The sequence below is a fragment of the Sylvia atricapilla genome, chromosome W (assembly GCF_009819655.1).
Source record: "Sylvia atricapilla isolate bSylAtr1 chromosome W, bSylAtr1.pri, whole genome shotgun sequence".
Classification (NCBI taxonomy): Eukaryota; Metazoa; Chordata; class Aves; order Passeriformes; family Sylviidae; genus Sylvia; species Sylvia atricapilla.
This window is the reverse complement of record NC_089173.1, coordinates 9,594,841-9,666,929: the sequence shown is the minus strand read 5'-3', so window position 1 is coordinate 9,666,929 and position 72,089 is coordinate 9,594,841. Positions and strand designations below refer to the sequence as shown.

The window sequence follows — 72,089 nt, the reverse complement described above, 5'->3', positions numbered from 1 at the left end:
CCCTTTTTTTAGTTAGTTTAGCTAGCTGAGGCAAAGAAGCTTCCTGGACTGTTTTTCTCTCTTTTTCTTGGGACTGTTCAAGTCTGTTCTGGACTGAAAACTCAGAGAAGTCTCTGGGATCCGGCATCCGTGGCCCGCCGGGGCCTGGACCTTGGTATTTTCCAGCACCAGAAAGACTGAAACTAACTTCTGGCGAGAACCTCCTCAGTTTGCCATCCCTCTTTGGAGCAGCGAGAGGTTTTGTTGTTTAATTTTTCATCCCTCATGCCCATGGGCATTTTGTTTGTTAAATAAATAGTTTTTTCTACTTTTCTCTGAGGAAATTTTTCCCTGGACCTGCTGGGGCCATTTGGGTTTGCTCCCCAGAGAAACCCCATTCAGAGGTTTCCTCCCAAATTTGACCTAAACCAGGACAATAATTTATATTAGCGCCCAACATAAATTGGGCCAACAGATTCAGAACCCGGCTGAGGTGGGGAAATACTTAAAAGAGAAGTGCCAGGATGATTCCAAAGACAAAAGGCTTGTTGCAATAAGCTGGGTCCTGGCGCATGCTTACCGCACAGTGCTAGATAAAGTAAGGCCGCAGAGAGAGGCAGGGGGGCAGGGAGATAAATAAGTAGCTACTGCAGTCACTCAGATAGCAGCTGAACCAGACAGTGAGTCTAAATCGACAGCTAAACCAGACAGTGAGTCTAAGACACTGGCAGTCACTGGGGCAAAGAGAGCACAAAAAACTGATCGACCAGTGGATGATGATGCAGGTGAAGGACCCTCGAGGCCTCCCGAGGACACCCAATCAGAAGCTGGACCAATTGGCCCAAGATCCAATGCCCAACCAGCTGGCACAAGATCAGGAGCCACTACTGAATCCTTTTTTCTGAAGGACCTTCGAGGCCTAAGAAAGGATTACACCTGACGATCAGATGAGTCTATAATTAGTTGGTTAGTCCATCTTTGGGATGCTGCAGGCGAGGCTACAATTCTGGATGGCACTGAAGCAAGACATTTGGGCTCCCTGTCACATGATCCAGTTATTGACCAAGGAACGATGAGGGAGGCTACTCCTTGCAGTCTCTGGGAATGGGTCATGGGAAGTGTGGCACAAAGATATCTGTGTGCAGATGATCTCTACATGCAGCAGACCCAGTGGAAGACCATAGAACAAGGGATTCAACACTTGAGGGAAATGGCAGTAGCGGAGATCATCTTCTCAGATGACCTAAACACTAAGAACCCAGACTTGGTACCATGTACACCCATGATGTGGCGAAAACTTGTACGACTTGGGCCGCAAGAATACTCTTCTGCTCTAGCAATAATGAAGCGGGATGACATGGGGGAGATAGTGCTGGATATGGCAAAGAAACTTTGAGCATATGCAGATGCTGTGCATGGCCCAACACATGCCAGAATCGCGGCTGTGGAAACCCATCTGCAGAAATTAGAAAGTAAAATAGAAGGCAATCGCCATACACTCAGAGACAAGATTAAAGAAATGAAAGAGGGGTTTCTCCAAATCTCGGCTGTGCTGGTCAGAGGTTCTGGCACCAAACGCAGACGTTCCCCAGATAGAGAGGGAGGGGGTATCACACGAGGTAAGCTGTGGTCCTTCCTGCGAGATTGTGGAGAAGACATGAGGAGATGGGACAAGAAATCTACTGAAGATCTGACACAACGGCTGCGTGAATTGTTGGACGGCAAGACTCAGAGGGGAAGTTCTGTTAAGAAGGAGGTAGCTCCAGTCACTCAAAGACATATGGATAATCAGGCTTAGAGAGGCCCTGCCTCTAGCTAGGTAGAGGCTAGGGGAAACCGTATTTTTTGGATTGTGTGGATTCATTGGCCTGGCACATTAGAACCACAACAATATGAGGCCTTGGTTGATACTGGTGCACAGTGCACATTGCTCCCATCAAGACATGTGGGAAAAAAATCTGTTTCTATTGCTGGTGTGACAGGGGGAATCACAGGATTTTACTTTGGTGGAAGCTGATGTTAGTCTGACTGGAAATGAGTGGAAGAGGCACCCAATTGTGACTGACCCAGAGGCACCACGCATTTTGGGATTCGACTTCCTCCGAAATGGATATTTCAAAGACTCAAAGGGATTCGGATGGGCATTTGGGATAGCGGCTGTAGAGACAGAGGGTGTTAAGCAATTGAAAACCTTGTATGGACTATCCGAGAACCCATCTGCGGTAGGACTTCTGAAGGTCGAAAACCAACAAGTGCCAATTGCCACTTCCACAGTGCATCACCAACAGTATAGAACAACTCGAGATGCAGTGATCCCCATTCACAAGATGATTTGTGAGCTGGAGAGCCAAGGGGTGGTCAGCAAAACCCACTCACCCTTCAACAGCCCCATCTGGCCTGTGCATAAGTCGGACGGAGAATGGAGATTGACTGTGGACTACCGTGCCTTGAATGAAGTGACTCCACTGCTGAGCGCTGCCGTGCTGGACATGCTGGAACTCCAGTATGAGCTGGAGTCCAAGGCAGCAAGGTGGTATGCCACTATTGACATCACTAATGCATTTTTCTCCATTCCTCTGGCTGCAGAATGCAGGCCTCAGTTTGCTTTCACCTGGAGGGGTGTGCAGTACACTTGGAACCGACTGCCCCAGGGGTGGAAGCACAGTCCTACTATTTGTCATGGACTGATTCAAACTGTATTGGAAAAAGGTGAGGTTTCAGAACATCTGCAGTACATTGATGACATCATTGTGTGGGGGAACACGGCAGCTGAAGTGTTTGAAAAAGGAGAGAAGATTATCCAGATTCTCCTGGAAGCTGGTTTTGCTATCAAGACGAGCAAAGTTAAGGGACCTGCTAGAGAAATCCAGTTCCTGGGAATTAAGTGGGAAGATGGACGGCATCAGATTCCCACTGATGTCATCAAAAAGATCACAGCGATGTCTCCACCAACCAATAAGAAGGAGACACAAGCTTTCCTAGGCGCCATAGGCTTTTGGAGAATGCACATTCCAGAGTACAGCCAGATCGTGAGCCATCTCTACCTGGTAACTCGCAAGAAAAACACTTTCCAGTGGGGCCCTGAGCAGCAACACGCCTTTGCCCAGATCAAACAGGAGATTGCTCACGCGGTAGCCCTTGGCCCAGTCAGGACGGGACCAGATGTGAAGAATGTGCTCTACTCTGCAGCTGGGAGCCATGGTCTGTCCTGGAGCCTTTGGCAGAAGGTGCCTGGGGAGACTCGAGGCTGACCACTGGGATTCTGGAGTCGAAGTTACAGAGGCTCCGAAGCCAGCTACACTCCAACAGAGAAGGAAATTTTAACAGCCTATGAAGGAGTCCGGGCTGCTTCACAGGTTATAGGCACTGAAACACAACTCCTCCTGGAACCCCAACTACCGGTGCTGGGGTGGATGTTCAAAGCAGAGGTTCCCTTGACCCACCATGCTACTGATGCCACATGGAGTAAGTGGATCGCTCTTATCACACAGCGCGCCCGTATTGGGAAACTCAATCGCCCTGGGATTTTGGAGATAATTACAAATTGGTCTGAAGGTGAAAACTTTAGTCTCATGGACAAAGAGGAGCAGGAACAAGTGACACGTGCTGAAGAAGCTCCACCATACGACCAACTGCCAGCAGAAGAAACACGCTACGCTCTTTTCACTGACGGTTCCTGTCGCATCGTAGGGATGAACCGCAGGTGGAAAGCAGCCGTGTGGAGCCCCACACGACAGGTTGCACAAGCCACTGAAAGAGAAGATGGGTCAAGCCAACTTGCTGAACTCAAAGCTGTTCAATTGGCCCTGGACATTGCTGAAAGAGAGAAGTGGCCAAAGCTCTACCTCTACACTGATTCATGGATGGTAGCCAATGCTTTGTGGGGATGGTTGAGGAAGTGGAAAAAGGCTAATTTGCAACATAGAGGAAAACCAATTTGGGCTGCTGAAGAGTGGAAAGACATTGCTACCAGGGTAGAAAAGCTACCTGTGAAAGTCTGCCATGTAGTTGCCCATGTCCCCAAGAGGAGAGCTAACGAGGAGCATCGAAACAATGAGCAGGTAGATCAGGCTGCAAAGATAGAGGTGTCAAAGATAGACTTAGATTGGCAACACAAGGGAGAGTTGTTCTTAGTTCGATGGGCCCTTGATGCCTTAGGTCATCAGGGCAGAGATGCCACCTATAAATGGGCACGAGACCGAGGGGTGGATTTAACCATGGACAGTATTTCTCAGGTTATCCATGACTGTGACACATATGCTGCAATCAAACAGGCCAAGAGAATGAAGCCCCTGTGGTATGGTGGACGATGGTCCAAATATAAGTATGGGGGGGCCTGGCAGATTGATTATATTACACTGCCCCAGACACGCCAGGGCAAGCACTATATGCTGACCATGGTAGAAGCCACCACAGGATGGCTGGAGACCTATCCTGTGCCTCACGCTACTGCTTGGAACACCATCCTGGGCCTGGAAAAGCAAATCCTGTGGAGGCATGGTACCCCTGAGAGGATTGAGTCAGACAACGGGACTAATTTCAGGAATAGCCTTATCAACAGCTGGGCTAAGCAACATGGCATTGAGTGGGTATACCATATCCCCTATCATGCACCAGCTGCCGGGAAAGTGGAGAGATACAATGGACTGTTAAAAACCACTTTGAAGGCATTGGATGGGGGATCTTTCAAGAATTGGGAGCAGCATCTATCAAAGACCACCTGGTTAGTTAACACCCGAGGTTCCATCAACAGAGCAGGCCCTGCCCAGTCTGAGCTCTTGCATACAGTAGAGGGAGATAAAGTCCCTGTAGTACATGTAAGAGGTTTGTTAGGGAAGACAGTTTGGATCAGTTCTGCCTCAAATACAGACAAACCCATTCGTGGGATTGTCTTTGCTCAGGGACCAGGTTGCACATGTTGGATAATGCAGAAAAATGGAACAACACGATGTGTACCTCAGAGAGATCTGATTATTGGGTAAGAACTATGTGTAAATATCATTTTTTTGTAGAATGTCACTGGCATTACCTATATATAGCTGTATATTGTTTTTATATAGATATATGCATGTATAATGTATGTGTATGTAGAGTTAGAATTCAATTAGTTTTGGTAGATTTACGATATGGTGATAAGGGGTGGAATGTCCTGGGATTACTATGATGCCTCCGTATCACCAATTGTCTATTCTGTGTGTTCTAAACCTTTAAGAGTGGTTCTGAGGGTGAGGGGGGAGAAGACGCCCGCAGTTTGTTTTTGAAAAGTGTTCATTCCTCCACATTCCTTTTTTTTCTTCCTCGGGATAGTGTGTTCGTCAGATACTTGGGAGAGGTTTTTTTTCCCCCTTTTTTTAGTTAGTTTAGCTAGCTGAGGCAAAGAAGCTTCCTGGACTGTTTTTCTCTCTTTTTCTTGGGACTGTTCAAGTCTGTTCTGGACTGAAAACTCAGAGAAGTCTCTGGGATCCGGCATCCGTGGCCCGCCGGGGCCTGGATCTCGGTATTTTCCAGCACCAGAAAGACTGAAACTAACTTCTGGCGAGAACCTCCTCAGTTTGCCATCCCTCTTTGGAGCAGCGAGAGGTTTTGTTGTTTAATTTTCCCATCCCCCATGCCCATGGGCATTTTGTTTGTTAAATAAATAGTTTTTTCCACTTTTCTCTGAGGAAATTTTTTTCCCTGGACCTGCTGGGGGTGGGGCCATTTGGGTTTGCTCCCCAGGGGAACCCCATTCAGAGGTTTCCTCCCAAATTTGACCTAAACCAGGACAACCGGTTTATTGACAAATGAAAAAAAAAAAAACACTCCCAAACACCAAGGAAAGAAAGGCAAGCAACTGTGGGGGAGGGTGCACAGCTTCTTCTGAGGGCCCCGGAGATTCTCCGACTTCTCAGGTTAGGTCAGTTCTGGAGCCGGTCCAAAATCTTTGGGGTGGGGGGAAAGGAAAAGAAAAGGAAGGAAAGAAAAAAAAACAAACAGAAGCGGCGAAAACCAGCAGGCAGGAGCAGGCGGCAGAGAGAGAGAGAAGCAGCAGCAGCAGCAGCAGCAGCAGGACAAGTGAGTAGCCGAGACAGAGAGTGAGAGAGAGCGAGCAAGCAGCAAAAGCAGCAGGCCCCGCCAAAGAGGGAGGGGCAGCTGCCAGACACAACAATGTAGTCCAAGATATGGGATAGGGGACAGCGTCAACCCAGAACATACTGATACAGAACTCAGAGTCCTTTTGGTGTAATTCAGGTAAACAGCCATTGAAATTTTAATTATAGCAGGGCACAAGAAAAGGATAGTCCTCACCTCCCTCCTCTCAGGAGGCAAGTATTGAGGAAATCCGAAAATAGCCATATTTGATAACTGGAATGCAGACAAAACAATTAAGTGAGTGCCTTATATTTGACTGATCTTTTAAAAAGGAAATACACTAAAAGGAATCTTTTTCTCTCCACAAAATAGATCAAAACAAACAAGCAAAAAAACATGGGATTGAATCAGATGCTATGCTTATTAGCATTTCTTGCCCATGGTAGCACAGCATGGCCTGTTGATCAACCCAAAACGAATGTTTGGGTAACCCTGGCTAATGCAACTAAACAAGAAACCTTATGCCTAGCTACTGCATCCCCAGAAAATCCATTTTCAACCTGTTTAGTTGGCTTGCCATTAGATGGCTGGCCAATACCAGAAGCTACTAAAAGCATTGTAGAGAGCTCAAATCCTGTTAATACATGGGATCAGTGGACTCCTTACCTTCCTGTAACACCCTTGGAGCCACAATAATTAGAACTCCTGGGTTCTGTAAAAATGGATTTTTGTGTCAATTTTGATTACACAGGAAAAAAATCAGTCTAAAGTTTGGAATGTTTCTGCCTATCATCCCGTGTATAGGAATCAGACCTCTTGGTGTAATTATACTTCTGGCAGCTCTTCCAAGTCCAGTAACGTCCCCCTGTGGCTGCCGCCAGGAATGTTCCTGGTATGTGGAGATTGGGCCTGGAATGCAATCCCTTCAAACATAAATGGAGGTCCCTGTAGTTTGGGACGACTGACTGTACTGACACCTAATGCATCTGTGATTTTACAGCACAACTATCCCTGCAAAATAAGCTTGCATGCATTTGATGAATACTGTGATGATGAATTGTCTTTGGCTTCTGTGACCCAGATGAACTGGGCCTCTTTGCTTTTTCCAGGACAGGCCGCAAAAAAGGCCTTAAGTCAATTAAATAAGGTAGCCTGCTGGCTGGCAAAACAGACGAATGCCACCAGCTCTGTTTTATCAAATTTATTAACAGATGTTGACAGTGTAAGTCATGCCAGTTTACAAAACCAGGCTGCTATTGATTTTCTCCTCCTTGCTCAAGGCCATGGATGTGAGGATTTCTATGGAATGTGTTGTATGAATCTTTCTGATCACTCAGAATCTATCCATAAAAACATTCAGCTGCTGAAGGATAGTGTGTTTGAACTAAAGGTAGAATCTGGATCTTGGCTAGATAACTTGTTTAGTGGCTGGGGTTTGACACCTTGGCTAAAAGATTTTCTTAGAATAGGAATGTATGTTATGATTTTAATAATAATTATGTTAGTTATGATACCTTGCTTGCTTCAGTGTGTGCAGAGATTGATTTATAAGGCTGTTGAAGGAGTGTTTTGGTTAATATAGAAGGGGGAGATGTGGGAATACACAAGACTGAGAGTAAGACAGACTTAATTAGCATAATTAGTCTGGTGACTAGGATGCCGTGGCAAGGACAAACAGAACTTTGAGCTTATGAGAAGATGGGATTAAACCTGCTTAAGGGAAAAGATTCAATCAACCCCCTACGATAAAGATGTTGTATAATGCATGAGTTGCTTGTATGATCTTCTAACCTAATTATTGTAGTAGAAATTAACCTCACTGAAATGGTATATAAGACTTGGAAAACCTGAGTAAAATCGAATTCTGATCATGAATCAGTCTTTCCGTCTCTCCATCAATCACTGATATAGTACCATCCACTAGCCCTTGGAACACCTCTGTATTTGTCATTCATAAACCAGGAAAAGACAGGTGGAGACTCCTGCAAGACCTCAGAAAGATCAACGAGGTCATTGAGGACATAGACTCTCTCCAGCCTGGCCTGCCCTAACCCTCAATGCTCCCGAGAGATTGGAAATTGACAGTTATTGATATTAAGGATTGTTTTTTTAACATCCCACTCCATCCTAGAGATGCCCCAAGATTTGCATTTTTGGTGCCATCAATTAATAGACAAGTCCTTCTAAAAAGGTATCAATGGCGGGTCCTTCCTCAAGGGACGAAAAATTCACCATCTATTTGCCAAATGTTTGTTGCCCACATTCTCTCACCCATTCGAGAAAAATTCCCTGATGCCACGATTTTTCACTATATGGATGATATTTTAATATGCACCGAGACTGTTATCGGGAAATTGTTCTCAAAAGACTATTCAAGCTATTGAAGGAGTGGGATTTGAAATTACTACAGAGAAGATTCAGCACACCTGCCCTTGGACCTACCTTGGACTCTGAATCAGTGAGCAGACAATCGTACCCTAGCAGATCACCATCACGGACAATCCAAGAACCCTGAAAGACCTCCACCAGCTCTGTGGGAGCATCACCTGGGTTCGCCCACTGCTAGGGGTCACGACTGAAGACCTTGCACTCTTTTTCAACTTTCTGAGAGGCTCTGATGACCTCAACTCCCCACGAACTATCACACCAGAGGCCCAGGTAGGGATCCAGAAGATATCAGAGGTACTGTCCATGAAACAAGCCCACTGTGCTGATCCTACCCTGCCTTTCTAATTTGTCATCTTGGGTAAGTCACCCAAGTTTCATGGGCTCATCTTTCAGTGGGACCCCACTCTGAGAGATCAGCTTTTAATCGAAGAGTGGGTGTTCCAATCACATCAACCAAATAAGACTATCACAACACCTCAGGAGCTGATAGCTCAGCTCATTATAAAGGCCAGAGCATGCCTCCGGACTCTAGCGGGGTGTGAATTCACATGCATATATCTTCAAGTGACATTAAGTAGTCTGGAACCTTTGCTCCAGACCAATGAACACCTCCAGCTTGCTCCTGACAGCTACACAAGCCAAATCTCCATCCACCTACAAAAACAAACTAATGCTTGTTTTAATTTGGTCCCAAAATCATTGAAAAGTAGAACTCCACTAAAAGCATTGACTGTGTTTACTGATGGCTCAGGGGGATCCCACAAGTCAGTTATGACTTGGAAGAATCCTGACACTCAAGAGTGGGAATCTGATGTTCAGATTGTTCAGGGATCCCCACAGATTGCAGAATTGGCAGCCATTGTCAGAACCTTCCAGAAGTTAAAATACCCCTTGAATTTGGTTACTGATTTGGCCTATGTTGCTGAGATAGCTGAAAGAGTAGAACATTCTTTATTAAAGGAAGTATCAAATCCAGATTAATACAGCTTTCTCTCGAAGTTAATATATCTCCTCTCTCACTGAGAGCAATCACATCACATTATGCATGTGAGGTCAGACACTGACCTCCCAGGACCAATTACAGAAGGCAAACAGAGAGCAGATGTTTTAGCCATGGCAGTGCAAACTACCTTGCCAGATATCTTTAATCAAGCTAAAATGAGCCATCAGTTTTTCCACCAAAATGTACCAGTCCTTGTCCATATACTTAAAATCACACAAGAACAGGCAAGAGCAATTGTGGGCTCCTGCCCCAATTGCCAAGATTTTGCTTTGCCCTCCATGGGGATTGAGATTAATCCCTGAGACCTCAAGAATTTACAATTCTGGCAAACAGATATTACACACTACGCTCCCTTTGGGAGACAAAAATATACCCATATGTCTATAGATACGTTTTCTGAGGCTATATTCGCATCAACCTATACAGGAAAAAAAGCCAAGGATGTAATCCGACATTTTCTCTTAGCGTTTTCCACCCTGGGCATTCCCCAAGCCATCAAGACAGATAATGGTTCTGCTTACACCTCCAAAATATTCAAGCAGTTCCTAAATCAGTGGGGCATGAAACACCACTGGAATACCCCACTCCCCAATGGGGCAATCTATTGTAGAGAGGGTTCACCATACTCTCAAGAGAGTCCTTGATCAGCAGCGTGGGGGGGTTGAAACACTATCCAATACAGAAAAATTATGTAAGGCTCTTTATGTCATCAATTTTCTTAATAATTCTTTTATGGAGCCAAACCCTCCCATTGTCAGGCACTTCTCCAACACCAGTAGAGCTCAGCTCTCAGAGAAACCCCCTGTGATAATCAAAGACCCCAAATGAAAGCAAATAATAGGCCCCTTTTCATTAATAACTTAGGGGAGAGGGTATGCTTGCGTATCTACAGGATCTGGCCCAAGGTGGATTCCAGGCAGGAATATCAAGCCGTACATCAAACCACCAAATGCAGCATCTGGAGACACTTCTCCTGAACCTCAAAGACAGCAAAGAAACCAAACTCGGGTGGCGTGGAGGAGAAGAAAGAAAAGAGTTTTAAATGCAGATGTTCATCACAAAAGATGACCCTCCACTTCTTCATAAGATTATGAGACTGTTGAATTTCACTAGTTCATTGTTTTACACTGTTACCCCTCTTTAAATGGTTATACTGCTACCTCTCTTTGGTTTATTGCACTGTTATCCCCTCTTATTTTCCCACACCTTTTCTACTCAGTATAAACTGAGAGGATAGGAAGATATGAGAGTCTGTTAAAGTTATATAAGTCTAAAAATTCATTTTTTAAAACTCACAGATTAACTCATCATCCCCAAGTATCCTGCCATGTCTTCAGTGGCAGGGAACCCCCAACTACTCCAAATAGGATTTTGGATGCTCTTCACCCTTCCATCAGCTGGTGCGTGGATCGTCCCTCAGTCCAATCAGAACATGTGGGTCACACTAGCCAAGACTTTACAGCAAGACAACCTATGCTTGTCCATGGGCAGCGTGGACAACCCGCTGTCAACATGCCTGGCAGGGATCCCTTTAGCAGCAAATAAATACCCATATATAGATAAGAACCTCAATCCGGTAGACGCTTGGTGAAGCACTCCCCTGCTGCCCCCCGGGGCTAGCTCTGTTTCTTGGGAGGCTTTGGGGGAAATGATTCGAGGGGACCAGGGCAAAAGATTCCAAAAGAGGCTCTTACCCCCAGGGTTGATCCAAGACGTTTATTCCATACGGGGAGGCGAAGGCAGGAGGGCCAAGAGGCAAGGGCCCAGAGGGTAGGAGGCAGGGGCCCCAGGAGGCAAGAGGGGACCCAGGAGGTAAGAGAAGGCCCCAGGAGGTAAGAGAACGAGAAGAGGAAGAGCAGGACCTTATCAAGGCTCCTGCCAGGGGGGATGGCTGGAACTCAGCCAATTAGGTCCAGAAAGGAAGGAAGGGTCAAACTACAGGGTTACAAGCTCCAGGGGCCCTGGTAAAAAAAACATTCCCCAGAGAAATACAACAATTCCCCCTTTTTTGTTTAACAAAGTTACAAGAAAAGCATTAGGTTCATTTTGACTTGGAATGCTGATTTCCCCACCACTCACAATTGGTGGGAAAGTCAGACTGCTTTAGGTTTGTCAACTCTATGTGGTTGACTTCTGAGGTAGAAGGTATGAGACTATTGATAGCTTTGAAAATCAAACAACGTAGGATCCCGAACGCTATGGTTACAAGGAAAAGATAACAAGAAACAACAAAATGGTTTTAACTATAGAAATCCACCACCCTGTGAATCCCCAACCCTTGAACAGTTCCTTGACCCAATCTTCAGATTCTTGTTTCACTTGTCCGATCAAGTTGTTCATGCTACGAAGGGCAGCATGGATGTTTGGAGCTTTCGAGGTCATGTTCATGCAACAGAGTCCTTCAAATTCCTGGCATTCATGTCCATGCAGTAACAAGAGGAAGTCTATGGCAGCACGATTTTGAAGTGTGGCCTGTCTGGTAATTTCCTCGTCTTCTAGGAGAGAGCTGATGGCAGTGGACGTCAAGTTTGCCTGTTTGACCACCCAGCACTCTAGATGGCCCAATTCACCTAGAGCTTTGGCTGCTGCGACCCATGGAAGGAACAGGGACACAGCAATTCTTTTTGACTTTGCCCAATGAAAAATTTCTGAATTGCAATTTGGGTCCAAATTGTCAGCACTTCTCTTTTGAATTTTGTTTGCCGATTTGTTTTTGTGAGTCCATTCACCAATTAAAGTTTGGTTGGGTGTCAATATGGACAACCGCCCTATGGTACATGGCCCTCCTAAAAGCTGAGATGGAATTCCTGTCCATGCCCGATCCCCACAAATCAGGAACAATCCCTTAGGGAGGCTTTTGGGACTTGAGTGAGATGGGTTGTCAGCTGCAATATGGCTTACATTCTGACACCACCTTTTTGCAGTAAACTCCCCGCGATATTGTCTTATGTTGTGGTACTCCTTAATGCTAGAAGGTTTTGGGAAGACAGAAAAATGTATGCAGTATGTCGCAGGGGAAGAACCCAATAACTCTAACTCTTGGGGTTCCTGAGGTATTTTGGGCAAATTTTGCAACCACTCCTTTAAGGGGTTCACTATCATCACAGCTTGCTGTTGATGATCTTTGTGTGGTCGGGGTGTATGTGACTCTGGAATTTCATTGGATCTATGTTTGTCCAAACCTGCTGGAAATTCTCCGGCCTGCAATGGAATTCCTACCAGACAGGTAGACATAGGATTCTTTGCTGCTGCAGTGGACAAGCATATATTTTCCTGCTGAAGTATCTGTGCCAGGGTCACCCAGACGTTTTGACGCGGCTGAGGGACGATCCATGCAGCTGCCAGACTGTTCATCACTAACAAGATGACAGCTTGGATGGGGTTCATCACAGGGTTGAGTGGGAGGTAGGTTTTCTCTAAAAGGGAAAAACAGACATTTTAAAACACGGTAGAAGTTTCTGTTTCTGCCGTAAGGAATCCACATCTAGGAAGATTCTTTTTCCTCCATCCAGCGGCGTCTTCTCTTTGAGGCAACGGCTACTTGCCTGTCATCCCCTTCTGCTAGAGCTGGATTTTTGGGGACAAAAGGTTTCACCCACTTCTGAGGAATCCACCGAGGGCCTGAGGGAGTAGCCACACATGCATAGCTACGACCCCAGGTCACGAGCTCATAGGGACCTTTGGTTTCCCAAGTTTCAGGATCCCTAATCAAGACTGGTGGACGCTGAGACAATTTGAATTGATTGCCACTGTTAAAATGACGTACCACGGGTGGACTCATATTTTCAAATGAACAGTTCAGAAAATTGATAGTAAACATGGCTTTGCAGAGCTTCTGCTGCGGAGACATCCACGCAGTTGAACTGCTCTGTCTAGCCAAGACTTGCTTTAGCGTCTGGTGTGCACGCTCAACCACACCTTGACCTGTGGGGGAGTGAGGGATGCCAGTCTTACGTTTCACTCCCCACTGCTGGACAAACTCCAGGAACTCTTTGGACACATACGCTGGGCCGTTATCAGTTTTGATTTCTTTTGGGATTCCCAATACTGAAAAAGCTTGCACTAGGTGCTGCTTGGCATGCACAGACTTTTCTCCTGCATGGGCAGAGGCATAAACTGTGCCTGAATATGTGTCAATGCTTACATGAACATACTTGAGGCGACCAAAACTAGGAATGTGTGTGATGTCTGTCTGCCACACTTCACAACTGCCAAGGCCCCGGGGGTTAACCCCCATGCCCATAGATGGCATGGCTTGGAGCTGGCAGTTGGGACAGGTGGCCACAATGGCTCGAGCCTGACTCCGTGTTAGCTGGAACTGACGGATCAGACCTGGCACATTTTGATGGTATTGTTGGTGACTCAGCTTTGCCTGTTGGAAGACATCAGGGAGACGTGCTTTTTCAACTGGTGCAGCAAGGGAGTCTGCCTGATGATTCCCTTCTGCAATTTCACCTGGCAAATCAGTGTGTGACCTCACATGCATCACATAGAATGGATGCTCTCGATGAGAGACTAAATGAATTAGCCTTGAAAGCAATCTGAAGAGATGTTCATTCTCGATTTCTTTGAGCACAGCCTGCTCCGCTCTGGACACTACCCCCGCTACGTATGCAGAGTCCGTTACCAAGTTAATTGGTTCTGAGAACTTCTCAAAAGCTCTTACCACTGCAGCCAGTTCAGCCACTTGGGGGGATCCCTCCACAAACTCAACATCAGCTTCCCAATGCTGAGTCTGTGGATTTCTCCAAGTCATCACCGACTTGTGGGAAGCCCCAGAAGCATCTGTGAACACTGTGAGAGCCTTGAGTGGTCTCCGACTCCTTATCTCACAAGGAATGAGGTGGAATTCCTCGTTGAACAACTTGTGAGACGGGGCATGGACTGATATTTGTCCTCTGTAGCTGTCCAGAGATAATTGGAGACTGGCATTGCTCTGGAGCAAATGCTCAAACATCTCTTTGGTCAATCTCTCAGGAGAGTTCCTTCCCTCCTTAGAAAGTTTGACTGGAAGGTGAATACATGTAAAGTCACAACCAGCCAGTTCACACAATCTCACCCTGGCCTTCCGAATCAGCTGAGCTATCAATTCTTGTGGCTTAGTGATGGTCTTGGATCTCTGGTGAGAGAGGAAGACCCACTCTATGATCAAGAGTGAATCTCTCTGCCCCTCGATCCATTGGAAAATCAAACCATGCAAATGTGGCAGCTTTCCTAGAACAATGAAATGGAAAGGCACATTTGGCTCACACCGATGAGCCTGCCTCTCTGACAAGGCCTTCTGTACCTTTTCGATCGCCGTCTTTGCCTCTGGGGTCAGTTCCCTGGGAGAAACCAGCTCCCTCTCCCCCTTCAATAAATTGAAGAGAGGGGCTAAATCCTCATTCGTGAGGCCTAGCCAAGGTCTTACCCAATTCAAAGACCCACACAAGGAGTGGAGATCTGCTAGGGTTTTGGGATTGCACTCAATTTCCAATTTCTGTGGAACAATGGTCCTCGCACTGATTTCCAGACCCAGGTACTTCCAAGGTGGCATCCTTTGAACTTTGTCTTCCTGCAATTGAAATCCAGCAGAGGTTAAAACCTTAACCACTAGGTCAAGTGTGTGTTGGAGTATTATGTTATTAGGGCAGCACAGTAATATGTCGTCCATGTAGTGAAGAATGATGGCATCCTTTCTCTTGGCACGTACCGAAGATAGCAATAAGGCTACGTACTGTTGGCATATGAAAGGACTCACTTTAAGGCCTTGGGGTAAAACTCTCCAGTGATAGCGCTTCATTGGGGCTTCTCGATTGATGGTGGGAACCAAGAATGCAAACCGTGGGGCATCTTCTGGGTGCAGTGGAATTTGGAAGAAACAGTCCTTGATATCTAGGACAGCCAATTGCCAATCTCGAGGGAGCATTGATGGGGTGGGCATCCCTGGTTGGAGTGGTCCCATGTCCTCTACAATTTTGTTTATTTCCCGGAGATCATGGAGCAACCTCCACTTGTCCTTCCCCGGTTTCTTTACTACAAAGACTGGGGAATTCCAAGGGCTTGTTGTCTCTTCTAGGTGTCCTTGAGCCAATTGTTCTTCCACGAGCTCCTCAAGCGCCTTGAGCTTCTCTTTACTCAATGGCCACTGTGCTACCCATTTTGGGGTATTATCCAGCCATGTTAACTTTTGGGTAGGGCGCTCCACAGTGACTATTTGCAAAAATCCTGAGGAGTCTTAGGAATGACCAATTGGACTCCCCACTGGGACATGGTGTCTCTCCCCCACAGGGGGGCCTTATATTCTGCAACAAATGGGCGGACGCTGGCCAATTTTCCATCAGGTCCCTCAATTTGCACAATGTTTTTTGAAATTTTTGCCAATGTGATTCCACCTATGCCCTGAAGTTTGCCCGCTACAGGTTGCAATTCCCAATGTGATGGCCACATGGTTTTAGGTATAATCGTGATGTCTGCGCCCGTGTCCAGGACCCCTTCCACATGGAGGCGGTCTGACCCACAGGCTAGGTTGCATGCCATACAGGGTTTATTCTCTCCCACCACCTCAGCCCAGTAGACTTCTGGTGATTTTCCATCTGCTGTGATCTCTGCTGGATCAGGAATGGCCTGCGCAAGAATTTGCCCCTCTACTAGGTAAAATGGTGGGTGCATGCAGCGTGCCAACAGCATAAGGCTTGTTATCTCTCCCTTAATGGTCATGGGAGCTACCTCAATCTCCAAAGGTGTGTGTGCTGTGTCCCCAATAAAAAAATACTCACTGTCCAGTCCCATGTGGTAAACCGTCAGATCCTGTGGGATGTTTGACAGGTCCACTGTAATGACTGTCCAATCAGTAGACCTGAAATGAAAACCTTTGGCAGTCACGAGCCTGAATCGGCCTCGCGGCTGCCAAACCTTGTTAATTGAACAATTGACATTTTTATTTTTCTGCACCCCCACACCGTGTGTCCTGTCCTCCCCCTTTTTTGTTAAGAGAGAGGCATTTGCCAGTGTGGGTCCCGCTATATTTATATCTTTGCGCGTATTTTTATCAACAGCGGGTACGCGCTGTAAGCTCAGTTTTTTTGTTTGTTGAACTTCTTCTGTTTCTGGTTTTGTGGGCAGGCTCTGGCGAAGTGTCCTGGCTTTTTGCAACGGAGGCAGGTGATGTGCTGCAGCTGGTCTGGTGACATTGGTTGCCTCCTTGGTCCTGGTACCGCAGCTGCCGCATGCTGTGGGTGTGCCAGTCCTGGATTCCTTTCAGGTGCACTGAACAATTCTGCTTTCCTGGTACAGGCTTCAATCATATGTGCAAGACTAGGCGATGGGTTGAGGGGAAGGCTGAGAATAATTCTACGACAGGTCTCATTAGCATTCCTCTGAGCCATCTCCTTGATCAATTCTGCCTGCACCACCGGATCTTGCACTTGTCTTTCCACTTGCGTTCTCAGACGGTCCACAAACTGCAAGAAATTCTCTGAAGGAAAGTGTTTAATGTTAACATAACTGCCTTTAACTTCTATTGTTGGTAGCTGGTAAAACATTTTTTCTGCAGCATTACAGATCTTATCTAAGACTGGCTTGGATAACACTCAAGTTTGCATTTCTGGACAGTGCCAATTCCCTTCACCACACAAATGATCATGTGTGATATCATTATCATCATTGTCTTTTGCTTCGCCAGGAGTTTGGTGAATTTCCTGTAATACTGTTATCAAAGCCCTTTTCCATCTGGTTTCCCATAAGTCATATTCTGAGGGACTTAACAAGCATCTGAATAGGTCTTTGATGTCAGTAGGTACCATTTCATTCGAATTAAAAGTTGCTCTCATCATACCTTTAAAATTTCACTGGATCTTCCAAATTCTCTCTGTATTTTGCAAAGTTCCTTTTTATCTTGATAGGATAACGGCTGATAAGTTCTCCTGCCGTTTCTCTTACCAAGATAAGAGGGTATGCTTTCACCAACATCTTTCTGAGTTACTAAAATTTCTGCTGCTCTTCCATTGCCCAGGGAGGCAGGAGGTATTCCCTCCCCCACCCCCTGGGGTCTGGCACGAGGCAGCTCCCCCCCCCCCTCTCCCGGGGTCCCGGAGGAGGCTGCCCATTTCCCCTTGCAGCAAGGAAATCTTCTCCCCCGCTGGGGCTGTAGGCTGGGAGCTGCCCACCCCCACCCCACCCGGGGCCGCAGGCTGCAAGGGGCCCGCCCCCGTCCCCGCCGCTCGGAGGGAGGGGGAGGCACTGGGAGGAAGGATGGGGCGGGACAGCCCAAGGCACAAATGAATTGGGGAAGAGATATGGAGCAGGGGCGGGGAACTGGGGAGAGAGGGGGTCGTTGGGAGAAGGAGCAAGCACATGGTGTCCGCCATTGTCCCCCAACACGTGGTCCTGTTTCTGCTGGGGAAGCTCATTGAGCTTTTCCAGTTCGGGAACGGAGGAATCAGGGAAAAGGGAAAAGGCATTTGGGGAATTTGTCTGTGGCTGTCTGCTTTTTTCCGCTTCTAACAGCTGCTTGCGGGCTTGTAAAAATATTGGAATGAATAGAGGAGCTTTTTTATCACCATTCTCAATTTTTGAAGTTAATGAATGTCCAATTTTATCCCAAAATGAAACAGAATTTAAGTCTTGCAAGGCAGATTCTGGAATTTCAGCTGATAGCCAACCGACGAAATGTATTAGCAACTTTTTAGGGATTTTAACATCAATTAAAATACTTTTAAGCTGTTGTAATAAACTCTTTTGGTGAACAGATAGCTGTACGCCCATGTTTCTGATGTTTTAAAAAACTACCTGTTCAAAATCTACCTTCTGACGCGAAAACACAACACGAAATTTTCCCGACACTCGGTATGAGCCGAGCAAGCGAGACGGGGGAACCACGGGGCCGAGAGAGCGTCACTGCTGCCGCTTCTCTCCGGCTCCGGGGGCACTGGGGGGGGCCCAGCCGCCGTAGCCTGGCTTTTGTGACCCGACCCGTGCCATGAAAACCCCCGAAACGTGGGCTGTGCCGGCCGGGGCGGCGCCGCTCGCTGCGGAGCTCCGGCCAGGGAAAACCCCCTCACGTTTACTTCAAACTGCCTCTGCTGGGTCCTAGCGCACCCTGCAGCCGTGCAGTGTCCACGATCCAATGGTAAACCTCCCCCCAGCTAGGAGCTATTCCCGGGTTAGCCGCAACACGGGGGAATTTTACCTGTCTTGTGGACCGAGGCTTGTGCGTGCAGCTGCATCAGAAGTCCCTAGTCCTGAGCTGACTTGCCTCAGGCGTAGGGCAAGCTACCGGGTCAATCCCAACCACTTAGGGTCACAAAAAAGGCAACTCATAGATAGTAGGGTAGTTGACTGCTCAAAAGCTTTTGAGACCCCTGGAAGGGGCTCCAGCTACTGCGTGGGCTTTTAATATAATAAAAACCGACGTTGGGCGCCAACTGAAGCACTCCCCTGCTGCCCCCCGGGGCTAGCTCTGTTTCTTGGGAGGCTTTGGGGGAAATGATTCGAGGGGACCAGGGCAAAAGATTCCAAAAGAGGCTCTTACCCCCAGGGTTGATCCAAGACGTTTATTCCATACGGGGAGGCGAAGGCAGGAGGGCCAAGAGGCAAGGGCCCAGAGGGTAGGAGGCAGGGGCCCCAGGAGGCAAGAGGGGACCCAGGAGGTAAGAGAAGGCCCCAGGAGGTAAGAGAACGAGAAGAGGAAGAGCAGGACCTTATCAAGGCTCCTGCCAGGGGGGATGGCTGGAACTCAGCCAATTAGGTCCAGAAAGGAAGGAAGGGTCAAACTACAGGGTTACAAGCTCCAGGGGCCCTGGGGAAAAAACCATTCCCCAGAGAAATACAACAGCTTGGGACCAAGACCCTACTGCAAGCACCAGAGGAACCCCAGGAATTAGAACTGTTAGGGTCCTCCAAAGCTCATTAATGCTTTCAATATCAACCTTCTTTCCAACACTTAACTCGCCTTGGCCTTATTAGGTCTACCCATAGGAAAGATGTAACACCATTTAACAAAATTTATACGCCTCCAAATTGGTGCAATTACACCAGTCCTACACTTTCTTCATCCTCACTCCTTCCCAAAGTGCTGCTCTGGGGAGTGTTTCTTATCTGTGGAGACTGAATATGGGCTGGGATCCCCTCACACCTCCAAGAAGGTCCTTGTAGCCTTGGCCAGCTTACTACCCTAACTCCAAACATAACTTTACTTCAAAATTGGAAACAAAAAGAGAAATTGGCACGCCAAAAGAGATCATATATTAAATTTGATGAAAATTGCGATAGCCAAGTTTATAATTGGAATAAAGGAAAGAGAGTCGTGGTCTCAGTATTTTTACCTTGGGTGGCCACAGCTAAGGCTTTTGGTGAGCTTTCTTACCTGGAGTGTTGGCTTAGTAAGCAGGCAAACGCTACCTCCAGTGCACTCAGTGACCTGCTTAGTGACACTGAGACTACCAGGCACGCAACACTACAAAATCGAGCAGCAGTGGACTTTTTACTGCTCGCCCATGAACACTGCTGCCAGGACTTTGAATGGAGGTGATGCTTCAACCTCTCTTTGCACTCAGAATCTATCCATGCACACATCCAGAAGGTGAGAGAGCAAGTAAAGGACTTAAAGGTTGAGAAGAACTCAGATTGAATCAATGAACTTTTTGGACAATGGGGGTTGACAGGATGTGTTTCATCTTTTGTTAAAGGGATTTTTTTGGGTTGTAATTACTGTTTTTATCATTCTAATTATGTTTCCCTGTTTGGTAAAGTGTCTGCAGAAATTTGTTGGGGCAGTCTTCATAGTAGAGAAAAACAAGGGAGTTGTGGAAACCTTTGAACCCTTCAGGGGAACCCCCAGGGCTTTGTCCTGGAAGAATCTGCCATAGAGTTTCTCCACCTAGGCTGAAAGAAAAGTGTTCCCCCATGGTGCTCTACAACACTATGTCAATCTACCTCAGTTTTGCTTTCCCCATTGATTGTGGTATCCCTGGTGATCTGCCCCCATGTCCCCTATAGGTCATTGCCCTTTGCCCTGCCCTTGTACCACCCCTGTGTTCAGACTACTGGCTCCTGACCCCCAGACTTAACCCTGAGCACTCCTTTGATCTGTGTCTTTTGTCCCTGAATGCTTCAGCTTATGTCTGCAAAATAAATCTTGCTGGAACTTACACAGAAGATCCTTCTTGCCTCTCCTCACTGAGCTAGCCGTGGTGTGTGTGGTGTGTGGACTTGAGTGCCTTGCCTGTGTGCCTACCCAAGTGGCTTTTCCAGAAGAGATGCATATTGGGCAGAGGTAACAGCAACCACCATATATTTCTACGTTGCTACATCCTGGATCAGCAGATGTCTTAAAGCATTGGTGAGCAGGTAACATAGCCCTCATGGGCTCTTAGACAAGACCCTTGAAAATAAGATGCCATGGGATGAGTGTGAAAGCCCTTTGGGGATTAGTTAGCTGATGCAGAGCTAGGAAATCCTGCCCTTTCTGCATTGAGCCTGAGCCTTGTCCAATAAATCACCTCCCTCCCTCACATCCCAGCTGCTGGGGCCCCAACATCACCTCTGGAAGTCAGCTGGTGTGGGGCAGGCCCTAATTCTCCATCCTACCTTGCTTACAGTGAAGATGGTGGATTGGGATGCTTGACCTGTTTTTAAAGGAGATGCCCTCAGCAGCATCCATGGGACAATGACCAAGTGTCAACATCTCTTTGGACCACAACCCTACCATTCCTGTGTTGGAGAGGACGGAAGTTTTACAGGAAAGTTTTACAGAAATTAATGCTTAGCAGAAGGCCCTTTAGAAATGAAAGCTGGTTTTGATATAGAAGAATAAAAGAAGCTTTAAGCTAGAAACTGCTGAAGTAACAGTTACTGGATAACCTAAGAAAGCAAAGGTTAAGTTGAACTGAAAGGAGGTTTTTCGGCTATGTTTGACCACAAACAAAGATGTTTTTACCAAGTAAAGACAATTCCCAAGAAAAGCAAGGGATACCATAGGTAAACAGACCTGCTGATGTAGCAAGTAGAGAAAAGATTTAGGAATTTTTCACTGCAAGAAAACAGAAAAACAACTTCAAGCTTAAACTGTAACATACTAACTTTTGTAATTGGATAGTACTAACCATAATATGGTGTAGCAAGGGTCCTGACTACTACGAGATTGGACAGAACAGACGACACGTCTAAACTGATACGGCTTCCATGTCAAATTCCTGTTTATTATCAGCCCATGGCGAGTTCACCACATAGTTTACAGTTACAAACTACACAAAGAATGCAAACAACCCTTATTTATCTAAGTCTTAAGGTGGCTAACGTGTCAAAACTACAATTCTACATTGAGAAACCCATTACTTCCCAGAACACCTTAATATAAACTGTGAATTTTCCACTGCACCACTGTGGTCTGCAGGCCCTGTGGGCTCAGGGGCCCACAGGCTCTGCAGGCCAAAGGGCCCAGTCTGGAATTGCTCACCTTAAATCAATCCAAATATCTAAAAAAAATCTCAACAATTCCCCTTCTTTCTTTTGAGCAATTTCAGACCGAGTCAGAGGTATAACTAATTATTTTTTGCATACCTCCTACAGCCTTTCATGATACTGCAGACCAGGCTCAATCTCCACAAATGAGAAAAAATCCTGGTGGCAGTTCTCTTGGAACACCTGTCAATGGTGTCACAGTGCTCTACTGACTGAGCTATCCAGGCTGGGTCATCTATCAAAAGGAAATGTAATAATAACACATATAAAGTTGAATGATTATCTATTACTAAAATACTGTCTCATTGTCCCATATTCTGCAACAGCTGAAAAACTCCTTTTCAGAGAGGGCTTAGGTAACCTCCTCAAGTAAGGCTCCCCAAGTTTACCTCAAAAGTCTGTTCAGCTGTCATATATATAAAGTCAAATTGTCAAGTCAAAGTGACTTGTATCTAGTTTTGTCTTGTGCAGAAAACATCTGGGCTTGTTATCCAAAACATCTGTCCAGGTAAGGCAGGACCTGGCCAGAGTCCCAGCTGTAAACTGGAGTGATGTCCCTTTGTACCTTTTCAAAACAATGCTCCTAAAACTAGCAAAAACAAAATACTTATTCAATTAAAAAATATGTCTTTTAAATAATTATCTTAAACTTAATTTAACTTATTTATCTTTACTTACTTCTTATCTTAAAACACAAAAACCTTTTAAAATAGTTTACAACCTATGACAATCCTAATATAATTTTTTTTTCTTTTCATTCACAAACTTCTCAATGTTTCATCCCAGCTGTTTCTGTCAAAATCATCTTATATCGCAAAAAACCAATAAAACTCTGTAAATTAAATTAATATATTCTGAAAAAACTTAACTTTAAAACCTTCATACATTAAATCTTTAAATTTCTAAAATACAAATCTATCATCACTTAAACTTTATAAACCTTAATCTTAAATTCAATTCATACTTAACAAAGCCTAAACTTAAAATAAATCTTATTATTACTTAAAATTTATAAATCTTAAATTTAACTTATACTTAACAAGGCTTAAACCTAAAACAAACCACATAAAAATCACTTTTAATATCAATAAAATATTAAACCACAATCTAACTTGGATCTAAGTACATCAAATTATTACAATTTAAAATCCACTTTTATTTTAACAAAAAAAAAAAATGATTGCTGCGTTTTCTTTCGTGTACTTTGCTTGTGATCATGCACCTGCCTTGCAGGCATTCTGTGGTTTTCACATTTCTCCCTCTCCTGCATGAGGAGTGGGGGCTTAGAACTCTTGTTGGGCACATGTGTCTTTCTCTCTCTGGGACCATTGTTTGCTCTGGAGACTGAAGCTGGAATTCTTCCATCTCCCAATGCTTGTGGTGGAGGAGGGAACACTGTCCGCTGCCGCCGTGGCATGCTATGACCGAGCTGGTCGCGCCACCGCCGCCTCTCCTGCTGCCGCCACTGTGGGAGCTGCAGCTGCTGCCTTCCCTACCCCCCGCTCTCCGCTGCTTCCCTGCTGTCCGCGGAGGGAGGGGGCCGCGCCGCCTCGCTGCGGTCTCCGCCTCACATTCCGCCTCCTGTGTTGTCCCCGGTGCCAGCCCCTCTTTCGCTCCCAGCTCCTCCCGACCCCTCATCTTTCACCACGCCCTCAGAGTCTGGCAGCTGAGCTGATTGGTCAGTTTGTTTTCAGAACTGGTGAGAGAACTTCCTCTCCTGAAGCCACGAGGTCTATTCAATTCAGCAGTGCGGCAGGCAGGCGCCATTGTGCCTTTCCCGGGACAGGGATTACCAACACTAAAAAAGTTCTCAGTCTTGGAGGACTTTTGCATCTCTCTGCGTCATTCCTCGTCCCGTTAAAAGCCTGAATGGCAGTCTTGGCAGTCAGGCAGTCTTGGCAGTTCGACGTGGTTTGGGAAGAAAGTTTGATTACCTTGTGGACTGTCCCGACCGAAAACAAAGGCTGCCGAGACTGCCTGAGGGGGAACATCTCCCCTGGCCCCAGCCAGCAGCATGGGCAGCTGCTGGGGCAAGCTTTAAAATTGTCTAGATGTTGGTAGCTGGGGCTTTTCCCCTCCCCTACTGCCAGCTGCTATTGGGCCCATCCATGGCCTGGCCCCGCAAGCCCGGTGGGGGCAATGTTGCCTGCTGGCAAACCAAAAGGAAAGGGCTGGCTTGAACACAATCAGAATTTTATATGGTTATTTCTGTGGTAAATGTAATGTATAAATTCGTGTATCAAAGATTTGGTTTATTAAAAGCTACTCCACGGCATCTCCGAGATTCCAAGACCTGTGGTGCAAGCCGCGAAACCACAAAATTTGCAACAGTAATGACATAGCCGGACTGGAGATGGCCCATTCATCAAGGATGGGCCTCCACTTAACAGCTGCTTGACATCTGATGCCGATCTTGATAGAGGATCCTGGAGGATGACCAAATCAGCACCCCAAAAGACGAGATCCGGGAAGACTATCAATGTCTTCTCACACTTACGGGAACCTCTGACAAGACCACAAGACCTCGCTTGGAAATAAAGAGATACATCAATATTTGGACTTTCAGTGGACTTAGCCTCAGGACAAATAAACGGTATAAAAACCCTTACACCAGGACATAGGGTGTGTGGTTGAGGTTGGACGGTACCGTTGTTACTGTCACTCTGCCCACCCAACATTCAATCGATGTTGTCCGATTTTATTGTGGCTTTTTAATTGTTTTTTTATTGGTTTTTTTTTTTATTGTCTTTTTAATTTGTTAAATAAATTCTGTTATTTTTAATTGGCTTCTTCTCATTTATAACATTTCCAAAGTAGCATTCAGATTCTTCAGTGGTTAAACAATGTGTTAGTGTGAAAAACGAGATTCACTTTTCACGTAGATTTTAAGAAATTGGTTTAATAAAAGATAAGACAATTAGTAGATAACGAAAAAAACCAAAGTATGGCTGGCCGGGTGACTTGGCATTTAGCCAAGTCCACGAATTGCTATTTTACAGGCTTTCTTTAAATACCCTTTCTGTTGTATCAGTCTGTTGAATATTCATATTTTTCCATAAACTAGTTTCCATATTCCAGGGACTGTTTTGCATGGCCCCTCCTTGGGTCTGCCCTTTTAGAGTATGCGTGTTTCTTGGCTGTGTTCTTCATTATCACCTCCAGCTTGGGCCTTGGTCCATGCTTTCTTAAGATGGTAGATGCTGATAGTTCGTGTATCAATAGCAGAGTCTTCTTTACATGTTCACTGGATGTTATCCCAGCCAAACAGACAGTTTAAGCATACTATATCACTACTACCACTATGCCTAATTTCCTTTACCAACAGCAGAAATAAAAACTTATATCCTTACCACAAAGTTATTAAACATATAGCACACATCTTGCGAAAAGCCAACTTTATAATAGTCATTTATAACAAATTCCTCCCTTTTTCTTTTTAAGCATCATTTGGCTTGAGCCATTCTCTTTGTTTTCTAGCCTTCATTATTTGCTTATTTTTCCACCGATAAAAAAGATTTTTATATTTTTTATTTATATTATCTATTTAGATGCAGTTATTTTAGGATCTGTTGATGTTACCAATTTATGACCAAAAGCCAATTGTGGTTTCCAATTGGAGTTTTATTAATTACAGCAAGCAAAGCAAAAGCGGATTCAGCGCTGGGCGACAGGGGGCTCTTCGTCCCGCAAAACTGCCGCGTCGATCCGGGGTCTCTAGTGTCCTCTTATACAGTTCTGTTCCTTGTTGACGTGACTGTCCTTGGAGTACTCTGCGCATGTCCATCTCGTGTTGCTAGGGTCTTGATTAGTCTTCTTCAGATGCGATTAATCATCTCAATTAGCATGTCCCTGGAAATGTTTATCTCAACAGGAAGGGTCAGTAAAGTTATACAACTTATCTGTCTCCTTTCGTCCTTGATTTAGTGAACAGACATCCTTATCTATCTCCTTTCATCCTTGATTTAGTGAACAGACATACCTTATCTATTTCCCTTCACCCCCGATCTAGTGAACAAATGTACTTTATTACATTTATTTCCCTTCACCCCCGATTTAGTGAACAAACGTACTTCATCACAATCCCCCCTTTTTCTTTCAGGCTATTTTGTTTTGTTCATTAAATCGTTTTAGTTCTTGTCTGCTCCATTCTAATTCTTCCTCAATTTCAATGGGTTCATATTTGGCTCTCATTAACATTAGGTGGGCTGCTTCTAGTCTATTCTTTACAATGGTTATAAGTCTATTAAAGATACATGGTCCAAAGGTTAATCCTAATACCAGTAGTATAACGGGACCTACGATTGTCGATAACAAGGTAGTCAGCCATGGGGATTGATTAAACCATAACTCATACCAGCTTTGTTGCGCCTCTCGATCTCGCTTCCTCTGTTCTAGTTGTTTCCTGAGTTCAGCCATGGTGTCCACTACTACTCCAGTATGATCAGCATATGTACAACATTGTTCTTTAAGGGCTACACACAATCCTCCTTGTTGTAACAACAGGAGGTCCAATCCTCTCCTGTTTTGTAGCACTACTTCAGACAATGATCTGACTGATTTTACTAATCCATCAGTGGCTTTCTCTATTCTGCTAAGATCCTCATCCACAGACATTCTCAGGGTTTTAAACTCTTTCTGTTGAGATACTAGAGAGGCCACTCCTGTCCCTACTCCAGCCCCTCCCATGGTCAGTAAAAATGCTACGGTCAGGGCTGTAAGTGGTTCTCTCTTTTCTAAGTGGTGTTCAGCTGTAATGTGTTGGTTAAGTACATATTCCTTCGGATGGTATATAATTCGTGGGATTATTGTCACTTGTACACAATACTCATGGCTCTTATTGAACGCTTTTACTGATAGACACGGAGTTACTCCCAGGGTGTTACAAATCCATTTTGCATTAGCTGTTGGTAATAGCCAATCAGCTGATTCTTGTTCTAAACTTATGGTCTTATTACACAGGTGATGTTTTCCCATAGGTACTGTCCCCACACATCTTCCTTTCCCAGTAACCCAGGCCAATGTAATTCCAGGGGTTTCCTTCTTTGTCTGCTTCCAGAGACACTCTCTGGGATTAGTCCCATTTCTTTTCCTTATCCCAGCATCAGTCCCAATAGCTTCGTAAAAGGGTGGCCTCATATTATAACATAACCAACACTCTTTGGTCAAATTGGGGTGTGTCTTATTCAGGATTCCATAACTAGCTTGCATTATTTTCCAAAGAGTATTATAATTAGAGGCCTCCTCGGAGGCATCGGTTTGCGACATTGTTAACTTTCCCGAGCTACTGTTGTTTGTGGCATCTGTCCAGTTTTGCCCTACTACCAGTACTGGGTTGGGTCCTACACCTGTGGGGGTGTCATATGGGGCTGGTTCTTTTTTTATCAAGATTAGATTCCCTCTATCCCTTCCGGGTTCCCGATGCCTAATTCCCCAGGTTTTCCCCAATAGCCATTCTGGCTTTTCTGGCTGGGTAACATTAACATACAGAAAGGAACAGGTCCCTATATAGGTCATTTCCCCTGATGGGCCTCTCCGTGGTTTAATACATCCTGCTGGTCCAAAATCTACTTTCAAATATTTGTCAGGTCCTCCTCCTGGCGACCAATCAGAGGCAATTGTTTCACAACCCCAGTATCCACAAAAATATTCCCCAGGTAGGTTGCAATACCCTTTCCCTTGAGTTGAGCTTGGACAGATGTAAAATCCTGTCAGATTCAATACCTTTCCACAGTGGTCAATATTAGTCATATTACATAAGCCTACCATAAAACTTGGAGCCCCTACCGTGGTAATGGTTTGTAATGTTTGGGAGTTGTCCCACCTTGTCAAGGACCACTTAAACGGCTGATGCGTCAGTTCACCCCAACACCTTTCAAATAAACTTAACATAATAGTCATCTTGATCATCAGCCTTAAACTGGTGGTTTCTTTTTTGCAATAACGGGTATGATTTTGGATAGGAGGGTCATTCCCACTCTTGGGGCATTTCCTGGACCATAACCTCTTGACTCCACTGATATCGGGGCGACCTCCTCCACAGTCTTTGTCTCCTCTGCCTCGCCCGTCGACTCGGTTGCTTCGAGCCACGGGGTGTACCATCTTCTCGGCAGCAAGAGTATTCTTCAGGAGGGGAGTTTTGCCCTCTTCGGGTTGTCCTTTGAATGTAAGTGTTCCAATTATGGTCTTTGACCTCTGGAACGTTACAATTGATGCTCTTTGCCCTTTTGTGGCACAACCCTGCTATAATGTGCGCCACGAAAGGCGCTGGTTTGTTTGAATGATAACAGTAAAGGTCTGGATTAGCCCCTTCTGCAAAAATATCCCACCATTCATTAGATCCTAATCTTAGATCTCCAGTGGCCACCCTCTGGGCCAACGTCCAATTAGTTATTTCCCGTTGGAGAGACCAACAGGAGTAGCAAACACCTTTTGGTGGGTACCCGTTATTACAATGGGTCCACCACTTGTCTTTACACACTAAGCATTGATAACATACAAATGGATAACAAGTTCCCCTACAATATATATCTGTACACCTTATTCGCACATCTTGTGCATATATATTCCCCTTATTATCCCTTTTAGCCCCAGGTAAATATTCTATTCTAAAGGTTCTATGCTTATGTTCCCTATCCATTAACCACTTCCCTTTTATTCCATAATGATTAAACAATATATATATATGTATCCCTTGTATAATTCCCCAGTGTCTGTATTTCAAAGATGTAGAAGTCAGAAGGGCCAGAATTGGCCTGATTCAATCAGTGTCTTCCTCAAGTGGGGTTATTTTTTTACGAGTCAGTTTAAGTTTCAAGTCCCCGGCTGGGCTCTTGACCTCCCACTCGTCCTTAGGTATAGGCCCTTTTATGCGGCTGGCATGAGTCCACCCTCTCTCTGCAGTTCGTACCGCTGTATTGGTGGTCAATAATACCAAGTACAGGTCATCCCACCGAGGTTGCAGAGTGGTTTCTTTCCACGTTTTTATAAGGACCCAATCTCCGGGCTTTACCTGGTGTAAAGTAATATCAAGAGGGGGATGCTGGATTAATTGTCCTTTTTTCCATAATTCTTGTCTATACCTCATCAATTTACTAATATATGTTTGAATGATTTTGTCTGTAATTCCAGGGTGATCCTGTGATATTCCAGTATCATAGGGCATTCCATATAACATCTCAAAAGGAGATATTCCTATGTCAGCTTGAGGTTGGGCCCTAAGATTTAATAAGGCAAGGGGAATACATTTTATCCAAGAGAGCTTAGTCTCTATCGTTAATTTAGCTAATTGTTTCTTCAATTCCCCATTCATTCTTTCTACTTTACCAGAACTTTGAGGATGCCAAGGGGTATGTTCATCCCATCTTATTCCCAGAGCCTCAGCAAGATTTTTGACTATCTTGGATGTAAAGTCTGGTCCCTGATCAGAATCTATAACCTCAGTTACCCCGTACCTGGGTATTATATGTTCTAACAAAACTTTAGTCACTGTTTGCGCAGTTGCTCTAGTGGTAGGGAAAGCTTCAACATAATGGGTTAGGTGGTCTACTATTACTAGTACATATTTATATCTTCCTACTTTGGGGATTTCAGTAAAGTCTATTTGAATTTTAGAAAACGGTCTGGTAGCTAAAGGTCTCCCCCCTATGGCAATTTTCTTTGTACTGATCTGTTAATTCTCAAGCAGGTGGGGCATCCCTGGGTAATGTGCTTAGCTAAGTCCTGCAATCCAATACACATGTATTTGGTGGCAAAATGGTCTATCAAAGCCTGGCTTCCCCAGTGTGTTTGTTTATGTAACCTGGTTAGCACTCGGGTAGCTATTGATTTAGATAACACCTCTCACCCATCTGCTAAGTGCCACTTTCCTTCTGCGTCCTTTGATACACCCATCCGGGTCAATTTCTGTTCCTCTTGTGTTGTAAACAATGGGGCAGAGGAATCCTGCCTAGGCTCCTCTTGTTCTTTCTGAGTTACAATTAACTCCTTAAATGCTGCCTGTTTGGCTTCTTGATCAGCAGCGTTGTTCCCTCTGGTTTTATAATCCACTCCCCTTTGATGTCCTCTGAGATGTACCACTGCTACCCTCTTTGGCTTGCGTAGAGCTACTAACACCTTCTTTATTAATTACTGATGCACCAAGTCTTTCCCCTGAGAGTTTACTAGCCCTCGTTCTTCCCAGATTATTCCAAAGGTATGTACTACCCCATAACTATATTTGGAGTCTATGTATATTGTTCCTTCCTTCCCTTGTAATCTGTTTAGGGCTTGCAATATAGCATATAGTTCGCAGGCTTGGGCTGACCAAGTGCTGCTTAGGGGTCCTGATTCTAACACCTTAATGGTTTTTCCGTCTATCACAGCATATCCCGACTTCCTTTTGCCTTCCACTACTCTGGAGGACCCATCTACAAAAATCCTCTCTCCTTCCTCTAATTCTTCTTCCTCTAAGTCAGGCCTAATTTTTGTTTGTTCTTCTATAGTCTGGAGACAATCATGTACTAATTTTGTGTCATCTGGTTCCCCATACAAAAATTGTGCAGGATTTTGCAGGCTGGTAGTTTCTAAAGTCAGATTGGGGGCTTCCAGTAGGATACCCTCATACTTTAAGAGCCGAGTATCCGATATCCACTTCTCATCCTTTTGTTGGAGTACATTTCTAACATTGTGGGGGGATAGTACTTTAAGATTGCTGTTAAAAGTGATCTTTTTAGCTTCCCCTACCAGGAGGGCACATCCCACTATTGCCTGTAAGCAAGTGGGCCATCCCCGGCTCACAGGATCTAATAACTTTGACAAGTATCCCACCGGCTTCTTTTTCCCTGCCCAATCTTGGGTTAGGACCCCATAAGCTGTACCATTATCTATGTTGACAAACAGATAAAAGGGTCTTTTTAAGTCTGGTAGGCTTAGGACCGGAGCGTTAACAAGATCCTCCCATAGCCTCTGTAGTTTTCCCTTATCTTCCTCACTCCATTTTAATAACCCGTCTGTGCTAAGTTTCTGGTATAGGAACTTTACCTTGCTACTATAGTTCTCAATCCATTGCCTACAGTATCCTACTAATCCCAGCAATTGTCTGATTTACTTCTTATTCCCCGGAGTTGGTAAGGATAATATTCCTTTTATTCTTTCCGGATCTATCTTTTTCTCCCCCTTACTGATATAATGGCCCAAATATCTTACTACTTCTTCTACAAACTGTAATTTTGTCTTTGATACTTTAAGTCCTTTCAATCCCAAAAAATTTAACAATTTAATGCTTTCTTTTCTGACTTTTTCCTCCTCTTTTCCTGCAATCAATAAATCATCCACATATTGGATTAATGTTGTTTCAGGGTGGGGTTGATATTCTTGCAAGAGTTGCTCCAGGGCCTGCCTGAATAGGTTAGGAGATTCAGTGAACCTCTGGGGAAGTACTGTCCATCTTAGTTGCTGTTTTCTATTGGTATCGGGATCCTCCCATTCAAAGGCAAAGTAATCGCTGCATGATTCATCCAAGGGGCAAGCCCAAAAGGCATCTTTTAGGTCAATCACACTATACCACAAATTATCAGGTCCCAGTTTGCTCAATAAGGTATATGGATTCGCTACCACCGGGAACTGGGAAACCGTACGCTTATTGATTTCCCTCAAATCATGGACTACTCTGTATGTCCCATTCGGTTTCTTTACTGGTAAGATGGGAGTGTTAAATGGGGACATGCAGGGTTCTAGTAATCCTTTGTTTATTAATCTTTCTACTTCAGGCTTTAACCCCCTTCTTCCTTCCAAGGATATAGGGTACTGTTTTATTTTTATTGGGATTTCAGGGTTTTTAATTTTGACCATAAAGGGGGGTATCTTTAGCTGTCCTACACTTTCAAGCATATACCAAACTTCAGGATTTATTTCTTGCTCATCTTCTACTCTAAGGGGGCAGAGTCTAATTTTTAGTTCTTTTCCCTTGACTTCCAAATTTATTCCCAATTCAATTATCAAGTCTCGTCCCAATAGATTAAATTCGGCTTCAGGTACTATCAAAAAATCTCCCACCCCCAGTTTGGATTCTGCTTCTATTAGAACATTCTTAACTACCCCTACTTTAAAGGGTTCCCCTTTTGCACCCACAACCAGGGCTGTTTCCCGCGATGGTCTACACCCGGGAGGCAGACTGTATAGTGGACCTCTCAGCCCCCGAATCCACCAGAAACTTTACCTCCTCAGCTTGGGGACCTAATTTTAATTTTATCAAGGGCTCTGGGTGTTTCGGGGTCCCCAATATGTAGAGCCCCTGACCTCCCTAATCTTCTTTAAACATTTTTTCATCCTATATTCTGACTCTGCAGTCTCTTTTGAAATGTCCCCGTTTGCCGCAATAGAAACAAGTCTTTTCTTCTTTCCTCTCTACCAGTCCTCCTTGCTTCGGGGGTGGTCTCCGGGTTCTCTCTCCCTTACCCTGCCTATCCAGTTCTCTACTTTCCCTGACCGCAGCCACCATCATTCTAACTTGTCTCTTATGACTCTCTTCCTCCCTCCGAACATATACCTTCTGTGCTTCCCTTAATAGTTCATCTAACCCCCTATCTTGCCAATTTTCCATTTTCTCAAGTTTCTTCCGAATATCTTCCCATGATTTTGCCCCAAATTGTGTTTTTAGTAATGCTTGTCCCAACGGTGTTTCAGGGTCTAGGCCCGAATATAGTTGCAGATTTTTTCGTAACCTTTCCAGCCATTCCGTGGGGGTTTCGTCTTTCTTTTGTCTTTCACCGAATGCTTTATTAATATTTTGGCCTCTTGGAACAGCCTCTCTAATACCCTGGATGATAATAGTTCTAAGGTCCTGCATGTGTCCTCTATGATTCTGGTTTTGATGGTTCCAGAGACGATTCTGTAAGGGCCATTTGGTATCAGCTAAGGGCCCCTGGACATGCTGGGCGTCCCAAATGCGCATCCCCGCACGTCTGATCATATTCTTTTCCTCTGCGGTAAATAATATTTTCAAAATGGACTGCAACTCCTCCCACGTATATATGTTAGGCCCTAGGAATTGATCCACTCTTTCCGCTACCCCTAAAGGGTCTTCCAGGATGTTTCCCATCTCCCTTTTAAAATCCTGTACATCACCCGAGTTAAGAGGTACTGATATAAATCCCATCTGTGGTTGGGGACCTCCCATCGGCATTTCCCTTAAGGGGAGTAGGTTATGTTGCCGTGTTTTGCTACGCGTTTGCGGTCCCTGCTCCAGTTCCTCCTTCTCATTTTGCTCAGATTGAGGTGGAGGGGGAGCCAGTGGTGGCGGAGGTACATAAGGTGGGGGTCCCATGGGAACTTCTTCCTCTTTTCGGGCCCTATGTTCCTTAGATCCCTTTTCCTCTGAAAGTTTAAAAATAGTGACCCCTGGTGTCGTCAGCCAAACTGCCGCATAGTCACTCTCCTCCTGGTTAAAAGGAGTTTTGGAGTTTACCCAAAAGTTCAATAACTGCTGTACCCAATCTTCAGATGATCCATACATAGGCCACCACACAGCTTTTGATATTTTCTGCCCTCCCCAAACCTTTACACAATAATGTATCATTTTGGCCTTATCCTTATCCCCAGTTCCAGGATAATGCTCCCAATTTTCCAGCATAAATCCTAGCGGGGAGCTCCTAGGTACTGGAGGGGGCTTTATGGGTGGAAGGGGCTTGCTCTTCCCCTGTCCCATCTCCCGGAGTGCCTTCTTTCACGCGTGTTCACTCACTTCCCCTGGTTCGTGGCTCACTCCCTCGCGGGCAATGGGAACCGCACTACTGAGGGTCCACACTCGCTTGGGAAATCCGGCTGCCAGTCTCCTTCTCATACACACACCACACGTTGTACTCCAGGATTCCCGATCCCGACCGAATGGATTCCCCTGCTCAATGGGCAGTACTCACGCATTCCTGCGTCTTCGTCCCGACTCCTGTGCACAGAATTTATAGGGTCGACCAGTCCTTTCCTTGCCTTTGCTTTGAATTTCGGATCGTCGGTGAGAGTGGGGTGAAGGCCAGGAGCTGAGGCCGCCTATTGTAGGTGGGGCACCTCCTCAAGCCCCTCGTGATTCCACCAACATTCCCATCCGAGTCACGGCACCAAATTGATACCAATTTATGACCAAAAGCCAAGTGTGGTTTCCAATTTAAATTTTATTAATTACAGCAAGCAAAATGAAAGGCAATTCAGCGCTGGGTGACAGGGGGGCTTTCCGTCCCGCAAAGCTGCCGCCCCGATCCGGGTCTCTAGTCGTCCTTTTATACAGTTCTATTTCTTGTTGATGTGACTGTCCTCGGTGTACTCTGCGCATGTCCATCTCCGTGTTGCTAGGGTCTTGATTAGTCTTCTCCAGATGCTGTTAGCTATCGCAATTAGCTTGTCCCTGGGAATGTTTATCTCAACAGGAAGGGGTCAGTAAAGTTATACAACTTATCTGTCTCCTTTCATCCTTGATTTAGTAAACAGACATACCTTATCCATCTCCCTTCACCTTTGATTTAGTGAACAAACATACTTTATCACAAAACCACAAAAAAAGTACAAAATAAAAGCTCTGTAATTTTATTGTAATACAAAACTAAGGTTAAAATAAGAAATTATAATATTGACTTTCTTCCATGTAAACATGTTAAACTTTTATAAAGTTGTCTCAGTTTGGAGACAAATTCTAGGAGAAAAACACTCTAAAATGAGTGTTTTTCTCTAAAGAGGGAGGGCTTCAATAACTTTCCTTTCTTCTGCCAATGAGAGAAATGGATACCAGGGAATGAAAGTGAATAAATTAAACTGTTTAGTAACAAAAAAATAAGGGTGCCCGCAAGGCACAGACAAAAGGGAAAAAAGAGAGAAAAAAATATGAACTTTACACTCCACCTCCACCTCACCACGTGGCTGAGAGGCAAAGATGGTGGCTTCCCTTCTTTGTCTATGGGGAAAGGAGGAGAAAAGAGTTTATAGCAGATGGGAACCTGTTGGATTTCTGGTGCAGGTCTTCTTGCAGCAGCAAAAGCTGGTGGTTTTTAAGTGTCCTTTCTCATGTCAGTTCAGCTCCTCTGAGTTCTTGGGATCAAGGCAGTTCCATTTGCTCCCCATAAGGGCCAAAAAGATTAAAAAAAAAGCCAAGCTGAAACAGTTCAAGGGAAAAAGAAACAAATCATCGCGAGGATTCCCAGTACAGCCTCCAGGCTAAGGTAAGGGAATAAACTTTTTGCTTTGCACTAGCAAAAGAACCCCAATCCAAGGAAAGGGACAATGTGGCATCCCAGTCCAGGCTGTCCGGAGCACCCAGAGAAAAGAGCTTGAACAGATTCTGCACAGGATCCCAAAGCTCCCAGCCCCACCCCCTGGGTCCATCTTAAAGCTACAGCACTCATTTTCTGGGCATAAAGCAACTGATTAGGAAATAAAAAATCATCATAAAATCACCCCAAGACAAAAGCACATGAGACAAATGTGCTAAACTGAATTGATGTGCTGGCTCCATCAAGCAATTTTTTTCCTGTACATCACTGTTATTAAGCACCTAGACCTGAGAATCTCTTAACTTTAATGGTTTAGATACATGAGTGTTTTTGTTTTGTTTGTTTGATTGTTTGTTTTTGTGCTTGTTTTTTAAAGGAGTAACAAGCAACTTTCCAACAGCATGACCATCTGTCTATGCAGCATCTTGATCTGGTGCTACATAACTATAGGTCGTGGGCAGCCTGTTGGCTGTGGAAGATGGCCCCTGAGCCCCACTGCACAAACCCCTCATCTCCACTGCTCACAGCATCTGTCAGGGATCTGAGAGGCAAAGAAACAAGATAGCCTAGCTCCTATGTTCAGAAAAACTCCTAAATTTTTAACAGCTAGAGATCCGGGACATGAAGCCAGGGACAGCAGGGAGGGCAGTGGTTTGGAACAGGCCACTGCTGGCTCTCCCCAGTGTGTCTGACTGTGAGGTGCAGCTCCTGCCTGTGCCGGGGCCAGATCTCCTCACAATGATGCTCTTGATGGAGAAAGGCAAGTGGGGCAGCTCCATGCTGCTGCTGGGCTTGGTGGCATGCAGTGAGGCCACCAGCACCAGGCCCAGCAGGTGCATGTTGCAGAAGGGTGCCTGTTCCAGTTCCGCTGCTGGCAGCAAGAGGCTCAGCAGCGCAGCAATGGGCAGGCAGCGCTGATCCAGGGACACTGCTGGAGGTAGTGAGGGGCTGGCAGGCTGTCAGGGAAGAGTGGTGGAAGGCAAAGAAGGTGGACTGGGGGTGGTACAGCTGAAGCTGGAGGCCATAGCCACAGCCATAGGGTCTGTAGATGCAGGGTGGCTGCTGTGGGGACTGGGGCAGGAACTGCAGGAGGAAGGTAGCAGCAGGGTTCATGGTATGCAGCAGCAGCAGCTTGGGCACCAAGAGCTGCTATTGCTTGAAGCACTTTTGGCAGCGCAAGAAGCTCCTGTTGTCAGACGTTGACGAACTCGGGGTCCAGCATGCAGTAGTTGCCCTTGCCAAGGTTGCTGGGATCCTGAGGAATCTTGACAAAATAGTCACTGAGAGAGATTGTGGTGGATGCTGTTCTGACATGCAGGGAACTTCTCCCAGTAGTAGGGGTAGTGCCTGTTGATGAATTTGCAGATCTTGCTCTGTGTCAGCCAATTCTCAGGGCTCTGCAGGATGGCCATGGTGATGAGAGCCATGTAGGGAGTAGGGTGGCTTCACCAGACTGTTCTTGCCACCTCTGTGTACTCTGTTGCTGCTGCCTTCTGTGGGCCATCCTGAAGGGGGGCTACGATCTGTCACCCACCCCACTGCCACCACACATGCATGACTGTAGTAGCAGGGTGTTGTCATGGAGGTCACTCACACCCTCTTTGTCTTCTTCCTCCTCCTTCTGCTCAGTGTAGGAGTGGCAGCAGGGGTGGTGGGACTGTGGCTCCTTGTCATCCTCCTCATCGGTCTCCTCAGGCAGCACTGACACTTCAGACATCTCCAAGTTCAGGGTCATGGCATGATGGCAGGACAGTGCATTGGCAGAGGCTGGTGTAGCAAGCGAGCAGGTACCTAGCTGCCACCAGGTACCTGCGCTGCTCTGCAGAGAACTGCCAGTTGCTGCTGCCACAACGCAAAAGTGCTCTTGCCACCTGCTCAGAGGCAGTGGATATTTTGGATTTTATTTTGGGATATTTTTGCTTCTTTTAAAATTTTCTCTCTTCTCCCCTCCTTTTTTTTTTTTGTCTTTTGCTTTTTTGGGGGGTTGGGGGAAGTATGCAGAGGGGCTGTGCCACCATGCCTGGAAGTCTGTTCCCCTTTCTTTCTCCTCACTTCAACCCCTAGACATTATTGCATGTGTACAGGAGGGAGAGCGCCTAGTCCTGTGAAGAGGAGGGGGGAGAAGAAGGAGGATGCTGGAGGGGAGGAAGGGTGGAGGCAATGAAGAACTGTTAACTCTTTCTGCTATTCATGATTTTGTAGATTTTATTACACCTTGCTAGGTCAGCTCTTTTTCAAGATGAAACATTCTGCTTGAGAACCACTGGATTAGTATGGAAGTAATTCTGTATTGCTGACAATCCTTGCCATCCTTCTTTCTGACTTCTTGTTCACCTCAGGCTGTAAGAGTTTCCAGGCATCTGTGATAGCACCAAGAGCCATATCTAAATAATCCTCCAGAAGAGCACAAGATACCTACATTTGCTTTTCCAGTTTTTATTTTAACTTATTATTTCTACTCTTTTAAGATAGTGTCTATTCACAGTGCTAGTGGAGGGATCTTCGATTTTCAAAATGAAGCACTGGCCCTTGTAGCGAATACAGCAGGGTCTTCATCACATGAACAAATGTTTGTTTAGGTTACATTTGATTTCATGTCACCGCTAGCTATTGAAAACCTTTCTAACATTCTCCATAGACCCAAATTCTTTGTTGTAGACAAGCTCTGGCAAATTAGGAGGAAGATCCCATAACTAATGTCTCAGATATTTCAGATATTTTCAATTTAATTCTGTAGCAAGGCAAATAAGCGCTGAAGGAGTATGAACCCATTCATAAATGCAGTGAAGATTGGCAGGTATGCTCTTTGTTCACTTATAAATATTTGGGGATAAGCTATACTGTGATAAAAGATAGAGGAGATTGATTTTTCATCTAAAACTAAGGGGGTAGCAGGTACCTGCCAGGGCTTGAGCAGAATTAATTGCTAGCTAGCTGCTGCAGAAGGAGGAAGACCTTCACTCCCATCCAGCCTTCCCACCTCTGGCCATCTGCATTCATAATTTACCTCCCATCTATTACTTTAAAAGGTCATTGGTTGGGGACAGAGACTGTTGGGGGTTAGGTTTGTTCCTTTTTTACGCTGAAGAATTTTTCCCCATAAGTTACCAAGGAAACTAAGTGTTGGGTACTTAAGAGTACTTAACCGAAAGAAAGGGGTTGCCAAAGCTCGTAGGGAGAGATAACGTGAGTTTTAGAGCAGGTAAAGGACAGAGCTTGAGGCAGCTTGGCACTCTTTTTTGGAGTTTGGGTTGCTGCTTGCTGCGGAGGAGTTCACTGTCGCTAGAGGGGTCCAGTCCTGGGAAATCTACCATCATCTGCTCGCCCTGGAAGTCTGAGCTTCTCTGCCGCCCTGCAAGAGCTGGGCCAGCCCTGCCCCACCATCGTGGTTTCTTCAGCACTGCTCCTCTTGCTACAGTGTGACCCTGCACCCCCCTGCCTGCTGGGACATCCTGCCATTCCAGCTACCAGCCTGGGACTTTCCACTGTTCCAACTTGGTGCTCTGAGAATCCTACAAGGGCACCGAGACCAAACTGCCCTGGGTTTTTGTAAAGCAAAGACCTCGAGGTTCTTAGTACTGTTTTTGTTATCAATGTTGTAGTTGTTGTTTTTGTTTGCTTTGTTATACATACTAGTAAAGAACTGATATTTCTATTCCCAAATCTTATGCCTAAAAGCCTCTAACTGCAAATTTATAATTGGAAAAAGGGGCGAGGGGGTGGTTTACATTCTCCATTCCAAGGGAAACTCCACCTTTCCCTGGCAGATACCTGTCTTCCCAAACCAAGACAAGATGATACAAACTCACCCAGCGTCCTCAACAAACATCCATGAGTTTAATATGGTTGCTCTTTTTATAGGGGGTTTGAATCTCCTGGGTTTAGATAGCTGATTGGTTGGGATCTCTCTCTGCCCAGATCTCTGGCCAGTGGTGTGTCTGTATCTAAGCTTGAACAGGGTTGGCTGAGGTCTCTGAGTTCATTGTTCATCCAGGGGCTTGTTTTACCTGTTTTCTAGAATGAGCCAGGTTAGCCGAATTGGATTTATGTCCAGATTTTCCTTGTTCAGTTACAGACCAGCTGTACTGTGACACCCATCGAACGCCAAACTGGACCAGGAGGCCTAGAAAGTCAAAGGCAAAATCCAGAATGAATTTCACACTTACAGCTGCCAAGACATTAGTCAAAGGCAGCATGTTGAAAGGTACATATCTGAAAGTGTGGCAAATTTAGTCCTGGTTCATCCTGGGCTGTAAATGTGCCATCCTTGGGTAGGACTATTCTGGTTTGGGGTCACATCTAAACAACTTTTTTGACATGCAACTCAGCAGTGGTCAAAACATTTCTGTGATCATGGCTTAAACAATCAAGTTTTCTTGAATTCTGGGTATAAGATGTCTACAGGAATAATCTGTTTGCTTGTTCCTGTCATCTGTGCATTAATATAAGACACCATCTTTTTCACATATAGACAGTGAGGAATACCGTGACTTTTTACTTTTATCTGTTCTCTAGCAAGATCTTAATTGTTGCTTTCTACCATGAGAGACTAACATGAAAGCTTTTCTAGGCAAGCCTTTACCAATCTGATTAACATCTACTCTGAAGTATTTGGTAAAGAAGTCAGGGGATTCTTCATACAGCATTTCTCTAACTATTCTCTATTTGGCCTCTGTAGGGTGTTATAGAGACATCCCATAGCTCATGAAAGGCTTGAGACCCAGGTATTTTGGGTTGCTGAGTTTAAGTGCTACAGGCATGGTAAAAAAAGGAAACAATTTACTGAGGAACTCTATCTCTTCCTAGACACCAAAGTCTATTACTCCATAGAATTCACCAGTACATAGTACAACACTAATATATGAGATGAAAATAGCACTGTACTTAATTTCTTCCTTCTGCGCTCCCATTCAATGTTTATATATTTTGTATATCTTTAAAAGTTGAGTTCTTTAGTGAGTCTTATGTGTCGACTTTGAGAGATGTTTTTTTTTCCATTCATATCTCTCACAACACCTTTGTTCCTGGACCCCCTAATGCTGCTATTTTCCTTCAGTAGATTAATAACATATATTCATATTAAAAAAAAAAAAAATAGCAGTTCCACCATAATGTCCTGGAGCATCTACATTAGGAATGAGAACATTATTATTTCCTGTGGTGCCTTGTTGATGTGCCATATACTTCTGCTTTCTTGACTGTTGAATACAGCATTCTTTTGAACAAACATTCCCTAGAGACTGAATATTGGGCAGATTTCCTTCACTGCCTGAAAATACATTGAATATGTGTTCTTTGTGATCATTGGCAATCAGGACAAATATTATTCCCATTTAGCCCAACCACTTAAGTTTATGATCTGCGATTTGTTTCCTGAATATGATACTAATTTAACACCTCTTCTCAACATACCATATTATTACTTACACAGCACTGGACATGTCTTTCAGGAGAGATTTTCCACTGGCACTTTAACAGCAACTTTTGTCATTATTCTGCCTTTCACATAATTTAGGAGACAATTTTCATGACTAACCATTTTAATGGTCTTTTTCCATTTCTGTGATGCTTCTGTGCAGTTAATGAACTTTGCTTCAAAAATGTATATTCTTTGAGGATTAAGATCCTAAGTTTCATCCTTTTTCAGAACTGAAAGGATGCTTGCTGAGCTCACACTGTTTCAGTACTACAGGCTTTGGATCTGTTTCATTTCTCACCAGAAGTTCTTCAGATACAAGTAAAAATAGTTTTAGGTTTATGTTTCCTATGATGCAATTACACAAAAAGGACTGGAGAAAAGAAGCCAATACTATTGTAACATTCTAAAATGCTTTTTCTCTGATGCAGTTTGCTTTTGGAAGGTCTGCTCTTTGTTCCAGGAAATGTAACCAAATCTTACAGCCTCCCTTAAACTGTAGTTCTTTAATTGCTTCAGTTGATTCCTGATACAACTCAGTGATGTGGTTTTCAGCATAATTTGTCTTCAAAACCTCACATGAGGGAATATGATATTATACCTCCAAGCCAGTGAATCCTAGGCTGACAGCTGGAACTGCACTTTCTACAACTTTTATCTTGGAATAATCTTTCTGTGATTCATTTTCACTTCAGTATTTCAGCCTACTAAAACATTTTGTATGTTTGTAATCATCAATTTGCCATGTAATTCTGAAATCTTTCTTTTATATTGATGTCAGGCTGTGAATCTGAAGAATTGTATGGGGTTTGCAAGGCCAGGTTTTGGTAGCAGAGGGGCTACAGGGGTGGCTTCTGTGAGAAGCTGCTAGAAGCTTCCCCCATGTATGGCAGAGCCAATGTCAGCCAACTCCAAGACAGACCCACCACTGGCCAAGGCCGAGCTAATCAGAGATGGTAGTAGCACCTCTGGGACAACATATTTAAGAAAGGAAAGAAGTTATTGTGCAAAAGCAATTGCAGCCAGAGAAAAGAGGACTGAGAATATGTGGGAGCAACAACCCTGTAGGCACCAAAGTCAGTAGAGAAGGGGGAGGAGGTGCTCCAGGCACCAGAGCTGAGATTCCCCTGCAGTGTGTGGTGAAGACCATGGTGAAGCAGCTATCTCCCTGCAGCCCATGGAGGGCCCTGGGGAAGCAGAGATCCACCTGCAGCCTGTGGAAGACCCCAGGCTTAAGTAGGTGGATGAACCTGAAGAAGGTTTTGACCCCATGGGAAGCCCATGCTGGAGCAGGCTCCTGGCAGGATCTGTGGACCTGTGGAGAGGAGGACCCCTACAGTGGAGCAGGTTTGCTGGTAGGACTTGTGACCCTATGGGGGACCCACACTGGAGCAGCTCATGAAGAACTGGATCTAAAAGAAAAATCATGGATACCAGGACAAAGCTTGAATTACATCACCAAGAGAGAAAATATAACATTTAAATATCTTCTAGGGAAAAAAAAGCCAAACCAAGAACCGATACATTCATTAAAAAAAACCCCAAAAAAACCAAAAAAAACAAAACAAAAAAAAACCGGCTAGGTGAGGCTGCAAGCAAGAGAAGGTGGGGGAAGCAGGGAGGGAAGGGAGATAGGCCACACACAGCAAACAAAATCGCAAACAGAAACGAACACGCCCGAAGGGAGGGGGGAAGAGAAGGACGGAGGGGGAAGGGGGGGGGGGCGGGGAAGAGAGGGGGAAGGGGGCGGGGAAGAGGCGTGGACTTTACCTTGCGCCCCAACTCAGCCACACAAATAAATTTACTTTGCCCAGCACAGCACGCTTACTGGAGTCCATGGCTCCCTACAAGTAGGGTAACCTCCACTCCCCATCTCATGCCTCTAACTCCTCCCGCGGTGGCGGCTCCGCCTCTCCAGATTTCACTGCCGCATAGGGCGCGCTCTCCTGGCTTAGGCAGTGATAGAGCGGCGTGTCTGGCCTCCCTTCCGGCCGCCATCTCGCGTGTTCTGCTCGGTCCTCATCCCGCTCCCACAACCCACATCTCTCCTCGCTCTGGCACCGCTGCTTCCCCTCTAAGAAGGTACAAAGGAGACGTTGGGGAGGGACTAGGGTGGAATTTGTTGCTTGACCAAGGGCTGCGGGTTTGTGGGCTGCTGTGGTTGGGGCAAGGCAAGGCACTTACAGGCAGGGCCTCAGGAGAGCTGAGCTCAGCTTCGGCGGCACTATGTGGCAGACCGACCGCCCCCGACCGCCTCCTGCCCCGTTAGGGCTTGGACGTCCTTCAGTCGGGTGTGCGAGTGTGTAGTGAGGGGTAGCTGCGGAGCCCCTTGTGCCCGCCTACCTTACTGCCAGGTTGTGGCCTGGGCTGCCAAGTGCTTCCTGACCTGTTTTGCATGGGTGCTCTTGTTGCTTCCACAGATGAAAGAAACGATCATGAACCAAGAAAAGCTTGCCAAGCTCCAGGCCCAAGTGCGCATTGGTGGCAAGGTAGGAATTGTCTCCCATCCCTGCGTTAAGGATTGTGTGTCACGGTCCATACACTGGGACTCTGATGTGGGATCCTGAAAACTTGGGTGGGGAGCAGCCTTAAAGACTCCTGCCTTGGCTGAACCGTCCTTTGGGGAAGCTGCATTGCTGCAGTGATCTCTAGTCAGTTGAGTAGAAGCAGAATGTAGGAGTTGAACCTCCAGCCTTTTCTGTTTGGATTTGTTATATTACAGCTGACTTGTAGCCTATATTCTTATATAGGCTATATTAAAAGGCATCTGGGATGGAGCAACCCTGGATGTATGTACAAACTAGATAATGAAATGTAGAGCAGCACTGCAGATAGGGACCTCGGGGTCCTGGTCAGTGGTAAGTTGGATATGAGTCAGCAGTGCCCTGGCAGCCAGGAGGGCCAACCATGTCCTGGGGTGCATCAGGCACAGTATCGCCAGCCAGTCAAGGGAGGTAATTGTCCTGCTCTGCTCTGCACTGGTGCAGCCTCACCTTAAGTCCTGTGTGCAGTTTTGGTCACCACAATATAAGAAAGCATTATGAACAACTGTTTGAGATCGTTTAAAAAATCAGCAGCAAGGGTATCGGTAAAAAACAGATTTAATATTAAGCGACAGCATGACAAAGTTTGTTGGGAAGATTCACTCTACTACTTACGAGACAGTTAAGGCACACCAAGGAAAACAAGCAAAAACAAAACAAAAAAATCCAAGCAATCAAAACAGAACTTAACTGAGAACTATCTGGCGGGGGTGTGGGGTTGTTTGTGGGCATGTGGCAAAAGGATAGTGAGGGCAAGGATAAAAAGGAATCTGGTTTAAAAGCTTAACAGCACTCAAACTTAACAGTATTTTAACTTAACTTATACCTTAAACCTAAGAATTTAACAAAGGAACAACACAACTTATACCTTAACCGTAACAACTTAACAGAGGAATAACACTTAGCAGCATTTAACCTAAGTTATAACTTCGAAGTTAAACTTAGCAACTTAGCAAAAAAACAACACTTAGCAGCATTTAACTTAGCTTATAACTTATAACTTAACCTTACTTACAGGCCTAACCTACTTAGATATGTAAGGTACTTAAACATCTAAGAAAGCAGCATTCCTTCCAGATTTCCTATAGCATATGTGTACGTGTATGCACACAGACATAAAGAGTCAGTGCAAGTTACCAGTGAAAAATTCCCCTCAAGGGTAAGTGAAATATTCATTTCAGATGGTTTTGCATCTCTCCAGCAGGTGAAGGGTCAGGCCTCGAGGAGTGAGGGTATTGTCCCAGGACTGTCGTTGTTCGGCAAACCTCTGAGTACAGCAAACATGAGAGTATACTGACTCTGAGAGGCCCCACTCAGAGGGAGGTTGCTGGTCACAGCCTGCTGTAGTCCAGAAGAGTTCAAAGGGTCTCATTTTGGAGTGCTGTTTATAGGGTCACTAGAGAGTGGGCTTTAGTCATAACAGTGTTTTATCCTGGCCACAGTTTGTATCAGCACTTTCTTTGAAAGTGTGAGAACTGGGATATTATGCCATTCAGGCAAGGAAAAGAGTTTCCAAGGCTGTTCATAAAGAAAACAGGAGCTCGTTAGACAGCAGCAGTTCCTGGGAGCAGACAGTGTTTCTGATAAGCTCAAGAAGAGTTGAGCCCATGTGCTGTTTGTCAAGGCTGAGGCCTAACGAGCGTTTCTCAGATCGAAGTGTGGCCTGGAAAAGGAAAGGATGCACCACTACAGAAAGATATAAAGCTATTAGAGAGCATCCAAAGGGGGGGTTACAAAGATGGTAAAGGGTCTAGAGGGGAAGCCATATGAGGAGTAGCTGAGGTCACTTGGCTTGTTCAGACTGGAGAAGAGGAGACTGAGGGAAGATCTCAGTCTACAACTTCCTCATGAGGGGAAGCGAAGGGGCAGACACTGATCTCTTCTCTCTGGTGACCCAAGGGAATGGCATGAAGCTATGTCAGGGGAGGTTTAGATTGGATATTAGGAAAAGGTTTTTCGCCCAGAGGATGGTTGGGCACTGGAACAGGCTCCCCAGGGCAGTGATCACAGCCCCAAGCCCATCTGAGTTCAAGAAGTGTTTGGACAATGCTCTCAGGTACATGGTGTGAATCTTGGGGCTGTCCTGTGCAGAGTCAAGAGTTGGACTCTATGATCCTTGTGGGTCACTTCCAGCTCAGGATATTCTATGATTAAGATTTGAAGTAAGTAGATCTTACAGTTAATATCTTGGGTTTCATGTTCATAATAGACTAGAGGGCTATACTCCAAATTCTCATCACAAATCTTTAAGAAGCCCGTGGCTGTTTTCTTGCTTTTTAGAACAAAGCTGGAGTTTCTGTATTTCTCATACTCTTATTATTGTACAATAACATGCTTGGAAGACCTTTTTTATTTTATTATAAAATCTGAATTTATGTAGCTTTGTGATTACTTATAATCTGGAAATAAAAATGTATTTTGAGTATAGTTGTATGCTAGTAAACATGTTAATTACAGTTTCAGTTTTTAGGCAAGAATTTGTTAGCAATTTTTTGAAATTTTTGGGTTTTATACCTGAGAAATGTGATCACAATATTTAGAATACAAGCTATTCTAAAATAAGACAATGGGAGCAGTGGTAAGGGACTCTGGAGTGCAGGTAGTTTATCATCAGTCTTCCTGATCAAAAGGAAGGAGTTTGAAAGTGTTAGTCAAATTTGGCAAATCAACAAATGGCTACAGTACTGGTGCCACAGCTGGAGGTTTGGCTACCTAGACTGTAGGACTTGGTTTGAGAAACCTGGTCTGCTAGGGGCTGATGGGTCAATCTGTCAGAGAAGAAGATCATCTTCAGTCATAGGTTTGCCAAGCTGATGAAGAGGGCTTTAAACCAAAATTGCCGCGAAAGGGGAAACAGTCTATCCCATTCCTACTAGTTAGATGCCAAGGCCAGGGAGAGATGCCCAAAGCCTGGAGAGAGATCACAGGTCAGCAGGAGAGCATCTGAAGAGCAGCACTGAGGAATCCCAGCCAGTAAATCAGCTTCATCAGGGGCCCAACTTAAATGCCTCTATGCAAACACATGCAGCATGGGGAATAAACAGGATGCACACATGCCTGCAGGGCTATGATCTTATTGGGAACACAGAGACATGGTGGGAGGCTCCTGTGATGAGTGTTTGAATAGAACACAGACCCTTTAGGAAGAACAGGTAGGGGAGACAAGGAGGTGGTGTTGCCCTTTATGTCAATGAGCAGCTGGAGTGCATGGAGCTCCACCTGGGGATGGATGAGGAGCTGACAGAGTTTATGGGTCAGGATTAAAGGGAGGGCAGGGGCAGGTGACATTATAGTGGGAGTTTTCTACAGGCCACCTGATCAGGAACTGAGTGGGTGAGGCCCTCTACAGACAGATAGGAGCAGCCTCACATTCAGAAGCCCTGGTCCTCATGGGGGACTTCAACCACCCTGATACCTGTTGGAGGGACAACACAGCAGATCACAAGCAATCCAGGAGGTTCCTGGAATGGGTTGATTACTTCCTTCTCCAAGTGTTAGAGGAGCCAATGAAGAGAGGGGCTATGCTGGACCTTATTCTCACCAACAAGGAGGAGCTGGTGGGGAATGTGAAGCTCAAGGGCAGCCTGCGCTGCCCTGACCATGAAATGGTGGAGTTTGAGATCCTTGGGGCAGCAAGGCATGCACACAGCAATCTCACTGCACTGGGCTTCAGGAGAGCAGACTTTCGTCAGTTCAAAGATCTGCTTTGCAGAGCGCCATGGGATAGGGCCCTGGAGGGAAGAGGGGCCCAAGAAAGCTGGTTGATATTCAAGGATCACCTCCTCCAATCTCAGGAGCAATGCATTCCAACAGAGGAAGCCAGGCAAAAATGCCAGGAGGCCTGTGTGGATGAACAAGGTCCTGGACAAGCTCAAACAGGAAAAGGAAGCCCACAGAGGGTATAAGCAGGGACAGGTAGCCTGGGAGGAATACAGAGAGATTGAGCAGCCAGAGATCAGGTTGAGAAAGCTAAAGCACTGATAGAATTAAATCTGGCCAGGGATGTCAAGGGTAACAAGAAAATCTTCTATAGGTACATCAGTGATAAAGGGAAGACAAGGGAAAATGTGTCCCCTTTCTGGAAGGATATGGGAGACCTGGTTACCCAGGACATGGAGAAGGCTGAAGTACTCAATGTCTTTTTTGCTTCAGTTTTCACCAGCACACCACCTGAGTTGTAGAAGATGAATGCAGGGATTGGGAGAATGAAGAATCACCCACTCTAGGAAAAGAAAAGGTTTGAGACCATTTAAGGAACCTGAGGGTGCACAAGTCCCTGTGACCTGATGAAATGTATCCATAGGTCCTGAGGGACCTGGCAGAGGGAGCAGCTAAGCCAGCATCCATAATATTTGAGAAGTTGTAGCAGTCCAATGAAGTTCCCACTGACTGCAAAAGGGGAAATATAACCCATGTTTTTAGAAAGAAAAAGGTCAACATGACTTGGCAATGTGTGCTTGGTGCCCAGAAAGCCAACGTTATCCTGGGCTGCATCAAAAGAATTGTGACAAGCAGGTCAAGGGAGGCAATTCTGCTCCACTCTTGTGAGATCCCACCTGGAGTACTGCATACAGCTATGGCATCCCCAACATAAGAAGGACATGGACCTGTTGGAGTGAGTCCAGAGGAAGCCATGAAGATGCTCTGAGGGCTGGAGCACCTCTGCTATGGTGACAGGCTGAGAGAGTTGGAGCTGTTAAACTTGGAGGAGGCTTCAGGGAGACCATAGTGCCCCTTACAGTGCCTAAAGGGGCTTCAGGAGAGTTGGAGAGGGAGTTTTTACAGAGGCATGGAGTGATGAGACAAGGGACAACAGTTTTTTAACTGAAAGAAGGTAGATTTAGATTGGACTTAAGAAACTTTTCACTATGAGGGTGTTATGATCTGGTTTTAAATTTATTTAGAAATTCCTCTGCCCAAGTTAAGGCGCAAATGAGACCATATGCCAAAGACAATAGTATGAGTTTTATTTAATAGTAAATATGAAAGAGAGAGAGAGAAAGAGACAAAAAAAAAGAGAAAGAAAATAGGTGGAGGGACAGAAAGAATGACAGAGACAGAATAAGGAAAATATCACCATCTGTGGATCCCAATGATGTTCTGTTGATCCTCTCCAGCTGGTCTTCTTGGTGGTGAAGGCCCCCGCCAAAAGCATAGAATCTGATGGGTTAATATACACTCAGGCCAGGTGGGAATGTCCAGGTACACACACACACACACACACACACCCCAGGGGAGGCAGTCTCTTGCAGCAGACTCTGGGTCTTGCATCATTTTGCATCACATGCAGTCCTGTGCTGCAAGGCCTCTGGGGAGTACTTTGTGGGGGTCTTTGATGGATTATGACACCCTCTCAGCTGCCTCTCACGTGAATGTCCTGTGAATGTGGCCTGTGGGATTGGGGGTTTTACAGCTGAGCCAGTTGCCAGTTTGTGTAAAGGAGGATGGGTGTTCAGTGTCTGACCAGAGGTTACACCACACACCTGAAACCTCCTCCCCCTGCCCTTGTTTCAGCAGGAGTCTGTGTAAACCTGACTTCGGTGGGCTGTGGTCTCCCCTACCCCAAACCCAGAGAGATGATTCTCAGCGCAGCTGCTGGGTTTGGCTTTCTTGAGAATGCATTCCTTTCCCTCAGCCTTGTTTGTTTCTCCTTAAACCTGAGACGATTGAACTGTAGTGTCCCGTTTATCTTATCTAGGCCGCTTAACTCACAGTCCAAAGTTCTTCAAGGAGGTTTCTGTGGCTGTAGCTTCTTTATACAGTATTTGCTATAATGGGCAAAACTCCTTCGTAACAATGTTTAAGGCCTGAATCATTTCAGAGGGTAGTGAGGCACTGGTACAGTTTGCCCCAAGAAGTTGTCTTTTCCCCATCTCTGGAAGTGTTCAAGGTCAGGTTGGATGGGGCTTGGAGCAACCTGGTCTAGTGAAAGGTGTCCCTGCCCACAGCAGGGGGTTGGAACTAAATGATCTTTGAGATCTCTTCCAACCCAAACTACTATGTGATTGTATTCAGCAGAACTCTTGTTGACAGTTTCCAGTAGCGTTTATTCATGTGTTGAAGCTTTTTTGCCTTTAAATGGATATTAAGGCAGCCTTAAATCAGGATTAATCCAGTAATTAACTGGCTTGGTGATTTTGTGTATTCTTTATATGGACTACTAGTTAAGCAGAGGACAGCTGTATTTTATTTATGATTATGTGCATGTTACTAGCATGTGTGTATTGCCTATAGAGGGCTTTAACCTTTATCACTGCTGTTTTGGGGTTTTTTTCTTCTTTCGTGTGAGAAAAGGTTGCACATTGCCTCTGATGGAAGATTTTCATAACATTGCAGATCTGCAGATCTTAAAAAGAAGATAAATATTATATTTAGATGGAGGGCTATTGTAGTACTTCATTATGTGGAATTAGACATTTTTGTGTAGGGTGTTGATACAGCTAAATGTCATGTTGATTCTTACAAACCTTTTTCCTGGTGAAATCTAGAGCTCTGTGTCTGTAGAGGAACTTAACCTTTGCTTGATTTGCTTTCTAAAAAGGAGTGGTCTGGAAAATTATGTAGAAATATTTTTTTAAAAAAAATATTTCATAAAATCATTTATATTTGAAAATACCTCTACAATCATGTCCATAAAATATTTTGGGAAAATATGTGTTCTTCAAATTTTACACAAATGTCTAAGTCCATCAGATGGAGATGACTATTTGGAATAAAAAATAGTGGTTTGGTTTTTCTCATTTTCATTTTTCAATTATATTTTGATAGCTTTACGGTATTGGGGTACCTAATACATCTGAGGGTCTAGCCCTTGCAGATTGGCTTAAAATAATCATAGTGAGACTGCTCTTCAGAGGTGCTTTGTAAAGTAAAAAGTTTAATATATGAAAAATAATAAATGTTACAGAAACAAAAGAAAAAGCTGAGCACAGGTGTCAGAGAAACATCTGATACCTTGCTAAAAACACTCCGAAAACCCCTTTAGTTCCTTTGTGCTCCTTCTTTAGTATTCGATGGTTCAGCTGGGCTGTTTGGCCCCGGCCCAATGAAATCAGCAACAGGCTTTGAGCTACACTTTGCAAGCCCAATCAATGCCTCTGTGCTGGCACTGAGCCAGTTACAATGAGAAGGGCACAGAACTTTCTAGTTAAACTTGCTAAAATATCTAAAGGTAAACTGAAACTTTTTCCTCATGCAGAGATGCCCACTCAGGGGTGAGGGATGCTTTACTACATTATGCTCCCTAACTCGTTATTGTCAAAATTTGACTACAACTTAAGATTGTCTAAGAAAAATTAATGGGCTTCAGAAATTACTGAAAACTGCTCAGAAGTGTTTTTCCTGTGGCACCAGAGGCAAACTCTGACTTTTCAGAATCAGAATCAGCTGTTCAACTTTATTCTTATTTGACTGAAAAACATTGTCCAAACTTTTACTCATGTCATGCACCAATTTTGGATTTGCAAAGCTGTCTTACATTGTTCCAGTATCCTTTAGGCAATCTTGAAGCTAATTTCTTTAAACCCTGATGATGCTACCTAAGTTGCAGCCTCAAAAGACAGCTGTAAATTGTGGCCAGAACTGCTACTTATTTTTCACAACTGTTTCATAACTTCTTGGAACAAAAATGTCATAAGTAGACCAACAATGAAAGTTCATCCTAATTCTAGGTAACTTGTAGTGGTTTCACGTTCACTGAATTTAGTGTCTGCTCTTTTTACCTTTGGGAGATAGGATTTTGGAGAAAAAGGCAAAACAGGCCCCAACTTAAGATAAACATATAGATTTTATTAACACACAAAGAGAAGCAAAGGAAAAGAAAAAGAAAAAAGAACACAAATGGAGTTTCTAAACCAAACCTTTCTCCTACCACAAACTGTTCATTTTCTACAAACAATGTAAAGAGGCAAAACTCAGAACTCCGGGTCAGTACCACTTATAAAACAGTCATTCAGTCAGTCTTTGAGAGAGAGAAGTCTCTCCTGTTGTTTTGGTAACTTTCCACAAGAGAAACAGTCTGCTTGTGGCTTCTAACTCACACAATAGCAGCCCGCCCAGGAGATTCTGCAGTTGTGGAACTTCCCATATTCATGTAGCCTTTCCCATGACCACACATATGGGTCATAGACTCACAGTTTGGGGTGGCACTTTTAAAGATAAACAACTTTGAAGGCAAAGAATTTTTCATCCCAGAGAACAGAGATGTCTTCTTGAGATATTAATTTTGAAGAATTAAGGACTTCAGTTAAACTAGATATTGCTGACATAGATTTCCCTTTACCAACTAGACATTGTTGAGGTAAACTTCCCTTTTTTTAACATAAGCCGGATTTAAGGAACTGATAAATCAGAAGACCTGTCAACTTAATCAATAGACTCCAAGAACACAATGTGATCATAAATCAGATAGTCTTGAGAAAACAGGATCCAGGTGTCACCAACACTAAAAGGTTAAAAAGGCAAAGCGAGGAAGACCCATCTTACTTCATCATTTTGAGGCCCCACCCCATAAAAAGGACCACCGACCCATTTCAAAGAACAAACTACGCATGCTTAATTGCTTTTTGGCTAATTACCATACGAAGCGGGGAATGGGATGGACCAGAGTCATGAATATGCATTTGTGTTTTGGGTATTCAACACTTTTGTACATAAAAAGACCCTGTGATCATCTGTAAATTGCGCGTGTGTATTTGGGAGCTATCCCGCACGCTGCCCGGCATCGTAATAAACATACACTTTCTAACTTCAAACTGTTAGAGAGTCTTTGGCCGTCATAGTTGGATATTGGTATTAGATCAATATCCATATTTTTTTAACAAATCATTCTCACTTCTTCACTGGCACAGGGCTTCTTCTCATCTCTGTTCAAACCTCTCATGGGATCACCAAATCACAACTTCTAATTCAATATTTACTCAGTAAATCACAGATCATCTCCCTAATTTGTATTGTCCACGATTTAAAGGAATACTTTGGCATATTCATATTACAGTATGTTACTAAAACTCCCAGGAGATTTCAGCCTAGGACTCAAGCAACTTGTCATCTCTCCCACTTAAGAAGTCACGCTTCGTTTACTGACTTAGATATTTTTGTATTGTCCCTTTACATATCTCTAATTTGACCTTTGCTCTCATCTCTGAGATGGGCTAGAGTTTTAAAAAGTCTCAGTCTGTGTCAGGAAAGAGTTAACATTCTTGCAGATGGGTCACGTGATCTCTGCCAGGCAGCAGCCAGGCATTTCAAAAGCTGCAGGGATGGAAGAACAAAACTCAGGCCGGCGGATGGATGCCTTCTGCCCTCACCCCTCAGTCTCATCCGGGATGGCCCAGCTTGGAGTGGCTGCAGGCTCCCCTCCTCCTGCTGGGGGAAAGGGCCCAGGCCCACGGCCAGGCCTCGGGCCATCTCTCCCTCCCATAGAGGGAGCGGCAGAGTGTTTTACAGCTGCTAAAAAACAATCTGGTCCAGGATGGGGCATATGCTCATCCCCTCCCCCGGCCCAGGAGTCACTGAGAGTCCTGACCCTCCCCCTTGCAAGGAGAAACCCAGGACTGCCTTTTTACCTCCTGTGAGGGTGGAAGGAAGAGAGAGATCCCAGGCTTCCTTCTGGCTTTTTAAGGCTGTGTGATCCAGAGGTGTATGCCTGCACCCAATTGACTATTCTGGTTGTCAATTCAAAGGAAATCACCAATTGCTCCCCACCATCTGTGCTAAACCAACACTTGTTCCACCTAAACAGTTGGCATTCACAGCTCTAGGTAATTTCTAACTTAAACCAGATGCAACTCCATATTGTTTGACACTGTAAAAATAAGGGATAGAAAAAAAGAGAGTTGATTTGTATTTACTGGGATGGTAGATTAAAATCCGTTGTGCATTTTTTAATAGGAAGCTGATGGTTAGGGGCATTCCAACAAAGGTTTTCCTGACCATTGTCGACCTGATTTCTGCCCGCCCCTCCCTTTGCTCTGTCTGGCAATGAATGTATAACCAGGTGAATTAAGAATTCAGTTACTCTGAACTTTAAAGATCAAAGATATTGTTTAGGGTTAGTCCTAGGAATGATGTCTGAATAGATCTTTCTGTAGAGGTTGATTTGTCACCAAATTAAGCTAGCAACTCTTTAGGCATACAGGACTGTAGAGTATGTCAGTCTTCAGGAGATGATCAGTTTTAAATTTTATGCCTATGGTAACACACAAGGATACACTTGAAGTTTTTCTTTCCTAAGTAGGATGTTGCAGAATCCCCATGAGACTTAGGAAATAAAGCTTCTGTGGTGCATTACATCCTAAAATCTCACACTTCTCACAAATGTGCAAAGCTTGCTCTAGCAAGGAAAAGACTGCTGCAGTGCAATTGAAGGAGTGGGGTTGTGTGTACTGTAACACAGAAATAGAACTTTGCATACAAAGTTGATTTGTAGATGGCTGCAGAGTAGTTATACAGCCACAAAAATTAGAGGTTACAAAGAACTAATTAAATATTAATTCATAACTTTTTTTTTTTTTGCAAAGGGTACTGCCCGCAGAAAGAAGAAGGTTGTCCATAGAACAGCTACGGCAGATGACAAGAAACTTCAGTTTTCTTTGAAGAAACTGGGTGTCAACAATATTTCTGGAATTGAAGAGGTAATTCCTTGAAAGGGGAAAATGCTTTTCTATATAGAAATATAAAATGTATAAAACTTAATTTCCTTGTAAGTAACATCTTAAACTTGCCTGTAAATTGTCTATAGGTGCTTAATTGAGCTTTAGGAACTCCAACTAGTTTCCTGTTAAATTGAAAAATCATGCTAAACTGCTTGAAATACTGGTTTTGGTTTTGGTTTTTTTTCCCTTGCAGGTAAATATGTTCACCAACCAAGGAACAGTCATTCACTTCAATAACCCTAAAGTTCAGGCATCTCTGGCTGCTAACACTTTCACTATCACTGGCCATGCTGAGACAAAGCAGCTGACAGAAATGCTTCCTAGCATCTTAAATCAGCTTGGAGCTGACAGTTTGACTAGCCTGAGGAGATTGGCAGAAGCCCTACCCAAGCATTGTAAGTTAAAACTTGAATGCATTTCCTGCTGGCAGCTATGGGGTTTATTTGTATAGCTGCATTGAAATTCAGCGCACTCTTACTGTCTGCAAGCATATTATAAAATGCTAAAGAAATGAGACACTTAAATCTTATTTATAGCTCAAATCCAACAATGAATATAACAGAATAAAGCAGAGGCACCTGTTTCTCAGCATATCTTGCAGCTGGTCTACGACTACAAAATTGTAGCCAGACTTGATTTCATGATACTTTACTACTTGCTGTGGCTACCATATTTTGGCATACCTAGTTCATTAAAGCTAGATAGAGTTACTCTGAGAAAGTTAGGTTTTAAAAGAAGGTATGTCTGTTTTGACACTTTTAATGTAAACATAAACAACAGGGAGAGGGACTTGAGGACAGACATCTTGCTACTGCTTTGTTCCCTCACAGGTGTGATGAAGGTATTATTTCTTGCATGGGCTCTTTGATAGCTAAGAGGCCTTTCTACAGCATTTTTAAGGAAATATATTATAATTTCTGTGTGTGTAGAACAGTGTAGTGAACAGGACTGGCATGATCATTAAGCTAGATACACCAACTTTGTATTCTATCCTTGAATTAGTAAAAGAACCTGAACACTTTTTCTCCCTAATACTATGTGAGAAAAGTAGAGGAGGGACCTAAGTGTCTGGTGTTTGGAAAAGGTGCTGCTGCTGCTACAGGGTAAGAACTGGGAGCAGAAGACAGGCTTGTTGATACTGGGACTGATGCCTTAAGTTTTAGTGTTTATATTTTTCAGATCCTGGACTGCATTAGTGTATAACTCTGAACTCCATATAGAATGTTAGTAAGCTCTCTTCATATTTTTGTCAGACAAAACAATCCTTCCAGGCCTAAGAACCAAGAACACCCTCTGCCTCAGGCCCCCAAAAATATAAACAAAAGTGAATTTGGAGGGGGGGGGGAAAGCAAACTGGGGAATATTACTTCATTACCTAAAGCTATAATTGGAGAATTAACCTCTGATATGCAAATAGACCAAACTTATATCTGTCTGAAAAACTCATGACCATCATCCATCTTGGGTGTAGTCTCTGTGAGGCTTTTGCACTGCACAAGGTGTATCTATTTAAGGCCTTTAATAAATACCTACTTTATTCTTTTAACTCTGTCTAGCCTCTGTTCTAGGTAGCCACTCCAAGGCATCAGGACCATTTTCCATGTCCTGCATGTAGGGTTTTCCTACTTACTTTCTACTTCTTGTGGCAATTATGAACTTGATTGTTACGGATTTTCTTTCTGTGCTTTGCTGCCAGCAAAGATAGACTCTGTTCCTAAAGCTGATGATGCTTCTCTTCTTTCAACTTCTCACTGAAAAAAATTCTGCTAGAAGTAATGTTCAGGAGGTGAGGTAAACTGCTTTCCCAATAAAGCTCAGGTCCCTCCTTCTTAGTGTCAGCTATGTGGCTTCCTTGTGGTAGAAGTGGGACTTGAAAAAAAGAAACTTGAAGGATTTAAAATGAACCTGTTAAGATCTCTTCTTATAAAAAGGTGAGACAACTATTTATTTAAGGGAGAGGCTATTTATCAGGGAATGTATAATAGGACAAGGGATAACAGTTTTAAATTGACAGAGGGCAAGTTTAGATTAGATATTAAGAAGAAATTATTTATTCAGATGGTGGTGAGGCACTGGCATGGGTTGCCCAGATAAGCTGTGACTGCCCCATCCCTGGAAGTGTTCAAGATGAGGTTGGACAGGGCTTGGAGCAACCTGGTCTAGTGGAAGGTATCCCTGTTCATGTCAGGGGGGTGGAACATCATGGTCTTTAAGGTCCATTCCAACCTAAACTATTCTGTGTTTCTATGATTCATGTTAATTCTTCCCTGTTGTTTTGGATGCCACCTGTCCCAGGGACAAATGCTTCTAACAGATGCCTCAAATCAATGTACCTGCCACTTTTCTGCTACAATTGTTCTTTTTTTTTTTTTTTTCACTTCATCACATTTTTACATGTGGAATAATACTGTTCCAAATAATAGCTTTGCTATAGTTATGACAAAGTTGTACTTGTGTCTGGGAAAGGGTGGGGCTGTGTCTGACTCGACAAGCATGATTGTCATGGTGTAAGTCATTGCTGCTGGGAAACAGTGAAGAAACTTGTTCAAGTCATACAACTCCTGTGGTTTGAATTAAGGCAGCAATCTGATATAAACATAAATATCTCCCAGCTCTTTTATTTCTGAGGGCAGTTTCCCAAGGAATCCCACTCAGTAGTGCTCTAAATGGCTGAAAGTTTGCCTCTGTGAGGTTTAGGGTCCTGACTACTGTGTTACCCATACAGTACTCCTCAAAACTGAGAATTCTATCCAGGCATGGCTGCACCCCAGGCTGCCTCCAATCTTGACCTCTCCAATAAGTTAGAAAGACTTTAGAATCATAGAATCATCAAGGTTGGAAGAGACCTTTTAAGATCAAGTCCAACTGTCAACCCAGCACTACCACTGTAACCCATAAACCACTAAACAATATCACCCAGTGCCAGATCCAGATGCCTCTTAAACACCTCCAGGGATGGTGACTCCACCACCTTCCTGGGCAACCTATTCCAATGCCTGATCACCCTAACAGTATTTTTTTTTCTAATATCTAATCTGAATCTCATGTCTCAGGTTAAGGCCATAAGTTCTGCATTAGTGAGCAACAGGTCCAGCAGTGCCTCTCCTCTGGTTGGGCTCTCCATCACCTGTACTAGGAAATTGTCCTCAAAGCACTTGTACTGGGTCTGGCTGACATGGAGTTAACTTTCCACACAGCAGCCCTCACAGTGCTGTGTATTGGTAGCTAGAAAGGCGTTGATAACATACCAGTGCTTTGGCATTGAGGCTGTCTCTCCAATACCCCCTCTTCACCCCCCAAGGACAGTAGGCTAGTGGTGGACAAATATCTTTGGAAAGGACATAGCCAGGACAGCTGATCCCAACTGACCAAGGGGATATTAACATCTGCTCAGCAATAAAAGTTAAGACAAAGGAGGAGGAAGGAGGGGGCATTGATTATTAAGATATTTGTCTCCTGGAGCAACTGCTATACATACTGGAGCCCTTGTCCCAGGAAGTGGTCAGACATTGCATGTTGATGGGAAGTAGAGAAATCTTTTGTCTTCCTTTGCTTTTGCATGTGGCCTTTGCTTTATTAACCTGCCTTTATCTTGACCCATGAATTTTGTTCCATCTTATTTTCTCCCCTCTCATGTCCTGCTGAAGAGGGGAGTGATAGAGCAGTTTGGTGGGCTCTTGGTGTCTAGCCACAGTCAACTCACTTCAGCACTCCACTAATTTATTGGACTGCTTGCAATTCACTGTGCCATTTTTCCATCAGATATCTGGGTAGTTAAAGACCCCTATCAGGATCAGGGCATGTGAGCATGATGCTTCCTGTTGTTGCCTATTCTCAACCTGGAGATAATTTTAAAACTCAAGATAATTTTAGTAAGGAGGTAATATAAAAGGGGATCTTGATTTGAAGGCTGCAGTTGAACCACGAAGTTTCCTTTCTTAACTTGATCTCTAATTTTTACCCATAAGCTTTCAACCTTTGTTTTGTTGTTCTTCAAAGATTGCTTCATTCAATCAATCCTGGTTTTGGCATAGACAGCAACTGCCCCACCTCTTCTTCCTTGTCTGTCCTTTCTGAATAGTTTATAGCCATCAGTCATAGCACTCTAATCATGCAATTCATCCCACCAAATTTCTGTGATAGCAATCAGGTTGTGGTTTTCCATCTGGGCAGCTGTTTCCAGGTCCTCCTGTTTGTTTCCCATGCTGCATACACAGGTATAGAGGCATTTCAGCTGGGCTGTCAGCCACATCCCTTTCTTAGAGGAGCTCACCGTAATTCCCTTGAAGCAATTCACATGTGTTTTCTTTTTATTCTTCATGCCTTGGCAGCCCCTGGCTCATTTTCAAGTGCCTAGAAAACCGTGTCCTTCCCCCAATAAATCTACTTTAAAGCTCTGTTTATAAGTCCAGCTGGCTTGTTACTCAGGACACTCTTGCCCTGCTTGGTTACTTGAGCCCTGTGAAAATTCATTTATTCCCCTTCTGGCTGCCTTACACCTTTTAATGTTAGGCATCAGGAGATGGTGCAGTTCTTTCTGGTTTAAGGAAGTTTCTGAATAGTGTAAAACTATTATAGCTAGCTCATGCAGTCAGGGTTTGCCATTAGCATATGTTGGGGGTGGCATTTGGATAAACAGTCCCCATGCACATCTGCAGCATTTCATCCTCCAGTAATTCCTACCCAAGAGTGATAGCCTTAAAAATGTTTCATGTGTGGTTTTACTGTTGGTAGAAGCTGGAGTAGCCTACAGGTTCCAGGATTCACTGACTCCTCTTCTTCCACTAGCATACAAAATTCAGACTTCCTTAGATGTGATCTTGTGCACATCTACACTGATGTCTAGGCAGACCTCTGTCAGGAACTGTAGACTAGATGGATTATCATTCTGCTTTAGTGTGTCAGCCTGCTTGCATTTGTAGAATAGATCCTCTACTCCCATTATATTTGCTCCACATATAAAGCATTTAAATTATTTGTACCTTGTAAATTAGGCACTGATTTGTTTCAAAACATTGAATGGCTTTTACCTTTTCTTTTTCAGTTGTGTCTCACTTCTGTAGCTCTCTATTCTCATTAAGAAATAGAGTATATTTGATAAACTATGTTAGCAGACTAAGTTAAATTCCAAGGGGGACTTGTGGCTTCAAAATATATCCATTAATGCACAAAAATGCACCAGTATATTTTCTACGTGGATGCTCATCTACTTGAAACCTTGTCATTTTATGTAAGCAAAGAAACAACACTTTTAAACAAAAGCTCTTTTGGATACAGTGGCAATGCCTGTTAATGATAGACATCATACCACAGATGCAGACTAGCTAGGCAAGCTGCTTTTGTGGTGCATGTTTGGAAGCAACCGTTTTTTAAGCCCTTTTAGTTATAATACTTAAGATAAACTAGATGTATCTTAATGGCAACAAAAGCAGTTGCAGGGATTTATAGGGTGTAGTCATAGCTTGCCCATTTTTCAACTGTGCTAAAACCCTGGCTAAATGCTGCCACATTAAGCTTACCTGCAGATTGCTGTGGTGGGTTGACTTTGGCTGGCTGCCAGGTACCCACCAAGATGTACTCTCAATTCCATCCATCAGCAAGATGGGGAGAAGATACAATAAAAGACTGGTGGGTTGAGATAAGGACGGGGGAGATCACTCACCAATTGCCATCATGGGCAAAACAGACTCAACTTGGGTAAATTAATTGAATGTATTACAAATCAAATTGGAGTAGGATAATGAGAAATAAGAACAAATCTTAAAACCCCTTCCCCCTACCCTTCCCTTCTTCCCAGGCTTAACTTCACTCCCAACTCTTCTACCTTCTACCTCTGAGTGGCATAGGGGAATGGGGAATGGGGGTTGTAGTCAGTTCCTAATGCTGTGTCTACCACTCCTTTCTCCTCACTCTTCCCCTGCCTCCAGCATGAGTCCCTTCCTCAGGATACAGTCCTTCAGGAACAGGCTTCTCCAGCATGGTTCCCCCATGGGGTCATAGGTCCTGCCAGCAAACCTGCTCCAGCATGGGATCTTCTCTTTGCAGATCCTGCCAGGAGCCTGCTCCAGCACAGGCTTTTCATAGGGTCACAGCCTCTTTCGGGCATTTGCCTGCTTTGGTGTGGGGTTCTCCACAGGCTGCAGGTGGATCTCTGCTCCACCATGGACCTCCATGGGTCACAGACAGTGATGACCTTGTCCTTAAGCCCTTTCAGAACAAAATTTATGCATTCATCTATTTTCGTTCTCTAGAAATCGGGATACAGCAATTTCAAAAGTCTAGTATAAACCCATGTCTTTGCTCATGCTTTTCTTGAAAACTGAGAAGGATTAATTAGGATTAAATGGAGGTCATGGGCTAAGCTGTCTCATAATCTCAAGGTAGTGCAGTTAAATACAAGTAGTGGCATGGGCACCCAGGAACTTGAGATATCTATTCTTAGCAATGTAAGTATAAAATTGTGTATCCAATTCCATAATCCTCTGGCTTTGCTAGGGAACAATATCTTTAATTGCCTTCAGTCGTGTCTACTTGCAGCTTCACAATTGCACCTTAGTTTTCTTGAAGGCCTAGGCTCATAAGATCCTAAGATTTCCTTTATAGCATGCTAATGTTGTAAAATATGTAAGCCTCAAGAACCACTGAGTAATCAATAAACCAAGCTGCTTTTAAGAGAAATTGGTAAAATCAGTCTCTGTGCTTTTAGCTGAAAATTATTACCATGCAAGGCACTCTTTCTAGAACCAAGATGGTGACTAGTAAACTTGTTTGGCATGCATCTTTTAATTTTTCAGCTGGTCTGTTTGAGCATTATTAGTAACATTATTAGTTGTAGATTATTATTCAGCAGGGGAACTGGATAGAGAATTGCAATTTAGCTCAGACTGATAATATTTTCAAAAAACAAGGCAAAGCACCTTTGTAATCAAGATGCTTATGGTGAGCTTGACTGATGCTTTTGAACTGCTTGCTCTTGCAGCTATGGATGCAAAAGCACCACTCGCTACTGGTGGTGATGATGATGACGATGATGAAGTTCCAGGTAAGAACAAGCATGCAGTGGAGGAAAAGGAAATGAATTTTGCTGAGATAATATATGCAGTATAAGATTTGGCCAAGGACAGTAAGTATTGACTAGTCATTCCTTTCAGTACCTGAAGGGGGGCTGCAAGAGAGCTGGAGAGGGACTTTTTACAAGGGCATGGAGTGACAGGATAAGGGGGAACGGCTTTAAACTGAAAGAGGGTAGATATGCATTAGATATTAATTACATACTATTTAGAAATTGTCCCTCTGTACTTGGCACTGGTGAGGCCGCACCTTGAATACTGTTTCTGGTTTTGGACCCCTCCAAGAAAGACATTGAGGTGCTGGAGCATGTCCAGAGAAGGGCAATGGAGCTAGGGGAGGGTCTGAAACACAAGTCTTATGAGGAGCGGCTGAGGGATCTGGGGGAGCTCAGCCTGGTGAAAAGGAGGCTCAGGGGAGACCTTATCACTCTCTACAACTACCTGAAAGGAGGTTGTAGCAAGGTGGGGCTTGGCATCTTCTCCCAGGTAACAAGTGACAGGATGAGAGGAAAGAGCCTCAAGCTGTGCCAAGGGAGGTTCAGGTTGTACATCAGGAATAATTTCTTCACAGAAATAGTGGTTAAGCATTGAAACAGGCTGCCCAGGGAAGTGGTGGAGTCCCCATCCCTGGAAGTGTTCAAGAAATTACAATGTGGCACTTAGTGCTCTGGTCTAGTTGACAAGGTGGTGTTCAGTCAAAGACTGGACCAAATGATCTTGGAAGTCTTTTTCAACCTGAATGATTCTGTAATTCTGTAATTAGGAAGAAATTCTTTACTGTGAGGGTGATGAGGCACTGGCACAGGTTTCCCAGAGAAGCTGTGGCTGCCCCATCCCTGGAAGTGTTCAAGGCCAGGTTGGAAGGGGCTTGGAGTAACTTGGTCTAGTAAAAGGTGTCCCTGCTCATGTCTGGGTTGGAATGAGATGATCTTTAAGGTCCCTTTCAACGCAGGCCATTCTGTGATTCTTTTACAGAATTTCTGTGGGCATTGTTTTCAGATACCATATGAGACTTAGATGGATCATTGGTTTGAGATAGCATTTTTGTCCCATGTAGGAATAATAGCTATGGCTAAGATAATCATTTAATAGTCAATAAGAAGAGTGCTAAGAAACTGCCTTTTCAGTATCACTGCTCTGTTGTGGATATGGTGAAGTTAAATTCTCTTAGATTTGTGCTTTATAATTAACTATTTCAAACTTACTTGTTTGAACAAGAAGAATGAACCATGAAAATCTTAAATGTTGTTTAGTTTGTATGTTATAAGCTTTTAATTTTTTTTGCCATGTAACCACTTAATATGACCTGAAACTTTTTCTTTTGGGGGGGAGGGGATGTGAGGGAATTGGCAAAGCTGAAGTAGGTCAGATTTGAATTTCAACATTTTTCTTTTTCTAGATCTTGTTGAAAACTTTGATGAAGCTTCAAAGAATGAGGCAAACTGAACTGACACTTTGTGAATAAAATTAAAACTTGAAAAAGCTACATGGAGCTGCTATTTTATATTGTGACTGCTTTTATTTGATTTTATTTTTATTTCCTGATGAGATCTCAAGATGTGTAATATTTGGAAACTCCTGAACCTGCAGCTCTTTTTCAGTTATTGCTTGTACACAGTATTGCTATTGCAGCCTAGTTTAACAAGCCTTTGCTTTCAAATAAGTCAGATTGCTAATGAATCTCTTCCTAGACACAAATTTGGAGCAACTTGTATACAAGCAAAACCCCATCTTTAATGAATATGGCACACAATAAAGAATATAAAATGAACTTTCTGGTGTGGCTTTTTGTCAGAAAAGCAAGAAAAAAAAATTGACCATAACTATTAAGCAATCATAAAAGGTCTTGCTTTTTTTCAGAGCATCTTCCTTTTTGCTCTGTTAGAAAACTGGCTTCTAAAAAAATTTCAGTGCATAATGGAGCATTTTAGACTTAACTGAATTCCTAGTGTTTGTGGGTCAGAGCACATGCACTGTGTTCCTAAGACACTTTGTAATCTACTGAATTTAAGAAAGAGACCTGTATTCTGCAACTACTTTATGACTGAGCAAGGAGTGAGAATATGTGAGAGAAACAACTGCAGACAGCAAGGTCAGGGAAGAAGAGGGGGGAGGAGGTGCTCCAGGCACTGGAGCAGAGATTCCCCTGCAGCCCAGGGTGAGGCAGGCTCTCCCCCCTGCAGTCCATTGAGGTCTATGGGGCAACAGAGATCCATCTGCAGCCCATGGTGGACCACATCATGGAACAGGTGCAATTGCCCAAAGGAGGTTGTGACCCCATGGGAAGCCTGCACTGGAGCAGGCTTCTGGCAGGACCTGTGGAGAGAGAAGCCCACGCTGAAGCAGGTTTGCTACCAGGACCTGTGACCCTTTGACTGAAGCCTATCTGGATGGAAATGTGTAGATTTAAAGTTATGTTCCTTAAGAATTGTTTTAACAACAGCATTTTATTTCTGTTAATATTTGGTTTAAAATCTGTTTATGGTTCTTTACTGTTGTCTTTGTTGGTTCAGTTTATATCTTAGCCATTGCCTAGTGTGAGAAAGAAGAATTTGAGCAATTAGAAAGTGGATGCATAGTTTTGTTTTCTCCTTGGTAGAATTATTTCCCATGTATATTATTGCTCTCTATGAATAGAGATGCTCACTTTGTAAATTTCATTTACCTGCATGATCAACTGTTGTAGTTTAACCCAGGTCAGCAACTAAGACCCATGCAGCCACTCACTCCTCCCCAGTGAGATGGGAGAGAAAATCAGAAAAGGGAGAAAACTTGACGGTTGAGATAAAGACAGTTTAATAATAAGGAAAAGAAAAAAATAGCAGAGAAAGAAAAATAAAACACAAGAAAGACAAGTGATGCAAATGAAAACAATGGCTCACCAACTGCCCCATGCCCAGCCAGTCCCTGAGCAGCAGTACCCTCACCAACCTCCCCACTAGTTTTATTACTGAGCACAAGCCATATGGTCTGAAATACCCTTTTTGGTCATCTGGGATCAGCTGTCCCATACAACTTCTTGTGCACCTCCAGCTTACTGGTGAGGCAGAGTTCATGACATCTGTGATCACATGCTGCACAGTCAATTTTGCAAAAATAATTAAGTAAATCAGAAAAAGCAATTTGTTTGCTAAACTCTGAAACACAGTATACTTTTGTTGAACTTTTGTTGATAAGTAAAAATATCTTATTAACACTCCCATAAGAAATTACATTGGTAAGTGCTTTAGTCAAGCGGCTTGAAGAGAAGCAACTTAAAATTAGATTTTGATTGGAGAATTTTCAATTTCCTCAGGTCCTGTGGCATGCTGTGGCAAGAAAGCACTGTGCTGCCTTCAGATCCACGGGTGTGGTTCAAAGGTAGATTCTAGTACCTTTATCTTCTCCCTGCCATTAGGCTAAAGAAATTGTTCACTCAAATAAAATCAGCAGGCTGGCATTTCAGAACATTATGAACCCTGAATGAGTGGCTTTAAAATTTTTATCTTTATAAACAAAGAAGTGTGTAATGCGGGGTTATGGGGTGTCTTGGTTTAGATAGACAGATATCTGCCAGGGAAGATTGGAGTCTCCCTTGGAATGTAAGCCCCTCTCCGCCCTTTCCAAAATTTTATAAATTTGCAATTAAAAGGCTGTCAGGCAAAGATTTTTGGAATAGGTATAGCAGTTCTTTACTAGGGATTAAAAAAATACAAATGTTGTAGTACAGAAGAATAAGCAAGCAAGCAAACAAACAAGAAATCCTAGAAAACCCTGACAGAGTCAGAAATACAACCTGACGCTCGGTTGGTCAAGGTGTTGGAAGCTGTCCAAAGCAAGCCCTCCTGGAGTGGCAGATGTGGTTCTGTTGGAGTAGAGATGGTCCCGTAGAAAAAAGGGTCCAGTAATGGTGAGATGGGTTCAGTCTTCCTCCAGGAATCTGGTGGAAAACTGGATGGCTGGTGACACTTTTGGCTCCTTTTATCTAGGTGAAGATATTTTGGCTCCTCCTCCCTGGGTAGAGCATTTTACAATAGTATGATGTAATGTGTCATGTCATTGGTGAGCTTTAATGGTCCATTAACAGAAGGTATCCCCATGGGGGTAGTGGAACAATGAACAGAGATAAGCAACACTGACCCACACGGTTTTTAACAGCTGGCTCCTTATCAGAAAAGGCAGTTAACCTTCCCCCAACCGGGTTTTGGCCACTTCTTTGTTTGAGTTAAGTACTCTTAAGTATCCAACACTTGGTCTCCTTGGTAACTTATGGGGAAAAGAATTCTTTAGAGTGAAAAAAGGGACAAACCTAACCCCCAACATATGGGAATACACAAGACAGAAAGACAGATTTAATTAGCATAGCTGGTTTGATAACCAGGATGCCATGGCAGAAACAAACAGAACTTTGAAGATTACAGAAGATGGGATTAAAACTGTTTACGGGAAGAGGAGACATTCAATCAACCCCCTATGAGAAAGATGTTGTAAAATGCATAAGTTGTTTGTATGATCTTTTAACCTAATTATTGTAGTGGAAATTATTAACCTTCCTGAAATGGTATATAAACTGTTGGAAAACCTGAGTAAAATCGAATTCTGATCACTGAATCAGTCTTCCCGTCGCTACATCAATCGCCAATAGGGTTAGGGTCTTTTAATCCTAGAACTTTTATATTAATAATTATTTATACCAAGAGAAACAAAACTTCTTTGTTGTGTTTCAAAGAAACACAAAGTATGTTAAGTATGCTGTTAATATTTCTAAATCATCAGTTGTCTGTGCTTTCTTGATGCTGATTTTTCCAGTGAGTAAAGCTTTTTCTTTGCAGAGATTTCTCCCACTCTCCCCCCCTCCCCCCATGCAAATTTTCCACAAGGTGCCTCAAACATAGCTTAAGAAGTACTGCAGGCTGATCCCTGTAGGGCACTGTTATGCCTGGGTCTGCTTGGCAGGTTTAGGGGTAGATTGATTTACTCTGGGTGGTGCACAGGCGAAACAACAACATTGTCAAGAGGTTCAATTACAAACTTTTACTTGCAAACTTTAGAACATTAAGATAGAATAAGATGCTTGGCAGATTTTAAAATGTAGCTGTATTGGTTAGAATTTCAATATAAAAGCATAAAAATAACATTTAAGAAAATGTGTAAGTGAAAAGAAAGTATAAGATTAAAACGATACATAATCACCCCCTGTGGATTCAGTGACAAGACTTGGTTGTTGCAATTTTGATGTTCATTGATCAAAGTGATGGTCATAGTCTTGACCCATTGGGGGTGGGGGAATGCCCATGAAACACAAAGTCCCGTGGGTTAATATACACTCAGGCTAGGTGATGTAATACTGTGGATCACAGGACACTTCTGGGAAACTTTAGACACCTTCAAAGACATTACAGCTGCCTCTTATGTCAGAGCAGTTGAGTCAATTATGGCACATCAGAAGGGATTAATACCTTCAGGCTTACATGAGAATGTCCAAGGTACTTCCCTGGAGGGGAGTTTTCACAGCTGAACAACTTGTGTAAGGACATTTGTTACCAAAAATGGCAAGAAAGTAAACTCTATAATTTTAGTATTAGGGAGCAGGCATTCTTTAATGCAGTGCTGGATGCAAGGGGGATAGCTTCACCTGTCTTGCATGCTGAGTACAGAAAAAAAAGCTCCTGTTTATATGCTAGATTTTGCAAACATAGGTTTTCCCAGAAGCAAGATACATATGATAACTATTTCCCTGAAGTTATTAGCATATATTTCCTCCCATCAGCTCATGCATTCTCTTGTCCCAGGGGGTTCCTCCAGTGGTCTCTGGTGGTCAGGGACCCCAAAGTTATACTTGACTGCTCGATTAACTTGTTGCTACTTTTTAAATTGGGAGAAAAGTTGGTATAACTGTCCTAGTTCATTAGAGTCTTTAGATCAGTGAAGTGTAGTTTCTTATTCCTTTCCTTAGTTAATGTTTATCATAGTTTTGATTGTGTAGTTCGATAGACTAATGATTTTGCAAAATGATCATTGTATTAACCCACCAGGTGGAACCATTTCTTTATCTGGCAACACGTTGGCATGATAAAAAGCAGGATTTGCCTCTTTTCAGCCTCCTCCCTTATCTTGGTCAACACTCAGCTTGTAGCCTCCCTTGTGGTGGGTGTGCACCCCTTCTGCCATTGGGCAGTTACTTTGTACATCATCAGCAAAACACTCTACTGCTTTTGCAAATGATGGACTGTTTGAGTCATTAAACATTAACATTCCAGTTTCTCACAGGCACTCGAGCCATGGAAAACATCCATATTTATTGCTTTAGCAGCATAAGGTTATGCTATATAAAGGGCTTTTAATACCAGAAACAGCTTCTGAAAGACAGCCATCTTCACCTTTGTACTAATTTTTGTGGGATGCACGGTGATGACTATCTGACAATTGCTTAATATTTTACAGCAAAAAGATGGAAGAAACCATACATCTTGCTGTCCTAATCTATGTCCCTCTATTTTGCCATCTTCCCGGATAATCTGAAAATGTATTTTTCAGGTAATACATAGGAAACAAATGGACTATTTCTTATCTATAAAACTCAACACTGACTGAACTTCAAGACAAAATATCAAGCAGATATTGAATGTCCATAATTTAGAATAAGTACTTTCCTCTGACAAATAATACAGAAAAAGGAAATTTTGTTCCTTGTTGTCCTGGTTTAGGCCAATTTGGGAGGAAACTTTCAAAGGGGTCCCCCTAGAAAGCAGATTCAAGTGGCCCCTCCCCCACCTGGCTCGGGAAAAGATTTCCTTGGAGAAAAGTAGAAAAAATCTGTTTATTTAACAAGCAAAGTATTCACAAACATAAAAAAAAAGAATTGTATTAAACACTAAAACCTCTCACTCTTCTGAAGAAATGGCAAATTCAGAAAGTCCTTGTCATGGGGTGTAGCTCGGCTCACTCAGTCTGTTATCAATCCCTCCTGCACTGGAAAATGCCGCATCCTGGGCCCTGGTGGGCCACAGGCATGAGCTCCCAGTGTTTTTATGGGGTTTCAGTCCAGAGCAGAGCCAATCAGTTCCAAGAAAAAGAAAAGCCACAGTCTGGGGAACTTTTCTGCCTCAGCTAGCTAAAAAATTTAACTAAAAAGCAAAGGAGAGCTGTCTCCCGCTGTCTGTGCTACAGACAGCACAGTCCATGAGAAGGAATTTGGGGGATCAAGTGCAGTTTCTGAAAACTAACTGCACACTTTTTCTTTCCTCCCTTTGCTCTCGGAACTAGTCTTAAAGGTGCAGAACTTCATATCCAGCATAAACAGAACAGACGATTGGGGATACAAGCATTATAAAGTCACCCTAGGACACCTGTGCATGCTTATATAGCATGTTTTTGCATAGGGTGTTTTAAAAACTAATCAGAAATGGCTCAGGTTATATTTTTTCAAGAAAACACAGTTTACATTTTATATTTTCAACAAACCTGTAAGTTTAACAGTTATTTTTCCAAAGACCATTACAATTCAGTATTTTCAGTAGACAACTTTACAGGAATTGCCATTTCATATTCTTTTATTTTAAAATTACATATAATATTGCGATATATGGTATAAAATTATTCGTGCTTAAGAATTAAAGCTTTCAGGAATTGTAAAACCACAGGCAGCGGCAGGGGAAGAAACCGATTAGCAATAGAAAAGAGGGTGCCATCGATCCGATCAAGGATGAGCCTCCTCCAGGGATGGGCCCGACAACGCCCCAGTGATAAGCACCCGATATACATCTATGATAAAATAATCTGCATCGTCATGGATGTACATTCCAATACTGGATTCCTGTAAAAAGGAACCAAGTATTCATCCCTTCTCAGAAAACTTTTCGACAGACTGTCAGCAAGAAAAAGGACATGATTACGTTAGAAGAACAAGAGGGACAAAAGAATGAGAAAACCCCTGCCCAGCCAAAAAACTGTATAAAAACGGACCCTCTGAAGGCAGAATTTGTGAACTGAGGGAGGTTCAGGGTGATAGAGACCGAATCTAAAGTTCATCCAGTGCCGACCCCAGGCTCAGCACTGTTTGCTTGTGGCTTTCTCAAAACTTATACTCCAATTACTCAATAAATTCTGTTTTAATTGATTAATTTGGCTAATCATTTATTACACTATGACATAGTTGGTTTTCTTCCCTTGATTTTGATTATGAAACAATTTCCCTCTCTGCTTTCAAGGCATGTCACACACTGTTTCTTTCATCTGGTTCAGTCATATCTAGAAACATGAGGCAATAAAACTGGGGTAAATTTGACATAAAAACAGGAAATGTCAAAGCCTAGGAGACAAATCATTTGCCCTTAAATGTAGCAAAGATTTCACTAACAACTGCATGATCTTTTTTTCCCCTTTAACATGCCTTTATTAAGATTCATTCCATTTAAGACTTCATCTTCCTGAAAGAAATGTATCTGCTGCCTGGCCCTGGCATAAACCACCTTTCACAGGTTAATTCTTACCTGATTTACACCTTTTATACACCACAGAAGTTTCAGTACAAAGTCAGAGAGAAATTTGGCCACAAAGTCAGGTCTACTCCATGTAGGTTTGGATATTTCCCCCCCTATTGTATATCCAGTGACTTTGAAATAACATACTTAGCATTTTGAATTCATTATTTCTCTGTCTCTGAACCAAAGAAATCATCAGGATTATTCCCAGCCTTCCAGTACTTTTGGTCAGGATCACAGCACACATACTTCAAACAGTATTAATTTCCTTTGTGTATGGAATGATTTTCAAATAGAAAAACTAAATATTGTAGAGACACAAGACTAGGAAGACAGCTAGTAACTTACCTGTGTCAACTCTAGTGGACACAGTGGCTAAATGCTTAGGGAAACACATGTGAACACCCCATGGGGGATCCATATGTACTGTTGGGAAGATCTTATCACTTGTCCTATCTCTCGGTGTAGTTTTGATTAAGTGCAGGAATGCCAGGAAGTCACTTAACCTTGCCCAATTTTTCTACTATTTCAAAACCGTAACTGATGTCATAACAGCTACACTAGGACATCCAAAGGACCACACTTAGAAGGCTAGAATGCAGTAGGCTCTGACTTTTCTTCCCACACTGCTGATGTCTGCTTTTCAGACACTGCAGGAAGATATTTAGCAACTAGGTATTCTGCATTTGGACTCCTTATACCAGAGAAATTTCTACTTAGGACACGCTGGGCCCAGTTGTTTCAGGACTACAACAGGAAGGCAGAGGCATGTGGAAAGAAATCTGATAAGAATTAATCTATTATCAAAGTCTTTTAATTATTATTAACTTTAAATCAGACAAAGCCAAAAGCTGGCATGGTAATATTAACTGAAGATCTTGAAAGCAATCACACATGATGCACATTTTGGTACTATTAATAGTAAAAACATCTATCTTCTATGCTGATGTACCTCAATATCTAAACAAATTCTTCAATGAAGTGATCAAGTAGGACACTTGGCATAGCATCACTCACTATGAACATCTAGATGGTCAAAACTGGTTTTATTCACAAAGTTTCTCATGCATGACAACTGACTTCTGAAATTGCATAAAATACATTTAAAAGGATAACACACTTCTATGAACAAGAATGAAAGAAGAGGAAGTGTGGGAATACACAAGTCTGAGAGTAAGACAGACTTAATTAGCATAACTAGTCTGGTGACTAGAATGTTGTGGCAAGGAAAAACATAACTTTGAGCTTATGAGAAGATGGGATTAAAACCTGCTTAAGAGAAAAGATTCAATCAACCCTCTACGATAAAGATGTTGTATAATGCAGGAGTTGCTTGCATGATCTTTTAACCTAATTACTGTAGTAAAAATTATTAACCTCACTGAAATGGTATATAAGACTTGGAAAACCTGAGTAAAATCAAATTCTGATCATGAATCAGTCTTCCCGTCTCTCTATCAATCGCCGATAATTGGTGGTTCGTGTGACTGGAGAAGAACCGCCTATCTGACGGCAAGCAGCGACGCCCCTGGAACTGATTGTGATGGTGAAAGAACCGCATCTGGGCCCACAATCCCTGTACGCTGTGACGTGACAGGTGAGCCAGAGGAACTAAAAATATGGGACAAGGAATGTCCACTGAGAGAGACGTCTATGAAACCATGCTACGCCTCCTAAGCAAGCATGGATCCCCCATCCCTAAGAGAGACCTTAAGTCACTTCTACGATGGGTGTCATGCATATTTCCCGATACCACCGCTTCCTCTATTTTTACTCTCTGCTACTGGGACAAGGTCCGTGTAAAACTCTACGACCTGTCTACGCTGCCTGGCCATGAGCCAGAGCTTTGCCTGCTCCCTGCTTGGAGGGCGGTCATGGACGTGATTAAAAAAGAGGGGGGAGGCGAGGTAACCTGTGAGGCAACCACAGAGACAGTCCCTGCAGCCGTGGTTAACCCTGATCGGCCCAGGTCCCACTCTCCCTCTCCCGTCCGCACCCCCTCCCCAACGAAAGCCAGGGACAGAGCACAGACGCCACCTGTAGCCTTGCTGCTATCCCACCAGCGACCCCAGAGCCGCCAAACGTTAATTGATTATGCGGACAGTGACTCTAGTAGCAACGGAGAGCCTTTCGACCCCGGCTCCGAAAAAGATGTGGACATATTCCCTCCAAATATGCATAACAATTGGTTACGGATAAAAAACAAAGCCCTTAAGGACAGAGACTTTGAAACTGCAGCAGAAATCTTTGTAGCTCCTGTGCAACTCGGCCCGAGGGGGGGAATCCACGATGGGAGCCCTTAGACCACTCAGAAATTAAGAAACTGCACCGTACAGTGACAGAATACGGTTTGGGATCCCCTTACTTCAGTAATTTACTAAGAGCAACCTTCACTACCCACCTGATGACTCCTTAGGTTGTTAAATTCTTGGCAAACCTTTTGCTCACCCCAACGCAATATACAATATTCATGGCACAATGGAAAAAAAGACTGGAGAACTTAATTTTAACAATACAGGGCATGCAACCGAAGCCCTGGTCGCCTTAACTATTGACCAATTGGCTGGTGAGGGGGTGCACACCGATCCTAATGGCCAGGCTGCCTTACCGAGAGAAGCCCTGGAGGGAATCACCGAGGCAACCAGGTATGCATTTCTCAAAGTGCCTGATGCAAAAACCCCGCAAAAATCCTTCATAAATATTAAGCAAGCTCCACAAGAACCCTATATGCAGTTTGTGGACAGACTGAAACAAACTCTGGAAAGACAAATTGATAATTGAAATGAATAAAATGTAAGAAATTCCCATTTTTGACACAGTCTGTCATT

General features: G+C 43.8%; 1 protein-coding gene and 1 pseudogene across 1 annotated transcript; one reads left to right on the top strand and one right to left on the bottom strand.

Moving 5' to 3' along the window:
- Positions 1-35,714: 35,714 nt before the first annotated feature.
- LOC136373446 (forkhead box protein D1-like) lies at positions 35,715-37,248 on the bottom strand (annotated as a pseudogene).
- A 5,231-nt stretch (positions 37,249-42,479) lies between these two features.
- Positions 42,480-62,303, top strand: LOC136373292 (transcription factor BTF3-like). Its single transcript, XM_066338196.1, has 6 exons — positions 42,480-42,613; positions 42,952-43,020; positions 53,595-53,708; positions 53,923-54,124; positions 60,709-60,771; positions 62,199-62,303. Exons 2-6 carry the CDS (start codon positions 42,952-42,954, stop codon positions 62,243-62,245), a joined length of 495 nt encoding a protein of 164 aa, XP_066194293.1. The 5' UTR covers positions 42,480-42,613; the 3' UTR covers positions 62,246-62,303.
- Positions 62,304-72,089: the final 9,786 nt, after the last annotated feature.

What these genes read in the sequence shown, in the direction of transcription:
- LOC136373292 (XM_066338196.1), top strand. Translation starts at nt 42,952, where the DNA reads ATGAAAGAAACGATCATGAACCAAGAAAAGCTTGCCAAGCTCCAGGCC. An exon ending in AAGTGCGCATTGGTGGCAAG is followed by an intron (nt 43,021 to 53,594) that starts GTAGGAATTGTC and finishes TTTTTTGCAAAG; the next exon opens with GGTACTGCCCGCAGAAAGAA. An exon ending in ATATTTCTGGAATTGAAGAG is followed by an intron (nt 53,709 to 53,922) that starts GTAATTCCTTGA and finishes TTTCCCTTGCAG; the next exon opens with GTAAATATGTTCACCAACCA.